General features: G+C 41.7%; 1 protein-coding gene and 1 pseudogene across 4 annotated transcripts; one reads left to right on the plus strand and one right to left on the minus strand.

Moving 5' to 3' along the window:
* Positions 1–35,209: 35,209 nt before the first annotated feature.
* Positions 35,210–36,613, minus strand: LOC128577148 (60S ribosomal protein L4-like; annotated as a pseudogene). The gene has a single exon (XR_008377508.1). The product of XR_008377508.1 is annotated as a 60S ribosomal protein L4-like (transcript).
* A 7,191-nt stretch (positions 36,614–43,804) lies between these two features.
* LOC128577150 (small integral membrane protein 10-like protein 2A) lies at positions 43,805–49,232 on the plus strand. Of its 3 annotated transcripts, none has more exons than XM_053579213.1 (3): positions 43,805–44,531; positions 45,550–45,701; positions 46,331–49,232. In XM_053579213.1, exon 1 carries the CDS (start codon positions 43,930–43,932, stop codon positions 44,164–44,166), a length of 237 nt encoding a protein of 78 aa, XP_053435188.1. In that variant the 5' UTR covers positions 43,805–43,929; the 3' UTR covers positions 44,167–44,531; positions 45,550–45,701; positions 46,331–49,232. The 3 variants fall into 3 exon arrangements, with proteins under 3 accessions (XP_053435188.1, XP_053435187.1, XP_053435189.1); XM_053579212.1 differs by having other exon boundaries at positions 45,550–45,695; XM_053579214.1 differs by lacking the exon at positions 45,550–45,701.
* The last annotated feature ends 18,937 nt before the right edge of the window (positions 49,233–68,169 follow it).

Below are 68,169 nucleotides of genomic sequence, written 5' to 3' on the forward strand. Positions count from 1 at the left end.
GGCTGGTGTCCTACTCACTGAGCCACTGGTGCTGCCCATTTATTTATTTTCTTGAGACAGAGTCTCATTCTAATGCCCTGGGTTGAGTGCCATGGCATTGTAGCTCACAGAAACCTCAAACTCTTGGGTGCAAACTATCCTGCTGCCTCAGCCACCCAAGTAGCTGGAACTACAGGTGCCCACCACGATGCCTGGCTAGGTTTTCTATGTTTAGTAGAGATGGGGTCTTACTCAAGCTTGGTGATCCACCAGCCTTGGCCTCCCACAGTGCTAGAATTACAGGCATGAGCCACTGAGCCCTTCCCAAATATGACAATGTAGATGGTGAGTGCAGGAATGGAAGAATGTTCAACAACCAAGAAAATGACCCATAGACTATGATCAAGAATCAGAATGAACCATAAGAATGAAGATGACTGGTAGCATAGGCTAATGTTCAATGTGAGGCAGCAATCATGGCCACTAAATTAAAGCTATTCTTGAGTGTGAAATTGTGTGCTGGTGTAAAGTTATATTCAGTGTGATTAAACAAGCATGCTAATTACTCCTGGAATAAAGATATGTTTCAGACAGATTAAGCATTGACAACTGCTATAATAAAGGTGCAGGATAAGATAGCAAGCCTGAAGATGACTGTTGGAATATGATAATGGTTCAAAGTGTGATAACATGACAATAAGCAAGTAAATGATTTACCCAAATGGTTAAGCTTCGATGTGAGACAACAAGCATGAAGATAACTCCTGGAGGAAAATCAGGGTTCACTGGGAGACAAATAACGTAAAGATGTATGGACTTGGTGGTACACGCCTATAATCCTAGCACTCTAGGAGGCTAAGGCAGCTGGATCACCCAAGCTCAGGAGTTCGAGACCAGCCTGAGCAAGAGTGATACAACATCTCTACTAAAAATAGAAAAACCAGTCAGGCATCATGGCAGGTGCCTGTAGTCCCAGCTACTCGGGAGGCTAAAGCAAGAGGATTGCTCAAGCCAAGAGTCTGATGTTGCTTAGGGCTATGATGATGCCACAGCACCCTACCCAGGGCGACAAAGTGAGACTCTGTCTCAAAAAAAAAAAAAAAAATGGCCATAGAAATAAAGGTAAGGTTACAGAATGAAGATGACTTCAGGAATAAGGCTTAAGCACAAGAAAAACAGTATGAATGTGACTGCCTGAATCAGTTTAAGATATAAAAATCCCTGCTGGAACACAGTTAATTCAGTGTACAAAAACAAGCAGAACATAAACATAGCTGGTTTGACAAGGTTAAATGTCAGCGTGGAAAAAACAAGCAGGAAAGTGAAGGCTGAAAATGGTTATGTTTCAGTGTGACAGCAAGCATGAAATAACTGCTTAAATAAGGTTAATTTGCTTTGTGTGGCAAACATGAAGACCACTAGTATAAGGTTAAGGTTTAGTGTGAGACAGCCAGCATGATGATAACTGCTGGAGTAAGATTAATATTCAGTGTCAGATAACAAGTACAAGGATGACCATGGGACTTAAAGATTTTCAGCGTGTAACACAAAACATGATGATGACTGCTGGAATAAAGTTATTATTCAGTGTGAAGCAATGGGCACAAACGTGATGCAAAGGATTACACTGCAGTTTGAGACAAGAATGAAGAGTACCACTAAACTAAGGTCAAATTTCAGTGTGAGTAACCAGCATGCTTAAGACAACAGGAAAATGTCAAGGTTCAGTGTAAGGACACTGTAAAGACAGCAAAAATAATGATGGCTGCTGGAATGCAGTTCGAGGTCAATGTAATGAATGCTAGAATAAGGTAAGGGACATTGTAACACAAGAAACATGAAGATGATTGCTGGAATAATTTTAAGATTTAGTGTGAGACTACAATCAAGGAGATGAATGCTAGAGAAATGTAAGGTTCAGTGAGTGACAACAAACACGACAATGATGATGATGATAGGTTATGTTTCAGTGTGAGATAATAATCACCATGGGAATGAAGTAAAGCTTCAACATGAGCCTACAAGGGGGAAAAAATGTGTAGTAGCTCATGCCTGTCATCCTAGCACTCTGGGAGGCCGAGGCCAGTAGATCACTTGAGCTCAGGAGTTTGAGACCAGCCTGAGCAAGAGTGAGACCCCATCTCTACTAAAAATAGAAAAACTAGCCAGGTGTAGTGGCAGGCACCTGTAATTGCAGCTACTCAGAAGGCTGAGACAAAAAGATCACTTGAGCCCATGAGTTTGAGGTTGCTGTGAGCTATTATACCACAGCACTCTATCCAAGGTGACAGAGTGAGACTCTGTCTCAAAAAATAAATAAATAGGCTCAGCTCCTGTAGCACGGTGGTTACAGCACCAGCCACATACATCGACGCTGGTGGGTTCAAACCCGGCCTAGGCCTACTGAACAACAATGACAACTGCAATAAAAAATAGCCGGGCATTGTGGTGGGCACCTGTAGTCCCAGCTACTTGGGAGGCTGAGGCAGGTGAATTGCTTGAGCCCAGGAGTTTGAGGTTGCTGTGAGCTCTGACGCCACAGCAGTTGACTGAAGGCGACAAAGTGAGACTCTGTCTCAAAAATAAGTAAATAAATAAGTATAAAAAATAAAAGATAAATAAATAAAAGGTTAAGGTCATTATGAGGCCACAAGCATGAAAATGAAGATGACTCCTAGGATAGGTTAATGTCCAGTATGTGACAACAAGCATGAAAATAAACATTAGAATAAAGGTAAAGTTAAGTGCAAGACAACACACATGAAGATGAACCCTACAAAAGTTGAGACTACATATGAGACTTCAAGCATAATGAAGACTGCTGGAATAATGTCACCGTTTAGCGTAAGACAAAAATTATGAAGGGCGGCACCTGTGGCTCAAAGGAGTAGGGCACTGGTCCCATATGTTAGAGGTGGCGGGTTCAAACCCAGCCCTGGCCAAAAACTGGAAAAAAAAATTATGTAGATGATCGTGGAATAAGCTAAGAGGAAGCATTCAACAACAAACATTATGATGAATACTGGTAAAGGTTAATTTCAGTGTAAGACAAAATCCATAAAGATGACAGCTGAAATATACATGAGGTTCAATGTGGGGCCAGATGCAATGGCTCACACCTATAATCCTAGTACTCAGGGAGGCTGAGGTGGGTGAATTGCTTGAGCTCAAGAGTTCAAGAACAGCCTGAGCAAACGCAAGACCCTGTCTCTACTAAAAATAGAAAAACTAGCTGGATGTAGTGGCAGGCACCTGTAGTCCCAGCTACTCCGGAGGCTGAGGCAAGAGGATGGCTTGAGCCCAAGAGTTTGAGGTTGCCGTGAGCTGTGATGCCACAGCACTCTCCCAAGGGCAACAAAGTGAGACTCTGTCTCAAAGAAAAAAAAAAAGTTCAATGTTCAGCAAAAATCTAGAAGATCACTATTGGTTATTTAACTTTTTTTTGAGACAGAGCCTAACTCTGTCACCCTGGGTAGAGTGCCATGGTGTCATAGCTCATGGCAACCTCAAACTTGGGCTTAAGTAATCCTCTTGCCTCAGTCTCCCAAGTAGCTGGGACTACAGGCGTCTGCCACCATACCCAGCTAATTTTTCTAGAGACAGGGTCTCACTCTTGCTCGGGGTGGTCAAACTCCTGAGCTCAAACTACCCACCTGCCTTGTCTTCCCAGAGTGCTAGGATTACAGGTGTGAGCCACCATGCCTGGCCTAGAAGATCACTTTAAATAAAGTTACAGTTCATTGTGAGACTACCAACAAGATGACCACTGGAATGAGGGTAAAAGTAAGAAATAGACAATATGTATAAATGTGACGATTAGAATAAGGGTATATTCAGTGCCAGACAATAAATAAGCAGGAAGATGCTAAAGTAACATTTTTTTTCTTTCAGGAAAGAGGCAGATTAACACTCAGTATGAGAAAAGAAGTACAAAATTGATGGGAGGAATAAGGTTATAGTTCACTATAAGATAATAAAAATGAAGATGATCACTGAAAGATGTTTATGGTTCAGTGTGAGACAAAATACATAAAGATGACTGCAGGAAGAATGTTAAGTTTCACTTTGAGACATCAGCCGTGATGAAGAGTTGTGAGATAAAGTTAAGGATCAGTGTGTGAAAACTAACATGAAGATGATTGCTTGAATAGTGTTCAGGTCTGGTGGAGGCAAGCATGACAATGACCACTGGAAGACATTTCTAATTCATTGTGAGAGGGCAAGAAAGAAGATGACCACTTAAGTAAGGTTATGTTTTACAGTGAGGAAATCAGCATGAATATTATCACAGAGATTAAGTAAAGCTTTGATTTATGACAACATGCATGCAGATGACCCCTGGAACTAAATTATCTTTCTGTGTGAGAAAAACACCATGGATATATCTAAAACACTGGAATACATCTCATTTTTTTAGCAATGGGCAATGGATACCGGAATAAGGCAACAGTTTAATGTGAGACTAGCATGAAGTTGACCACTGGAATAATGTTAAAATTCAGTTGAGATGACAAACTTAAAGAACAATGCTGGAGCAAGGTTATGCTTCAGTGCGAAACAACAGTAGGAAGACATCCAACCAAGGAACGCCGAGGTTCTACATGCAACATCAGCTATGCTGACGAATGCTGGAAAAATTAATCTCATCTGTAAAAGGAAGATGAAAGTAATACTGATCTCGCAGGCTTTTTGAGAAGATTACGTGAGATAAAATGAAAAGAACCAAGGACAGGTTTTGGACCTTCGTGGCTGTGGCTCTTTTTTATTGTCATAACTTCCAGCAGCAGTAGTAGTAGCAAATAAACCCAGTAGTTATTTCCAGCACGTTAGTGCCTCTTTCAAAATGGCTATTGCTAAAAAAAAAATTAAAAATAAAAAAGTGGCTACTGCTACATGGGTTCTCCTTTTTTTTTTTTTGAGATAGCGTGTCACCCTGGGTGAAGTGCCATGGCTTCATCATAGTTCACAGCAACCTCAAACTCTTGGGCTCAAGCAATCCTCTTGCCTGAGTCTCTGGAGCAGCTGGGACTATAGATGCCCACAACCACACCTGGCTAGTGTTTCTATTTTCAGTAAAAACAGGGTCTCACTTTGCTCAGGCTGGTCTCAAACTCCTGTGCTCAGGCGATCCACCCAACTTGGCCTCCCAGAGCACTATAGGATTACAGCAGTGAGTCACCATGCCCGGCAGCATGGGTTCTTATCCTGGTTTGACAGGAAACCTTTCAGGAAAGAATATACACAGCTATATTTTTCCCACTGTCTAATGTCTTTCAACTGTGGTTGGAAACTAGGTGCCAAAAGAAAGTGAGTAAGTCGCTAGGAAGACTGAAGATAGCATTAAAGGTGGGAGGTATAGGCTTCCAATTTCCAGGGTGAAAATGCCTTTCCCCTGCATAATGGTTTATTTTAGGTATTAAATTGACTGGATTAAGAGAAGCCCAGATAGTTGGTAAAATATCTCCAAGAGTGGACCAAGATGGCAGACTAGAAACATCTCCCTAGTAGCCACTCCTGGCAAGGCAGAGGGAAAAACAAAACCCAAACCTCTCTAGCTGGGGGAACCTACCTGGAGTCATCATCACTGGGGGCAGTGAGGCAGTGGTGGTCTACAGGAGCCAGTGAGGAGGTCAGGAGCGGAGGAAAGCCAGCATAGAAGGTGAGTGAGTGGGAATGAGTGGGGACCAACCAGCAGCCCCCCCACAGAGGACTGGAGACAGGAAGGGACTGTCCTGCAGGTTTTTGATTTGGAGCTGGAATGCACATTGGAGCTGCCTTGGAGGGCTTAGATGAGTAGGTGGACCAGTGTACAGGGACTGGGTTTAAATACCTGGTGGGGTAGATCTTCCATTAGCTTGGCTGCTGGCTGAGCTGTCATTGTAGGAAGGTTGTAGCTGCTAGCTGGGCCACCATTGTGGGAAGGTCACATGGGAGAAACAGTCGGGCAGAGTCCTAGTGCATGGCCAGCTGTGCACACCTGATGAGCTTGGGCATCCACTCTTGGGGTGAGCTAAGCAGCTCCTGCACCCTTGGGAATTGTTGTTGGGGGGCACTGTAAGATATGACTCCGAAGGATTCTGGCAAGAGCTTTAAGACTCCAACCCTGTAAGGACTGAATACTGATGAAAAACAGGCCCTGATTGTGAGCAACCAAGTCAGGAAGACAAGACATAATTTCCACTGCAACTAAAGGGATCTAAATGTAGACCTGCCATTTGATCCTGCAATGCCTCTTTTAGGTGTATATCCAAAGGACCAAAATTCATTTGGCAATAAAGATATTTGCACCAGATTGTTCATTGCAGCTCAATTCATAATTGCCAAGTCTTGGAAGAAGCCAAAGTCCCCATCGACCCATGAATGGATTAATAAATTGTGGTATATGTATACCATGGAATACTATGCAGCATTAAAAAAATGGAAACTTTACCTCTTTTATGTTTACATGGATGGAGCTGGAAAATATTCTTCTTATCAAAGTATCTCAGGAATGGAAAAAAATATATCCAATGTACTCAGCACTACTGTGAAACGAATTTGTAATCACTCACACTTGCATATGAACAATGAAACACAACTATTGCCTAGGATGAAGTAGGGAAGGTGAGGGAGAGGGGAAGGGAGGGAGGTGGATTGATGGAGGGTTAGTAAGGGGACCATACCTATGGAGCACAATGCAAGTACAAGTTGGATCTATCAGGTGTAGAACACAAATGTCTTAATGCTGTAATTGGGTAAATGAGGTGAAAGCTATGTTGATTAGTAGGATGTAGGCACTCAAATTTGTACAAATAATCAACACATCGAATCCCATAATGGCATAAATGTATTTATGATCTATATTCAAATGACTTAATAAAAAAAAAAGTGAGATTTTCAGCGTGTTCTCTGTCTCCTAATACTACAGCGCCACCTGGTGTCTGGGCAATATATTGCAATAAATTATTCTCTCTCCATATGTATGTGTATATGTATTTATATATTTGTTATTTTTGCTCCCCTTCCCAATTTTTTAATAGGTTTTTTCCTTTTATATTTTTGTTGTTGGGGTTGTTGTTGTTTTGGGTTATGGGGGGTCATGGTTGTTGTAGTCTGATTTTCATTTTCACATTTTTCAATAGCAAGGGCTCCTTCATTTTTGTGACAGTATTTCAGCCCCTTTTATTGTCTCTTCTTTCCTTTTTCTTTTTCTTTTTTTTTTTTTTTTCCGGGGCTAGGTTTGAACCCGCCACCTCTGGCATATGGGACCAGGGCCCTACTCCTTGAGCCACAGGCGCCACCCTCTTCTTTCCTTTTTCTCCACCTTTTCCTCTCTCGGTAGAGATTTCTCTACTTTACTCATCTTTCCCAAATGAATTTCTCATACAACAGCTAAGATATCCCTTTTTTTTCTTTATTTTATGTAATTGTACTTTTAGTTTTCTTTATTTTTATTTTTTTCTTTTCTCTGAATGCTGGATGGCAGGTTATAGCATTGGTCTGCCTGGGAGGTCACAGCAGTGGTCTGGCTCCAGGAGGTCACAAGCTCATGGCCTAGGGTATCCTTCCAGCTTTGGGCTTTGGAAAGTCAATATTGGCAGGTCCCCACTGAGACATACTGCTGAATTTTTCTTTCTTTTATTTTTTTTTCCTCTTTCTCTTCCTAAAATTGGCAGAGGTGAGGTCTTGCTTTCCCCCCAGATTGGTAAGGACCTCTAGATTTTGAGGGACCCCCCCATAGCCCAGCACCCCAAAGTCTTGGAGTTGCAGGTGTGTCCATAGCACCCCGCCAAAAAACACCATTCCTGCTGTCACACTGTTTCTCTCTTTTTGTCCTTCTCTCCTTTTCTCCAATTCTTTCTTTCATTAACCTTCTTTTTCTTTCTTTCTTCCCTTTTCTCTCTGTTCTTTCACACAGCTTTCTCTTTAGCCTTCTGTTCCTTTTGGTACTATATCAAAAGGCCACTTCAACACCTAAGCTCTGAAACAAGGTAATTCAAAGTGAAGGAGGCAATGAGAAGGAAAATGTTGGGCAAGGAGGTGAACAAAATAAAAACACATACATGAAGAGGAACTAACAAAAATTGTGGAATCATGAAAAACCAAAACAGAGCAATCCCCCACTCGAGTCCATAAGGCAGCTACTGCAGAGAACGCCACCTATAAAGAAGTAATGTAAATGACAGAAAGGGAATTTTAAAAATGGATGGTAAAGGCAAGACTCAATTAAAAAGGACTACAGATCAATTTCACTAATGAATATAGATGCAAAAATTCTCAATAAAATCCTAGCCAATAGATTACATCTATACATTAAAAAACTCATTCATTATGATCAAGTAGGTTTCACCATAGGGATACAAGGCTGGTTTAACATACCCAAATCCATAAACATAATTCACCATATCAACAGAAGCAAAACCAAAGACTATATGATCCTCTCAATAAATGCAGAAAAAACATTCGACAAAATTCAGCATCCTTTTCTAATTAGAATTTTGATGAAAATAGACTTAGGTGACACATTTCTTAAACCGATTGAAGCCATTTATGACAAACCCACAGCTAATATTATACTGAATGGAATAAAAGTGAAAGCTTTTCCATTTAGAACTAGAACCAGATATGGATATCCTCTAACACCACTACTATTCAACATAGTGCTGAATGTTTTAGCCAATGCAATCAGGCAAGAGAATGATATAAAGAGTATCCCACAGAGGAGTTAAAACTCTAGCTGTTTGCTGATGATATGATATGATACTTAGAGAACCCCAGAGACTCAACCACAAGACTCCTGAAAGTGATCAAGAAATACAGTAATGACTCAGGGTATAAAATCAATGTCCACAGATCAGAAGCCTTTGTATATGCCAATAATAGCCAAGTGGAGAAAAATCAGAAACACATTTTCCTTTACAATAGCTTCTAAGAAAACGAAATACCTAGGAATATGCCTAACAAAAGAGGTGAAGGACCGCTACAAAGAGAATTATGAAACCTTAAGAAAAGAAATAGCAGAAGACATTAACAAATGGAAGAGCATGTCATGCTCCTGGCTGGGAAGAATCAACATTGTTAAAAAGCCTATACTTCTTAAAGCAATCTACAAATTCAATGCAATCCCCATTACAATACCAACATCATACTTTGAAGATTTGGAAAAAAAATAGTTCTTCATTTCATATGGAACCAGAAAAAAAAACCATATAGACAAGGCAATTCTTCATAATAAAAACAAAGCTGCAGGCATCACCCTAACAGACTTTAGTCTATATTACAAGTCCACAGTGTTTGAAATAGCATGGTTTTGGCACAAAAATAGAGGCATAGACATTTGGAACTGAAGAGAAAACCAAGAGATGAAACCAATCTCTTATAGCCATCTGGTCCTTGATAAACCAAACAAAAGTATACACTGGGGAAAAGAATCCCTATTCAATAAATGATGCTGGGAGAACTGGTAACCACGTGTAAAAGACCGAAAATTGACCTGTACCTTTTGCCACTTACAAAAATTGATCCAAGATGGATAAAAGATTGAAATCTAAGGCATGGATAAAAATCCTTGAAGAAAGTATGGGAAAAAACTCTTGAAGATGTCAGTCTGGGGATAGATTTTATGAAGAAGGCTTCCATGGCAATTGAAACAAGAACAAATATTAACAAATGGGTCTTAATTAAAACTGAAAAGCTTTTGCACAGCTAAGGACACAACCAAAACAAACAGACAAACTTCAAAATGGGAAAAGATATTTGCATATTATGAATCTGACAAAGCCTTGATAACTAAGATCTATAGAAAATTCAAATTAATCAACAAAAAAAGAGGTAACCACACCGTCTATCACTAGGTGAGAAGCATGAACCAAACCTTCCCTGAGGAAGACAGATGAATGGCTAACAACATATGAAAAAATGCTCATTGTCCCTAATCATCAGAGAAATTGCAAATCAAAACCACCCTGAGATAACACCTTACCAGTAAGATTAGCCCACATCACAAAGTCCCACAGTTGTAGATGCTGGCACAAATGTGGAGAAGAACACTTTTACACTATTGGTGGGACTATAGACTAATACAGCCTCTTTGGAAAGATGTATGGAGAATCTTCAAAGAACTCAAATTCGATATTCCATTTGACCTTGCAATCTCACTACTAGGCATCTACCCTGAAGGAAAAAAAAAGACAATTTTACCATAAGGACACATGTACTAGATTTGTTTATTGCAGTTCAATTTACAATCACCACCATGTGGAAACAACCTAAATGCCCATCGACCCAGGAATGAATTAAGAAACTGTGGTATATGTATACCATGGAATACTATGCAGCCATAAAAAAATGGTGATTTCACATCTTTTGTGTTAACCTGGATGGAGTTAGAACACATTTTTCTCAGTAAAGTGTCACAAGAATGGAAAATCAGAGTGGCGTCTGTGGCTCAAAGGAGTAGGGCGCTAGCCCCATATGCCGGAGGTGGCAGGTTCAAACCCAGCCTCGGTCAAAAACTGCAAAAAAAAAAAGAATGGAAAATCAAATATCCTATGTACTCAATACTAGTATAAGCCAGTAGACCATCTAATTCATGCCCACATAGGAAAAAAGTTATTTCAACTCAAGCTGGAGGTAGGGGGAATGAGGGAGGTGGAAGAGGGGAGAGGGGCTTGGGGTGCTCCCATTGAATGGGCACAATGTAGGGCTGTATTGCATACTTTTGGGTTTAGGACATAACTACAAGAGGCACTCTACCTAACAAATTCAAATATTGTGACTTCGTTGTTTGTACCCTCACAATAACCTGAAATAAAAAGGAAAGAAAATGATTTGAAATAAATTATATTTCAATTAAAAAAAACATTTTTCCATAAGAAATTGGCATTTGAAATACTGGACTAAATAAGGAATATTTACCTTCTCTCAATGTGGGCGGGCACCATCCAATCAGCTGAGGCTCCAAATAGAACAAAAAGACAGAGGAAAGGTGAATTTTCTTGCTCTCTTTCTTCTGGAGTTAGGACACTCTCTTTTCCTGCCCTTGGACATCAGAGCTCCAGATTCTCTAGCCATTGGACTCTGGGGCTTGCACCTATGTGGCCACCTAGATTCTCAGGCTTTTAGCCTCAGAGTGAATGTTACACCAGTGGCTTCCCTGGGTTAGAGGCCTTTGGGTTTGGACTGAGCCATGCTACCAGCTTTTCTAGTTCTCCAGCTTGCAGATAGCCTATCATGGGATTTTTCATCCTCCATAACTGTATGAGCCAGTACCCTTTATAATACCCTCTCATTGGTCTATCTATCTTCTGTCTTTTGGAGGACCCTGACTAGTACACCTTGCATATATATATATATATATATATTTTTTTTTTTTTTTTTTTTTTTTTTTTTTTTTTAATAGTGCTTCTCTTCTGTTACTCCTACATATCCTTACTTTAACAGGAATCATGAGAGGAGCAGGAACTTTTCTGCAAAGGGGGAAACAGTCAACAATCAATTGGATTTGCTGAGTAGACATCACATTTAGAGAAGAAAAGAAGTTACTCTTTTAGGCTCGGCGCCTGTAGCTAAGTGGTTAGGGTGCTGACCACATACAGAGGATGGTGGGTTCAAACATGGCCTGGGCCTGCTAAACAACAATGACAACTACAACAAAAAAGATCTGGGTATTGTGGTGGGCACCTGTAGGGAGCCTGAGGCAAGAGAATCACTTAAGCCCAAGAGTTGGAGGTTGCTGTGACCTGTGATGCCACAGCACTCTACCGAGGGCAACATAGTGAGACAGAAAAAAAAGCAGAAGAAGAAGAGGTTACTCTCTGAACAGGAAGCTACCCAGGCTTTTTTGTGCACTATGAACAGCCTACCTTTCTCTCCTTTACCCAACTTCCTTTAGTGAAGTCCTTCCACAGACATCAATCAATGTAATCATTAGAAAGAAAAGGACCCCAGCCTGAGCAAGAGCAAGACACCCTCTCTACTAAAAATAGAAAAATTATATGGGCATTGTGGTGGGCACCTGTAGTCCTAGCCACTTGGGAGGCCAAGTCAGGAGGATCGTTTGAGCCCAGGACTTTGAGGTTACCTTGAATTATGACACCACTGCACTCCACCCAGGGCAAGAGTGAGACTCTTATCTCAAAAAAAAAAGAGGGGAGGAGGAGGAGAAAGAAAGAAGGACTTGAGCCGGATCTAGTACTGATAAGGAAGCTCTAGTGAAAGCTTACATGTCTGTCTTTGGGAATCTGGCAGTTACCAGGCTATTGTGTGCCACTTTGTGCAATAGCACAGCAGAGACATCCAGACATTCTGCCCAGTCTAGCTTGGAAGTTGCAATCTCATCAGCTGTTTCTAGGCCTTGGCACAATTTGTTGAATTATGTCTCTACCAATGGACACAAAAACTAGGCCTCTTCAATCCAAGGGTTGAAGTGATTAGTCAGTGCCTCTTGTCTTTGGAGAAATGTCACCTAACCCTGACATCCTTCTTTAGACACAGCTTATTCCTAGAACCAATTCAAGGCACCATGAATACAAATATCAACAGGAAATAGGAAATCCTTTCTTTTACTACATTTACGTGGCCAAGGGCAAGAGCTACAATTAGTCTGCATGAAGCCATACAAAGAACAATAAATCCTGGATGGATGACAGGTTTTCACCACTATAACATGTTCTAAATCGAAGTTATACCTTTTAAATTCCACTCTAAGCAACTTTTTCTAGAAAACCACATTTAAGAAAAATTAGCATCTTCTAAAATTTTTTATTATTATTTTTTTGAGACAGAATCTCACTCTGTTGCCCAGCCTAGAGTGCAGTGGTGACAGCCTCACTCACAGCAACCTCAAACTCTTGGGCTCAAGCGATCATCCTACTTCACTCTCCCAAGTAGCTGGCACTAGGGACTACAGGCACCCACCAAAATGCCCAGATAATTTTTCTATTTTTAGTAGAGATGGGGTCTCGCTCTTGTTTAGGCTGGTCTCGAACTCCTGTGCTCAAGGGATCCTCCTGCCTTCACCTCCCAGATTTCTAGGATTTCAGAGATGGGCCACCAGGCCTGGCAAAAAATTAACATCTTTAACAATATTCAGTGAATAAGCTCTCATTATGCTTCTCCTAACAATGAGGTTTGGATATGGAAACACTGAATGTAGTCACATCTTTGAGTGGAAAAGCATATTGGTACCTGCTAAAAATCCATGACAAGGGTCATAATAAAACAGTGGATATTTTCATAAGAGAGCCTAGCAGAAAGCCATTTACAAATACACTATAATGGTAACAGTGAGTATAATTCTGGGTAGGCAGATTTTTAGCAATTTAAAATTTCATTACATACTTCTAAGGTCTCTACGCCTTCTACCTAAGTATGTATTACATCTGTAATTTAAAAAGTCATTTAAAAGGCTGGCCACTGTGGCTCAAGCCTCTAGGAGGCCGAGGCAGGTGGAATGCTTGAGTTCAGGAGTTCGAGAGCAGCTTGAGCAAAAGGGAGACCCCATCTCTACTAAAAATAGAAAAAACTAGCCAAGCATGGTGGTGCACGCCTGTAGTACCAGCTACTTGGGAAGCTGAGGCAAGGGGATCACTCAAGTTCAAGAGTTTGAATTTACTGTGAGCTTTGATGCCAGGGTACTCTACCCAGGGCAGTAGAGTGAGACTCTGTCTAAAAAAAAAAAAAAAAAAGTCGTCATTTAAAAGTTTTTGAGCACAGGGGTGGCACCTTTGGCTCAAAGGAGTAGGGCGCGGGCCCCCATATGCCAGGGGTGGCATGTTCAAACCCAGCCCTGGCCAAAAACTACAAAAAAAAATTTTTTTTTTGTTTTGAGCACATCTAACCTTTTTTTATGTTATGTTTTTTCATCAAGTCTTAGGTCTTCTACCTAGATAATTCATAGAGTCTATGTCAATATAATCCATTCTCTTTCCAATAATAAGGGAAAAGAAAACATATTTAATCCAATAATGCCTTTGATATGGAATACATCACCCAATAACTTATAGCAAATTAATATCCCTACCAATAAGGGACCGTACACTAAACAGAAGACAGATGAATGGAAGGACAAAGGGTCTAGCAAATGAGCAACATTTTGCTTAAGAAACAAATAGAAGTCTGGGTGGTGAGTGATTGGGCCTTTGTCACCATCAAGTTGCCTGGTAGAAGAAATTGGCTGCCATAGCCAAGTAAGTGATTTGGGGCTAGGATTTTTCTAAATACTTTAGGTATCAGCTTTTTACAGGTAAAAAAATAACAATGATCCTTGCCTTCCTAGGCTTTTATGTAATTTAATAAACTGTGGTAGTAAATGAAAAGACTTTGAAATATTGATATGTTCTACAGAAATGAGATAAGTGTTCAGCTTTCAATAAAATAAAAATTTAGGGTTGTCAACCCTATTCTGGAGAATGTATAGGTGGTCAACTTGTACATTCGAACAAAGCTCCAAGTTTGTTTTAATGGTTTACTGTGGGCGTCTTGAAATCCTTAAATTTTTTTTTGAGACAGAGTCTTACTCTATTGCCCAGGCTAGAGTGCTATAGCATTATAGTCACAACAACCTCAAACTCCTGGGCCCACGCGATCCCCCTGCCTCAGCTTCCTGAGTAGCTAGGACTACAGGCACCCACCACAATGCCCAGCTAGTTTTTCTAGTTTTGGTAGAGATGGGATCTTTTTTTCTTGCTCAGTCTGGTTGTGAACTCCTAAGCTCAAGCAATCCTCCCACTTCAGTCTCCCAGAGGGCTAGGATTACAGGCGTGAGCCACCATGCCTGGCCAAAATTCCTAATAACTTTTGAACAAGAGATTCCTCATTTTCATTTTGCCCTGGGGTCCTACAAATTGTGTAGCTTTTTCTAAATAAACCCTGTACATATAGACTAGAATCACCAGAGTTACATACTGGGAAGGTCAAAAGTTTCTGAATACAATGTACAATGGTTTATATTTATATTTAGCAATTCCTCCCCACAATTTATCAAAAGTCTTCAGCCTATCATTAATGAATTAATCACTGTCCAGGAAAGAAGTGACTTCGTGTAGGCTGGAGAAGAGCAGAGACCATTCTGGCACTGCCAGTTATCAGGCACCCTCTGGCACCTGCAGCTGTATAGATAGTAGAAAGTCCTTCGGGGGCCAGGCTTGGTGGTTCACACCTGTGATCCTGGAACTCTGGGAGATCGAGGCAGGTGGATTGCTTGAGCTTAGGAGTTCGAAATTAGCCTGAGCAAGAGTAAGACCCCTTCTCCACTAAAAATAGAAAAAATAGCCTAGCACTGTGGTGGGCACCTATAGTCCCAGCTACTCAGGAAGGTGAGGCAAGAGGAACACTCAAGCCCAAGAGTTTGAGACCGCTGTGAGCTATGAGGCCACAGCTCTCTACCCAGGGTGACAAAGTAAGACTCTGTCTCAAAAAAAAAAAAAAATGTTCTATGGGGTGCTGAGCTAAGTCAGCCTTCCTGCAAAGTGTCTGACTTGGCCAGAACAGAATGTAGCTCAGAGTAAGAAAAACCCTGGGGTCTGGGCCATCACTTGCTTCCCAGAATGGTTACAGAGGTGTGGTTTCCAAAGAGAAGCCCATGTAATCTCTGAGGAAACTTTCTGGCTCTGATAAAGGAAACAAACAATTAAAGGAAATGATGGCAAATGTCTAAGGAGCTGGGGTGGGTGTGGGAGGTTGTGTAGGAAGAAATGCTAAACCAAGCACCATAATGTTCTGCTCCAATATATAGATTAAGGAAATGGGGTACTAATTATGGGTTAAGGAAACAGGGTTACTACCTCCTGTGTGCTGGCTGTGTTACAAAGATAATCACTCTTGATCCTTATTATATTCCTGGTATAAAGGTCTGATTCCAATTTTATAGCTGAGGATACTCAGGTTTGAAAATGAGAGTTAGTAAGAATGAGCCTGAAAATGAGAGTTAGTAAGAATGAGTCAAAAGTCTTTCAGACTCAGATGCTGGAGACATTGTGAATGAAATATGGTTTGTGGTCCCAAAATGTCTACAAAAGAAGAAAATGGACAATAGTGTATGGAAAGTAAAGATCTGGAGGAGTATTGACCTGTTACTTTAATTGCTGACTTATAGTTCCAGGACCCCCACCACAAACCCACTCCACCACTACAGGGGGAGACCACTTCCCACACTCCACTTGTTCCACAGGTCCCATCTCGCCCCTTTTTCGTAGATAAAGCTAGCTTTCCATTACACTCAGATTCACACTCTCACCCCTGAAACAAAGGCACCTGAGCAGTCCTCTCACACTCCCTGGACTCCAGAAGTTTTTTTTTTTTTTTTTTGCTACAGTCCCGTGCAAGCCGTCTTCCCACTGCTTCCTGCTACGGCAAGACGTTCCAAAACAGGATACAAAGAAAGATTAAAACATTGCTGTTAAGACGTCAAAATCAGATTTCCTTGAAATCAGAACAGTTTAATTATGTCAATGTCTCTGTGACAGCAGCACCCACAGTGTACAAGAGGAATACAAAAAAGGACTAGAAAAAAATGCCCCTGTCTAATTAAAGAATAGGTTCTAGCAACAGGGCATCTATCCTGCAGTTAGTTGGCAGTACCTAGGGAGTGTCCCTGCTACTCTTGGTAGCCCCTGTCTCTAGAGACCCTGGGAGGAAGTTTCAACACCATCTTTAATGATGGCATGGGGGACGAGGAGGGAGTCTGCCTTTTGCAAACTACCTGTCACCTCACACGATGTAAAAATGCAATGAACTTGCCTAAGTGGTCTCAACAATTGGTTCCAGTTCCACCTTCTTCACTTTGCAAGGCCAATAAGCTGACCAGTACTGGACTTTAACAGCACAGGATTTGAAGGAAAAAGTGACTGTACAAATCTGCCAGGAGACATGCCTGTGGGTGGACAGCCCAGCACCACTGCAGAAAATTGTGTAACTTGGAAACTCATTTAGGTGGGTGGCTGGGGCACACTCACTTTTCATTTGTACAGAAAAACTTATGAAAATGGTTGTTGACTCCAAGGTACACAATTATGCATTCTACGCCAAGTATCCTGAAAGAGGGAAAGGTTTCATAAGACAATGAAGTGGGTTGAATCTCATCCCTCCATATTCATGCCTAGCTAAAACCTCTAAATGTGACCTTATTTGGAAATGAGGCCCTTGCAAATATAATTAAGGATCTCAAAATGGAATCCCGGTTTAGGGTAAGCCATAAATCTAACTACTGTTGTTCTTCTAAGAAGAGGGGAGGACACAGAGAGAGTCAGAGTCACAGAGGAGACACATGTAGGAAAGGAAGACGCACGAAGATGGAGGCAGAAATCGGAGTGATGCAGCTACGAGCCAAGGAATGCCAAGAATTGGCAGTAGCCACCAGAAGCTGGGAAAAGGGAAGAAAGGATTCCTCCCTAGAACCTTCAGAGGGAGCATGGCTGTGTTTATTATACCTTGAGTTTAGGCTTTTGGCTTCCAAAACTGTAAGAGAAGACTTTTTTGTTGTTTTCAATCACCCAGTTTATGGTAATCTGTTGCAGCAGCCACAGGAACTCATACAGATAGAGACTGTACCGATCACACTGCAAGATCAGATAAGATTGCTGCTTCAGAGGCCTGTGCACCCCTTAAAAAGGGAACAGTTCAACTTGCTTTAATGAAACATCATAGGGGAATTTTAAAATATTACGCTACAGAGGCCAGAAGGAAGTGGCATGGCATGTTTAAGTGCTGGAAGTAAAGAATTATCAACCACAGGCTGGGTGAGGTAGCTCACACCCATAATCCTCCCACTCTGGGAGGTGGAGGTGGGTGGATTACCTGAGCTCAGGAGTTGGAGACTAACCTGAGCAACAGCAAGACCCAGTTTCTAATAAAAATAGAAAAACCTAGCTAGGCATGGTGGTACATGCCTGTAGTCCCAGCAAGTTGGGAGGCTGAGGCTAGAGGATCGCTTGAGTCCAAGAGTTTGAGGTTGCTGTGACCTAGGATGTCATGGCACTCTACCAAGGGTGACAAGTAAGACTGTCTGAAAAAAAAAAAATTATCAACCACAAATTCTATATCTGGCAAAACTGTCCTTCAGAAATGGAGTTGGAGGGGTGGGTCCACGGTATCTCCTGCCCAGTTTGACCTTGCTCAGAGCCCCACTCTCTGGGAACTCACCTACCCGAGATTCAGGGAGAGCCCTGTTAGGACCGCTTACTGGCCCTAGTCCCAGATCTTCCCAAGGGATGAGGGGGTGGAACACAAATGTCTTAACACTGAAATTGGGTAAATGAGGTGAAGGCTATGTTAATTAGTAGGATGTAAGCACTCCAATTTGTATAAATAATCAACACATTGAATCCCATAATGGCATAAATGTATTTATGATCTATGTACAAATGACTTAATTAAAAAAAATGGAGAGGAGATAAAGACATTCTCAGATCAATGAAAATTAAAAGAATTTGTGAATAGCAGACCACCCTTAAAGAATGGTTAAATGAAGTTCTTCAAACCAAAAGAAATTATGAAAGGAATCTTGGAGCATTAGGAAGGGAGGAAAAACAATGGAAAAAGCAGATATATTTGAACATTCAATGGATGATCTTCTTTGTGAGTTGTTTAACTCCTGTGATAAATGAAATAATAATTATAATAACAGGGGGCACTCAAGACAATGATATTTTAGGCCAGCATGGTCGCTCATGCCTGTAATCCCAGCACTCTGGGAGGCCAAGGCAGGTGGCTTGTCTGCGCTCAGGAGTTCGAGAGCAGCCTGAGCAAGAGCGAGACCCCCATCTCTAAAAACTGCCAGACATTGTGGTGGGTACTGATAGTTCCAGCTACCAGGGAGGCTAAGGAAAAAGAATCAATTTGAGCCCAAGAGTTTGAGGTTGCTGTGAGCTATGACGCCATGGCCCTCTACGAAGGGCGACAAACTTAGATTCTGTCTCTAAATAAATAAATAAACAATGATATTTTCAAGGGGAAAGTATAGGCCAGGTGTGGTGGCTCACGCCTATAATCCTCACACTCTTGGAGGCCGGATAACCTCCAAGGTGGATAGCCTGAGTCTAGGAGTTCCAGACCAGCCTGAGCAAGAGTGAGACCTTGTCCCTACTAAAAATAGAAAAAACTAGCCAGGCATGGTGGTGCATGCCTGTAGTCTCAGCTACTCAGGAGGCTGAAGCAGGAGAATTGCTCAAGCCCAAGAGTTTGAGGTTGCTGTGAGCTTTGATGCCAGGGCACTCTACCCGGGGCAACAGAGTAAGACTCTGTCTCAAAAATAAAGTGGAAAGCATAAAGAGGTCCAAATGGGAGTAAAGTTCCCATACTTTGTAGAGTGAAATCTGTTGATATCAATAAACTGTGATAAGTCACATACACATGTTATAATCATACTCAGAACAATCACTAAGGAAGTTATACAAAGTAATACACCCTGAAGTATTATAAGTAAATCAACATGTGATCTGATAAAAAAAGATCAAGTAACCACAAAAAGGCAAGAAGATTGAATCAAAAAGAATTATTCTTGAGCCTTAAGATTTAATGAAATTTGCCTTGGTAAGTTTTGGACTTGCTTGGGACTCATCACCCCTTCTTTCATTCTAGTTTCTCCTTTTGGAATGAGAATATCCTATGCCTGTCCCGCCACTGTATTTTGGAAGGCTATAACTTGTCCTTTTCATAGGTTCAGAGCAGCATAGAAATTTGTCTCAGGATGAATTGTACTTTGAGTCTCACCCACATATATTTTAGATGATATTTAGATAAGACTTTGAACTTTAGAGCTGATGCTGGAATGAGTTAGGGCTTTACAGACTGTTGGGATATAATGATTACATTTTCCATATGAGGAGAACATAAATTTCAGGGAAACAATAGAGGTTAAGGCTTTCTCCTTAACCTAACTTTAGACAGATCCCTTTGAGCCCTTTTTTTAACTAGGACTTGTCCTTATTCCCTGTCCTCATTCTTGCTACATCCAGTTTTTAGCAAGAGATTTGCTAAGTCAGTTTAGTGAGAATAACTCACCCTTAATATATGACCATGCAGGCCTACCTTTAGTAAGAATTCTGTTTAGTTTAGCAAGAAGCTCCCTACCCTTGATGTCTCATTATTAGTAATTTTTTATCTAGGCCCACTTGGGTGACAGCACCGCCCATGTGGCCCTGCTAAGACCCTGTCCCTTCAGATCTCTGTGGGAGTCTAGCCAAAAAAACTTTCTGTAAGAGATGCCTGCCCCTGAGGCACTGGACAGGGTCATACCTGCTGGCTGAAACTCTTGAGAAGATGATTTAAGCTTTACTCATGGCCCCTTGGAAAGTCCAACCCTCCAGTGAGTTTGAAATTGGGGCTTCTCGGGTCTCTAATTCAACCAGATTCTCCAATGTGATTACACTCCCTCATGTGGGTTAGTGGTCAGAGTTCACATGATTGTGATTCCATTGTTTACTAGTGCTCTGTGGATAGTCAAGAAACTCCTTGCTAGATGTCAAGTAGTTGGTAGCAATTGTTTGGGGGCATTTTCCAAGTCTGAGACCAGATAGAGTTCCATCGTGATATCCTCCTGCACTAGTTTGAATACCTTTACTATGTATTTGGCATGTTTTCATTACCATTTGATACATCCTTCTGTGCTATTTGTTTTTTCCCACTCATAGTTATGAAATTTGCCTATGTTGGTGTGTACAGAGCTCTACATCCTACATGCTATATTTCAGCTCTTCTCTTATATTCCAATGTACTATAGGAGGTTAGAAATATTTGTTTATGTGCCTCTGTATGTGTTATCTGTACCAACTTCATCTTTGGAAAAAAGAAGCTCAGGTCTACTTTTGGATTTTAGAGGCACCATATGCCACATCTGAGTGTACTCTGTTATCTCATCATGCAAGTAATCCACATAAGACTACCACTTTTAACTGGGGACATGTTCTGCGCATGACAGTTAATCTAATTTCCCATCTGTCCTACTTCTTGCCAATAGTCTCATGTGCAAAGTGCCCATGGTAGCCAGAAGGAGGGTGTGCATGGGCACAGAAACATAGACCTTTCACGATGGAAACTGATCTGGATATCATTACTGGTGAGGTCCTAATCTGCCAAACAGCAGAGACCAACATTATGCCCACTTATGGCACCATTCCAGGGGCAAACTTGCCAGCAACCAGGTGCAGGATAATTACATTAAACCTCTTTCACCTTGGAGGTGTGGTTCGGAGTCCACTCAGGCTGCTATAACAAAATACTGTAAACTGGGTAGCTTATATACAACAAAAAAATTACTTATCAGAGTTTTGGAAGCTGGTAAATACAAGATAAATATCTCAGCAGATTTGGTGTCTTCTGAGGGCCCATTTCCTAGTTCGTAGATGACACTTCTTGCTCAGTTTTCATATGGTGGAAAGAGCAAGGAATCTCTCTGAGCCTCTTTTATAAGGGCACTGTTCTTATTCATCAGGGTTCCACGTGCCACCCTCATGACCTAATCAATGCCCAAAGGCTGCACTTCCTAAAACCATCACCTTGGAGGTTAGTAATTCAACTTAAAAATTTGGGGGAGACAGAAATGTTCATATCATAGCAAAGGGGTGGAGATTTGTCCTCATCATAATTGACACGTTCAGAATATGGATTGCCTTCACGACCCATAATGCTTATACCAGCATCACCATATGTGGACTCATAGAATACCAAATATTTCATCTTGGTATTCCACACAGCATTGTTTCTGATCACAGAATTAATTTCACAGCAAAGAAAGTGAAATTCCTCATGCCTAAAAAACTAACTGGTCTTACCATATAACCCATCACCCAAAATTGACTGGCCCAATTGAAAGGTAGACAGACTTACTAAAAACTTAGTTATGGCACCACATGGGTGACAACACCCTGAAAGGATGGAGTTCTATCTAATAGGATGCAGTTTATGTTTACATCAGAGGCTATTATATGGTGGTGTTTCCCCTGCAGAAAGAATACATATGTCCAGGAATAAAAGGCTGGAATTGGGAGCTGCCTCTCTCACTAGGACATCTAGCAGCCAATTCATGGGATTTTTGTTTCTTGATCTGCACACTTTGAGTTCTTCTGGTTTAGAAGTCTCCGTTCATAAGTACGAATGGGGATAATGTAAGTGGTTCCACTAAATTGGAAGATGAACCAGTCATGGAGGCTCATGCCTATAATCCCAGCACTTTGGGAAGCCGAGGTTGGCAGATCGCCTGAGCTCACAAGTTCCAGACCAACCTGAGCTAGAGCAAGACCTCATCTCTAAAAATAGCTGGGCGTGGTGGCAGATGCCTGTAGTCTCAGCTACTCAGGAGGCTGAGGCAAGAGAATCACTTGAGCCCAAGACTTAGAGACCAAGGCACTCTACCAGAGGGCAACAAAGTGAGACTCTGTGTCAAAAAATAAATAAATAAAAAATAAATTGGAAGATGAGACTGCCACATTGACATTTTGGGTACCTCTCATCTCATTGATGCAACAGCCAGATAGGGGATTATGTTATGGCTAGGGTGATTTATCCTGATTAGTAAGGGAAAATCAGATGCTGCTACATAGTGAAAGAAGAGATGAGGAAGTGATATTATTTGGATGAACTTGAAATTTTCCTGGGTTCTTTTGGTACTTCCATGTCCAATACTAAATATTAATGGGAAACTACAGCAATTAAAAAAAATGGACAGTTCCATGAGTGACTCAGACCTCTCAGAAATGAAGGTCTATGTCACATCATCAGGTAAAAACTCCAAACAGCTCAGGCCTGGGCTGAAGGCAAAGAAAACAAGTAATAGCTAGCTGAATAAGGAAATTATAAATATAATTACTTATAAATGTTATATATACTTATAAATATAATTACTTATAAATATAATTATATCCCTAAAACACACAGATAGTGAGAGCATAAGTGGAAATATAAAAATCCATAAATAAAATGGATTTTAAGGTAAATATCTAAGAAAATGGAGAGAACAATCAGGAAGAAAATACCAGGAACAGTATACAATATTTCCTGCATCTTACTTCCTGATCCCCAGCACCCTTTCAGTCCCACTGCAAATTCCTATCCACTGATTCCATCACATTTACTCAGTCCCTCAGACCTATTATGTTCTCTCTCTTTTCCTCACAGGGCTGAAATTCCATGTCAATCATTATAATCATCTGGCTGCCGACCAGCTAAACTACTTGCCCTTCTCTTTCTTGGTCATAATCTATTGACAAAAACACAACTCTAGTCAAATACAAGATTGTGCTTTTCTGATCAAGTAGATGATACAAGTACATAGAAAAGATGAGAAGAACTAAATTTGGAGGGTAACTACTTCCAGAATATGCTGACTTACCACCTGTTGAGACGAATACCTCTACTCCTATCTCAAGCCAAATCCTTCACTTGTGCACTAGATCTCAAACATCAGCTTCTTAAAAATATCAATCCAGCAATTCTTCTTTTTCTGACTCCTTAGCCACTGTTCTTTCTCCCCTTTGCACTGAAGTTTTCCTTATCTACGTTTGTTGTCCCTAATTAACTCCTTCTCTTCCTTTGGATCTCAACTAAAGCTTTAGAATAATGCACCACAACCATGTGGTGTTTATCCTGGGAATATAAAATTGGTTCAATGTTTGAAAATCAAACAGTGTAATACATCATATTAGCAGCCTAAAGAAGAAAAAAATAATAACATGATTATATTACTGGGAATCAGATTATGCCACCACAAAATACACCACTTCAACATAAGAATTATTTTGACCTGAATAATTGAGAAGCCCCATAGACACAAGGGGACCTCTCTGCCCTCTTCCTATGGGCCTTAAAAAGAAGACATAAATTTCCCTTTTTTGAAGAAAATTTGTATCTGTAAAGGTGGATCTCTGTCCTATTTCAAGAAGTAGAGAACCCTCTTAATCACTGGAGATGGCACCGAGACGAGCTGCATAACAAACTTTACTAAACAAACAACTCTTATCTACCATAAATTTCCAGTCATCTTCCCATAATATACAAACACCTAGGAGTCCAAATTTAATTTCTCCTTGTCTAGTGACTTCTCTACAATGTATCAACCTTTGTTAAAATGGTATATAAACCCCTGGCTCTAACAACCACTTTGAGTTTTTCACTTCTTTTCTGTGACATTCCCATGCATGTAAAATTAAAAATGCTAACAAACAGTAAAATTTGCAAACTTTCTGTCCTGTTAATCTAGATTTTGTCAGTTTAATTCACAGGACCCAAAACAGAATGTAAGAAGATACAGGAAAAGTTTTTCCTCCCCTATAATATCAATAGAAGTAGGAAATGCATGTGATGAACACAGCATTCATTCATAATAAAAAAAAAAAACTCAGCAAATCATAAATAAAAAGGAACTTTACCAACTTCATAAAGAGTATCTATAGAAAACCTATCACAACATGAGGCTTAGGGAAATGGAATCAAAAATCAACGAAATAACACTTCACTGCAGTAAAATGGTTAAAGTAAAAAAAGACATTAAAGGGTGGCACCTGTAGCTTAGTGAGTAGGGCACCAGCCCCATATACTGAGGGTGGCAGGTTCAAACCCAGCCCTGGCCAAACTGCAACAAAAATAGCCAGATGTTGTGGCAGACGCCTGTGGTCCCAGCTACTCAGGAGGCTGAGGCAAGAGAATTACCTAAGCCCAAGAGCTGGAGGTTGCTGTGAGCTGTGATGCCACGGTACTCTACCGAGGGTGACAAAGTGAGACTCTGTCTCAAAAAAAAAAAAAAAAAAGACATTAAAAAGTTTTGGTAAGAATGTGAAAAAAGTAGAACTTTCACACACTGCTTGTTGGAATGTAAAATGGAGCAGCTACTTTGAAAAACAGTCTGATAGATCCAGAAACATTTAAACAGAGTTACCACATGACCCCAAAATTCCACTCCAAGGTATATACCCAAGACACAACCTATCACACAGCAGGGCACGGTGGCTCACACCTATAATCCTAGCACTCTGAGAGACTGGGGTGGAATGACTCCTTTATCTCAGGAGTTTGAGACTAGCCTGAGCAAGAGAGGACCCCATCTCTACTAAAAATAGAAAAATTAGCTTGGCATTTGTAGTCTCAAGCTAGTTGGGAGACTGAGGCAGGAAGATCACTCGAACCCAGGAGGCTGAGGTTGCTGTGAGCTAGGCTGATGCCACAGCACTCTAACTCAGTGACACAGTGAGACTATCTCAGAAAAGAAATATTACACACCAAAATGTGTATAATATTAAGCCACATTAATCACAATAGTAAAAAAGTGTAAACAATTTATACATACATCAAGTGATAAATGCATTAATGAAATGTGATATACAATAGAATATTATTCAGCAATAAAAATAGGTAAAATAATGATATATACTGCAACAGATGAACCTTGATAACAGTATGCTTAAGTGAAAGAAGCCAGACACAAAGGACAGCATATAATATGATTTTATTTGCATGAAAAGTCCAGAATAGGTAAATCTATAGAGGAAAATGTGGATTAGTGGTTAACTCCAGCCGGGTTTACTAGAGAGAACCAAAGAGAAAATTAAGAAGATTCCCCCTTAGAATCAAGACAAATCTTGAAGACTTTACCTAAAAAACTACTTTTGCAAAACTGCCCAAATTTAAATGGGCTATAGTATTGCCCACAGAAAAGAAGTCATACTCTGTAAATAATTTAAAGATGTTTATTCTGAGCCAAATTTGAGTACCATGACCTGGAGCTGCACACTCAAAAAGGCTTGAGCAAGTGGACTCCTTGTGGTAGAGTTGCAGTTTGGTTTTATACATTTCAGGGAGACAGGAATTACATGCAAAATCATAAATCAATACATGGAAGGCACATAGTGGTTTGGTCCAAAAAGGTGGGACATCTAAAGCAGGTTCTTACAGGTCCTAAGTGGGTTTAAAGATTCTTTAGTTGACAATTGGCTGAAAGAGCTAGGCTTTGTCTAATAATCCAGAGTCAGACAAAGGTAATGCTAAGATAACAGCCTATTAATCAGAGACAAACTAAGGAAGTATGCCCAGACTCAAGTGGTTTGTGATAGGTAATGAGGACCTGCAGGTATGCCTTGCATAGCCTTAGGCCTATTAATGAGTCACAAAGAACATCTCTTAGAAGGGAAGGGAACATGATGAGGCATGTCTGATCTCCTTACTCACTTTCTCAAGATAAGCAACTGAGTTTTACGGATCCCCTTAGCCCAGAAGGGGGTGTTGTCAGTCGGCTGCTTTGGGAGCTTTAATATTTTATCTTAGGCCAGGCATGGTGGTTCACACCTGTAATCCCAGCACTCTGGGAGGTTAAGGCAGGTGGATTGTTTGAGCTCAGGATTTCGAGACCAGCATGAGCCAGAGCAAGACCCCACCCGTGAAAACAGCTGAGCATTATGGCAGGTGCCTGGAGTCCCTCCTCCTGAGGCAGGAGGATTGCTTGAGCCCAAGAGTTTGAGGTTGCCGTGAACTATGATGCCATTGCACTACACTGAGGGCAACGAAGTGAGACTCTGCCTCAAAAAAAAAAAAAAAATGCCTCTGTTAATATGGTGGATAACGTTTATAGACTTGCGTATGTTAAACCAGCCTTGCATCCCTGGGATGAAGCCTACTTGATCATGATGAATGACTTTTTTGATGATAAGCTGTAATCTATTGACTAGGATTTTGTTGAGAATTTTTGCGTCTATGTTCATGAGTGAGATTGGTCTAAAATTCTCCTTTTTGTTTGGGTCTTTTCCTGGTTTTGGTATCAGGGTGATGTTTGCTTCATAGAATGTGTTGGAGAAGATTCCTTCTTCCTCAATTTTTTGGAATAATTTCTGCAGTACAGGAATAAGCTCTTCCTTGAAGGTTTGATAGAATTCTGGAGTGAAGCCATCTGTACCAGGGCATTTTTTGGTTGGAAGCTTTTTTATTGTTTCTTTGATCTCAGTGCTTGAAATTGGTCTGTTCAGGAGCTCTATTTCTTCCTGGCTGAGTCTAGGGAGAGGGTGTGATTCCAAATATTGATCCATTTCTTTCACATTGTCAAATTTCTGGGCATAGAGTTTCTGGTAGTATTCAGAGATGATCTCTTGTATCTCTGTGGGATCAGTTGTTATTTCCCCTTTATCATTTCTGATTGAGGTTACTAGAGATTTTACTTTTCTATTCCTCGTTAGTCTGGCCAATGGTTTATCTATTTTATTTATTTTTTCAAAAAACCAACTCCTTGTTTCATTAATTTTCTGAATGATTCTTTTGTTTTCAATTTCATTGATGTCTGATTTGATTTTGGATATTTCTTTTCTTCTACTGAGTTTAGGCTTAGATTGTTTTTCTTTTTCCAATTCCATAAGATCTCTTGTGAGATTGTTGATGTGCTCTCTTTCTGTTTTTCGAATGTAGGCATCTAAAGCGATGAATTTTCCTCTCAAAACTGCTTTTGCTGTATCCCACAGGTTTTGGTAGCTTGTGTCTTCATTGTTGTTATGCTCAAGGAAGTTGATGATTTCCTGTTTTATTTCTTCCTTCACCCATCTGTTATTCAACAGAAGATTGTTTAGCTTCCATGCCTTTGGGTGGGGTCGAGCATTTTTGTTAGAGTTGAGTTCCACCTTTAGTGCCTTATGGTCTGAGAAGATACAAGGTAAAATTTGAATTCTTTTGATTCTGTTGATATTTGTTTTGTGTCCCAGGATATGATCAATTTTGGAGAATGTTCCATGGGGTGATGAGAAGAATGTGTATTCTTTATCTTTGGGATGGAGTGTTCTATATGTGTCTATCAAGCACAGTTGTTCTAGGGTCTCATTTAAGTCTCTTATATCCTTGTTTAATTTCTGTTTAGAGGATCTGTCCAGCTCTGTAAGAGGAGTGTTAAGGTCCCCTGTTATTATGGTATTATCAGATATCATATTGCTCAGACTGAGTAAGGTCTGTTTCAAGAATCTGGGAGCATTTAAATTGGGTGCATAGATATTTAGAATTGAAATGTCTTCTTGTTATATTTTTCCCTTGACCAATATAAAGTGACCATCTTTGTCTTTTTTGACTTTAGTTGCTTTAAATCCACATGTATCTGAAAATAAGATTGCAACTCCTCTTTTCTTCTGAATGCCATTTGCCTGAAAAATTGTCTTCCAACCCTTGACTTGGAGCTTTAATTTGTCTTTTGAAGCCAGGTGTGTTTCTTGCAGACAGCAAATGGATGGCTTGTGTTTTTTAATCCAGTCAGCCAATCTATGTCTCTTCAGTGGGGAATTCAAGCCATTAACATTTATTGAGATAATTGATAAGTGTGGTAGAGAGAGAGTCCATTCGTCTTATTTTGTGAGAGTCCATTGCTTAGTTTTATCTTTTGCATCAGTGTGGAGGTTTGGTTCTGTCCTTTAATTTCTGAGTTCTTACTTTGCTGCTGATCCATTGTGGTGGTCAGTGTGCAGAACAGGTTGAAGTATTTCCTGTAGAGCTGGTCTTGTTGTGGCGAATTTCCTCAATGTTTGTATATCCGTAAATGATTTGATTTCTCCGTCAATTTTGAAGCTTAGCTTAGCAGGGTACAGAATTCTGGGCCGGAAATTGTTCTGTTTAAGTAGATTAAAGGTAGATGACCATTGTCTTCTTGCTTGGAAAGTTTCATTAGAGAAGTCTGCGGTCACTCTGATGGATTTGCCCCTGTAGGTCAACTGGCACTTACTCCTGGCAGCTTGCAGAATCTTTTCTTTGGTATTGACTTTGGACAGGTTCATCACAACGTGTCTTGGAGAAGCTCGGTTAGAGTTGAGGTGACCTGGGGTCCAATAGCCCTCTGAAAGCAGTGTGTCAGAATCTTTGGTGATAAAGATCACATGATCCTCTCAATAGATGCAGAAAAAGCATTTGATAAAATCCAGCATCCTTTCCTAATTAGAACACTGAAGAGTATAGGCATAGGTGGCACATTTCTAAAACTGATTGAAGCTATCTATGACAAACCCACAGCCAATATTTTACTGAATGGAGTCAAACTGAAAGCTTTTCCTCTTAGAACTGGAACCAGACAAGGTTGTCCTCTGTCACCTTTACTATTCAATGTAGTGCTGGAAGTTCTAGCCAATACAATTAGGCAAGACAGGGATATAAAGGGAATCCAAATGGGAGCAGAGGAGGTCAAACTCTCCCTCTTTGCTGACGACATGATCTTATACTTAGAGAACCCCAAAGACTCAACCATAAGACTCCTAGAAGTCATCAAAAAATACAGTAATGTTTCAGGATATAAAATCAATGTCCACAAGTCAGTAGCCTTTGTGTACACCAATAACAGTCAAGATGAGAAGCTAATTAAGGACACAACTCCCTTCACCATAGTCTCAAAGGAAATGAAATACCTAGGAATATACCTAACGAAGGAGGTGAAGGACCTCTATAAAGAAAACTATGAAATCCTCAGAAGGGAAATAGCAGAGGATATTAACAAAAGGAAGAACATACCATACTCATGGATGGGAAGAATCAACATTGCTAAAATGTCTATACTTCCCAAAGCAATCTACCTATTCAATGCCATTCCTATCAAAATACCAACATCGTACTTTCAAGATTTGGAAAAAATGATTCTGCCTTTTGTATGGAACCGGAAAAAACCCCGTATAGCTAAGGCAGTTCTCTATAACAAAAATAAAGCTGGGGGCATCAGCATACCAGATTTTAGTCTGTACTACAAAGCCATGGTGCTCAAGACAGCATGGTACTGGCACAAAAACAGAGACATAGACACTTGGAATCGAATTGAAAACCAAGAAATGAAACTAACATCTTACAACCACCTAATCTTTGATAAACCAAACAAGAACCTACCTTGGGGGAAAGACTCCCTATTCAATAAATGGTGTTGGGAGAACTGGATGTCTACATGTAAAAGACTGAAACTGGACCCACACCTTTCCCCACTCACAAAAATCGATTCAAGATGGATAAAGGACTTAAACTTAAGGCATGAAACAATAAAAATCCTCCAAGAAAGCATAGGAAAAACACTGGAAGATATTGGCCTGAGGAAAGACTTCATGAAGAAGACTGCCATGGCAATTGCAACAACAACAAAAATAAACAAATGGGACTTCATTAAACTGAAAAGCTTCTGTACAGCTAAGGAGACAATAACCAAAGCAAAGAGACAACCTACACAATGGGAAAGGATATTTGCATATTTTCAATCAGACAAAAGCTTGATAACTAGGATCTATAGAGAACTCAAATTAATCCACATGAAAAAAGCCAACAATCCCTTATATCAATGGGCAAGAGACATGAATAGAACTTTCTCTAAAGACGACAGACGAATGGCTAACAAACACATGAAAAAATGTTCATCATCTCTATATATTAGAGAAATGCAAATCAAAACAACCCTGAGATATCATCTAACCCCAGTGAGAATGGCCCACATCACAAAATCTCAAAACTGCAGATGCTGGCGTGGATGTGGAGAGAAGGGAACACTTTTACACTGCTGGTGGGACTGCAAACTAGTACAACCTTTCTGGAAGGAAGTATGGAGAAACCTCAAAGCACTCAAGCTAGACCTCCCATTTGATCCTGCAATCCCATTACTGGGCATCTACCCAGAAGGAAAGAAATCCTTTTATCATAAGGACACTTGTACTAGACTGTTTATTGCAGCTCAATTTACAATCGCAAAATGTGGAAACAGCCTAAATGCCCACCAACTGAGGAATGGATTAACAAGCTGTGGTATATGTATACCATGGAATACTATTCAGCCATTAAAAAAAATGGAGACTTTACATCCTTCGTATTAACCTGGATGGACGTGGAAGACATTATTCTTAGTAAAGCATCACAAGAATGGAGAAGCATGAATCCTATATACTCAATTTTGATATGAGGACAATTGATGACAATTATGATTATGGGTGGGGAAACAGAAAGAGGGAAGGAGGGAGGTGGGTGGGGCCTTAGTGTGTGTCACACTTTGTGGGGGCAGGACATGATTGCAAGAGGGACTTTACCTAACAATTGCAATCAGTGTAACCTGGCTTTTTGTACCCTCAATGAATCCCCAACAATAAAAAAATAAATAAATACATACATACATTTATTATCCTAAAAAAAAAAAAAAAATGGAGGCATAAAGCACATACCCTGCAATGACACCCCGGGTGACTACTCAGGAGACTGAAGCTAGAGGATCACTTGAGCCCGAGAGTTTGAGGTTGTTATGAGCTAAGATGCCATGGCACTCTACCAGGACTACAGAGTGAGACTCTAGCCCAAAAATAAATAAATAAATAAATAAATAAAAGAAAAAGAAAGCATTCAGAAGGGGCTTTTCCTATATATACATAAAACTGGACTGACCAAATAAAAATCTCAAACAGGGGCAACTGACTTCCTTTCCTCCCCCTGAATGCCAGCAGACTTGCCTCAAATTATTTAAAACATTAAAACCTAGGGCTGGGCACGGGTGCTCACACCTGTAATCCCAGCACTCTGAGAGGCTGAGGTGGGTGGAATGCTTGAGCTCAGGAATTTGCGACCAGCCTGAGCAATAGCAAGACTCTGTCTCTGCTAAAAATAGAAAAACTGAGGCAAGACGATCACTTGAGCCCAGGTGTTTGAGGTTGCTGTGAACTATGATGCCAAAGCACTCTACTCAGTGTGCCAGAGTGAGACTCTGTCTGAAAAAAACTAATAAAATAAAATAAGATACAATACAATACCTGTCTCTCAGGTTGATTTACAAGTCAATCTGTTTCCCCATCTATTCATCCTCCCTAGCAACCACTTATAGCACCTATACTCCCCCTCCCTTCTAAAAGACTTCTATAAGGCATCTGACCATCACTGAGACTTGCAGTAATCTTGTGATTCTCCCCATACACATGGTATTTAGAAATAAACATTTCCCTTATTAGTTTGCCTTAATTGTAAGTTGATCTTTTGGCAAAATTTCCAGGGAAAAGGGCAAGTTTCCTCTCATCACTAACCAGTCAGAAAACATTTACTCAAGAAAAAATGGCTGGCCAGGATTGGTTGCTTACACCTGTAATCCTAGCACTCTGGGACGGTAGATTGCTTGAGCTCAGGAGTCCAAGACCAGCCTGAGCAAGAGTGAGACCCTGTCTCTACTAATAGAAAAGCAGAAAAAATAGCCAGGCATTGTGGTGGGTACCTGTGGTTCCAGCTACTTGGGAGGCTGAAACTAGAAGATTGCCTGAGTTCAAGAGAGTGCTATGTTTAACCAGTGTGATGAAAATGTGTCAAACTGTTTATAAAACCAGTGTATGGTGCCCCATGATTGCATTACTGTACACAGCTATGCTCTAATACTAATTAAAAAAAAAAAAAAAAGAGAGAGTGAGGTTGCTTTGAGCTATGAAGATGCCATAGCACTCTATCCAAGGTGACAGAAGGAGACTCTATCTCAACAAAAAAAAAAAAAAAGAAGAAGAAGAAGAAGAAAGAAAACAAAAAAAGAAAAGAAAAGAAAAAAATGGCCAAATCTCAGGAAAAACAACAAGATTTATGACATTTTATCTTGCCCTAGTTCCAGCGCTGCCCTCTCCACCTCCCCCCCACCCCCCACCCCCGCCCCACTTTCTAGCTCTGCCATAACCTGGAGAACTAAAGCCATGAAAACTTCATGTTGAGTGTTTCCCTTGACAAATATGTAGTGTCCATCCTTATCTTTCCTTCTCTTTGTTGGTTTAAAACCAATTGTATCTGCAAATAAAGTGCAACCCCTGCTTTTTTCTGATTTCAATTTGCCTGTATTATAGATGTCGTGTTTTCCAAATGTCCTGCAGATATTTTTAATCTTTACACCATTGTGGAAGTTAAGTTTTGTTCAAAACTTTCTGGGTGAGTTTCATTTGCTAATAGACCATTGTGCTGATCATTATGGAGGATGGATCTGAGAATAGCCTGAAGAGCTTGTTTAGTCATGGCAAATTTCTTCAATGTATAAGTCAGTAAAGTATTTGATTTCTCCATCACAAATGAAATTCAGTTTAGCTGGATAGAGGATCCTGGGCTGAAAGTTGTTTTGTTTTGGGAGTTTGAAGATTGATAACCATCCTCTTCTGGCTTGAAAGGTTTCAGCTAAGAGAACTGCAATTAATCAAATATTCATCCCCTTGTACGTAATACTTTTCTTACATCTGGCTGCTTGCAGAATTTTCTCCTTCATATTAACTTTGACAAAGTTAATTACAATGTGTCTAGGAGATGCTTTATTTGGATTAAGTCTTTCTGGGGTTCTGAAACTGTCTACTATCTGAATTTCTTTTTCTTTTTCTTTTTTTTTAAATTTATTTTTTTGTTGTTGTTGCAGTTTAGCCAGGGCCAGGTTCAAACCCGCCACCTTCAGTATATGGAGCCAGAACCCTACCCACTGAGCCACAGGTGCTGCCCTACTATCTGAATTTCTGTATCTCTTGGATTGTTTGGGAAATTCTCCTTCATAAAATCTTGCCTTTAGGACCATCCTCTTCTCCTTGAGGAATTCCTATAAGGCAAATGTTTGATCTTTTGGAGTGGTCCCACAACTCTCTCAGGGAATGATCAGTTTTACTATCCATTTCTCTGCCTCTTTGAGCATTTGGGAGTGTTCAAAAGCTTTATCTTCAATTTCAGAAATCCTTTCTTCTGCCTGATCAACTCTATTACCGAGAGCTTTTACTGTATTTTGGAGCTCCTCAAATAACTTTTTCATTTTCTTGAGCTCTGCTATCTCTATCTCATTATGTCCACATCTTTTGAATTCATTGATTTCTTAAGACAACTTTTGCACAACTTTTTGCATTTCTATTTCCACCTTTTCCTCTATTCTATTCATTTTATTTGACATCCATATTCTGGATTCTATTTCTGACATTTCATCCATTTGTTTATGAATGGCATCTTTTGATGTATCTCATTTGTCATTCCTAGAAAGATTTGATCTACTCTGATTATTCACGGAGTTCTTCCTCTCATTCCACCCCATGATTATTTTCCATACTTTGGCTAGTAAAACTGGTAGGGTTAAACTGTATTGAGGTCTCTAGGAATTGTATTTAACCAAGCCCTTTACCAAAGAGCTGGGACTGGTGATTGTGGCTTTTTCCCTACAGCTTTACAAAGGTCCCTTTCAGACCTGCAGCCAGAAACTCTGAGGACCCAATTAGTGTGATAGGGCAAGCTGGCTCTGTCTTGTATTCAGCCAGCGTCTATCCAATCCTAATGAGTCATGGATTTAGTCTGAAATCTCAGCTGGGGAGAAATACAAGCAACTAAGACACCAGCACCCCACCAGTGACAAATGGAAGAGGAGAATCAGTCCCTCCCACTACAACACAACCATGGCTCAACCTTGGAGGGTCCCCAGGTGGCCAACCCAGGTCAAGAGTTCCAATGAGATTGTCTCAGGCAGCACAATCACTGCTCATCTGGGAGAGTTCAAATGGTTTCCAGCAACCTGACAGCAGGGATCCACAGGCAGCTCCTTCCCAAAAACCCAAGAGGCTGGAGTGTGTCTCCCTCTGGTGCTCAATGTAGTCGGGACAGCCCGCTCAAACAAAGAGTCAGTTTAGGGTGGCTGGTGTGTCCTTCCCTGCCTTGCACCGCAGCCATGCCCTGCCACCCGTAACCCCGTGGTGTTGTGGCCTGGCTCTCTCCCGTGAACAAATGCACCAAGGATATGTGCCTGCAAGGGTCAAAGGGGAGTCAGTGCCTCCTTCCCTGTCACTAGGGAATCTGGGCTGGCAGGTACCATTGCAGCACATATTTCTCTCCCACAGAGAGTCTGTGTCTCTCTCCCAGCCACACTCTGCCTCTGACACCCCTTGGGGTTGAGGCCTAGCTCCCTCCAGCGGTCTACAGAATTGAAGAAGTGTTTCTCCAAAATCTGACCTGGTGTGTGAGGCCTGTCGCTGTCACATACTGTAAAGGCACCACACTTCTCCCTCTCCTGCTTGACTGTCTCTCCTTTCATCCCACAACTTCCACTCAAGTCACTGTTTCAACACAGTTGTGCAGCAGCCCACGCAATGCCCAGACCTCTCAAGGAATTGCCAAACACTCTGGGCTACGCAGGGGACAGGCTTTCAAACCACCAGGTGAGAGGGGAAGGGTGCACTGGGAGTTCAGAAGTGTGGGAAACATATTTGTTCAATTTTATGCCGGCCAAGAGAATGCCTAGGCTCAAAGGTGGGACCTCTCTGGAGAAGGAGTCCCGCTGTTTAGTGGCTCCCTCCTGTGGAGTAAAATAAGAGGTCTTCTTTTTTTTTTTTTATTTTTCAATGACTCTTTGATCAGGTCTTTATTCAAAATAAACTGTCCAAAATGATTTGATGTTTATGGAATAAACATTAAAGAGTTTATGCAGTAGGCTTCTTTTCTTCTGTGGTAGGTTTCTTTTCTGCTGGCATCTTTTCAGCTGCTGGTTTCTTGGTAGAGGCAGCCTTTTTTCCTACCAGAGGCTTTTTCTGCTTTTTAACACCAACAGGCTTTTCCCCCTTCTTCATTGCTACAGGCTTCTTGCCTGCAACCCCCTTCTCATCTGACTTGGCCTTTAGTCCTGCAGCTGCCTTATCCACCCGAAGTTTGTGATTCCTGGCCTGGCAAAGAATGGTATTCCGGCACATGGTCTTTGCATATGGGTTTAGCTTTAACATGATTCTCAGGTTTTTCAGTGGATTCTTCTTCAGGACTCTGCGATGAATCTTTTTGCGTGGTGCACGAAGAGCTCCTTGGATCTCTGGGCTTTTCAAGATTCGGCTAAGGTCTGTGTTCATCATCTTGTGCATGGGAAGGTTGTAGTTACCCTTAAGGGAAGCAGCTTTACTCCAAGTGCCATACAATTCATCTAACTTCCGGAAAGCACTTTCAGTCCAAATGTAGAAACGTCCCACATGTCCACCAGGAGCTAGTTTCAAAATGTTCAGCTTGCTTACATTAAGCAGAGTAATTCCAGGGATGTTCCTAAAAGCCTTGATGATACCATTGTCCTCATTATAGATGATACAGGGTCCCCTGCGCTGGATACGACGACGGTTTCTCATTGTGCCCTTGCCAGCCCTCATTCGCTGGGAGGCATAGACCTTTTTGATATCATTCCAGGCCTTAAGTTTCTTAAGAAGCAAAACAGCCTCCTTGGTCTTCTTATGCCCTTCAACTTTATCTTCAACCACCAACGGAAGTTCAGGAACTTCCTCAATTCGATGACCTTTAGACATGACCAGTGCTGGTAAAGCTGAGGCAGCCAGGGCAGAGCAGATGGCATATCGCTTTTGGGTTGTGTTCACTCCACGGTGCCAGCGACGCCAGGTTTTCGTCGGTGCAAACATGTGGCCTCCACGACACATATTTCCAAAAGCACCCTGGCCAGAATGGGAGTCCCACCACCTCGAACTCTGGGAATCCTAGCCCCAGCTCTGCCAGTACCCCAGGACTCAGCACTGGTCTGGTGACCTGCTAATTCACTGACAGCATATGGCTGTCCGTTGTTTTTTCGCAAGTTGGTGTGAACAAAGTTCACAATATCTGGTCGAATGGGAGCCTTGAAGACAGCAGGCAAAGTGACATTTTTGCCAGATGACTCCCCCTTTTCGGAGTACATTGTTATCAGTGGACCAGCACAAGCCATGACGGGGAGAGGAGAAGGCCACGCTCCTCTCCACCCGGCGGCTCCTACAGGAAAAGCATAGAGGTCTTCTGAACACTACTCACTTGTATAGAGCACACAATGAGCCACTCTCTTAGGGGAGAAGGTCTCTCATCCTCTTGGCAGTGGGTTTTATACATGGAATTTGTTTCCTTGGAGTCATGGCTGCCTAAGCAGGGATGATGTACACTCATAATCTTTCTTAGCTCAGTTCCTGACTTTCAGCTTCATTGAGTTCATTCAGTCCATTATCTGTCCCTCTGGACAGGAGCCTCTGTCAAAAGCTGGCTGGAGTGGCCATCTTCCCTCACTGGAAATGTTTTCAATTTTACTTCATTCAGTATGATATTGGCTGTGGGTTTGCTGTAAATGGCCTCTATCACTTTAAGAAATGTCCCATCTAAGCCTATTTTCTTAAGTGTTCTGATCATGAAAGGATGCTATCCAGGATATTCTCAGACCCATCTTCCATAATGACCAGCACAATGGTCCACCACCAAAATAAACTCACTCAGAAAGTTTTGAACAAAACCTAGCATCCACAATGGTGAAAAGATTTACAATAGCCACTGGACATTTGAAAAACATGACACCAGGCCAGGTATGGTGGCTCACACCTATAATCCTAGCACTCTGGGAGGCCAAAGCAGGTGGATTGCTTGAGCTCACAGGTTTGAGATAAGCCTGAGCCATCTCTAAAAATAGCCAGGAGTTGTGGTGGATGCCTGAAGTCTCAGCTACTCAGGTGGCTGAGGCAAGAGAATCTCTTGAGCCCAAGAATTTGAGGTTGCTGTGAGCTATGATGCCACAGCACTCTACCAGTGTGGTAAAGTAAGACTGTCTCAAAAAAAAAAAAAAAGGAAAGAAAAACAGGAAACCCAAAACACTACCATGCTTATCAGTTCTCTCAATTAATATGAATAGCTTAAATTGTCCTCTAAAGAGGCACAGGTTGGCTGACTGGACACAAAAACTGAGGCCAGATATCTGTTGCATACAAGAGTCTCTTACCTTAAAGGATAAAAAAAAAAAAAAGACTCAGGGTGAAGGGATGGACATCTATAATACAGGCAAATGGAAATCAGAAAAAAGCAGGAGTTGCACTTTTATTTGCAGATACAATTGGTTTTAAACCAACAAAGATAAGGAAAGATAAGGATGGACACTACGTATTTGTCAAGGGAAACACTCAACATGAAGAAACTTCGATAATTAACATTTATGTGTCCTATGAGAATGGTCCTCAATTTACAAAGCAAACACTAACAAATATGAACAATTTGATATCTTCCTGCACTATAATATTTGAAGAATTTAACATCCCTTTGGCAGTTTTGGATAGATCCTCCAAAAAGAAACTAAACAAATAAATAATGGACTTAAACTTGACCCTAGAACAAATGGATTTAACAGACATCTACAGAACATTTCATCCTAATAAAACTGAATACACATTCTTCTTATCAGCCCATGGATCATCCTCTAAAATTGATCATATTTTAGGACACAAGTCTAAGCTCAGAAAATTTAGAAGAATAGAAATAATTCTTTGTATCTTCTTGGACCATCACAGAATAAAAGTCAAACTCAATAGCAACAGGAATCTTCATACTCAAAGTCATGGAAATTAAATAACCTTATGCTAAATGATACATGGGTCAAAGATGAGATTAAGAGGGAAATCACAAAATGTGGGGAACAAATTGATAATGAAGACCACAAATTATCAAAACCTGTGGGATACAGCAAAGGCAGTCCTAAGAGGGAAATTTATAGCGTTGGAAGCCTTCATCAAGAATACAGAGAGGAAGTCAACAACTTAATGGGTCATCCAAATTCCCTTACTATTTCCCAGCTCCTTTGTCCTTTAGAAATTGTTCCTTTAAGCCCCAAGTAATTCCTGAGTGTCCCATAGATGAAGAATCAGGCCTAATGATTGGAAACACCTATAAAATTGTCTGCCTGCAATCTTGCCTGAGGAAACATGGACACAGCATTCATATTCACAATACATTGTGAATTCCGCTTCAATGACCTCTCTTCACTCCTTCAGTGCAGCTACCCACTGGACCTCAAAGCTGACATTCTTCCTTTTTTTGGGATATCACCCATTCTATGGCTCCTTTTCTCTCCCCTTCTATCCTCCCCTCTCTCACTCCCTACTCTCTGCTCTCTTCTCTCTCTCTTTCTCATCTCTTCCCCCCACTTCCTTCCCTTTCTCAAATATAAAATTAACTTATATTTTCATATTCTAATCTTGGCCTAGAGAAAATTTTTTCTCATCCTGTGAGCAGCACCTACTGGGCAACTAGCATTTTCCAAATCTATCAGATTATATAGTACATTATTCTATTTGTAGAACATTCCTGAAATGAAAAAGTTATAGAAATAAACAACAGATTAGTGGTTGCCAGTCATTATAAGGAGGGAGAGCAAGATGGCACTGGGTTTGACCAAAAGAATAGCATGAGGGAAATCTGAATAAGGTAGATGGATTGTGTCAATAATAATATCATTCTTGTGATGCAGAACTATAATTTTCAAGGATGTTATTCTTGTGGCAAACTGATTAAATAATACATGGGACCTAGGGTGGCACTTGTGGCTCAAAGGAGTAGGGTGCCGGCCCATATACCGGAGGTGGCAGGTTCAAACCCGTCACTGGCCAAAAACTGAAAAAAAAAAAAAAAAAATTGAAATTCTATATACTAACAACAAAGATGTGGAAATCAAATGTTTAACATGTATTAAACTTCCAATACCATTTAAACTCATTTTAAAGAGAGTGAAATACGTATAAATCTAAGAAAATACATGCAGGTTGGCTGAGCATGGAATCAAAGAGGTAACACAAAGAAATACTTTTGGGTGAAAGTATTTTGGGAATTTTTTTTTTTTTTTGCAGTTTTTGGCCGGGGCCAGGTTTGAACCCACCACCTCTGTTATATGGCGCCAGCACCCTACTCCTTTGAGCCACAGGCACCACCCAATGGAACTTTTTTTATCTTTGTCATAGTGGTACACAAATCTTTACATGATATAAAGTTGTTAGATCTATACCTGCACACACATACACACACACACAAATACATTAATTTAGGTTTTAAAAATATTGAAAGCAAGGCTGGGTGTGGTGGCTCACACCTGTAATCCTAAAACTCTGGGAGGTTGAGGCAGCTGGATTACTTGAGCTCACGAGTTGGAGACTAGCCTAAGCAAGATGGAGACCCCCTCCCTAAAAAATAGCTGGGTGTTGTAAAGGCAGGCACCTGTAGTCCCAGCTACTTGGGAGGCTGAGGCAAGAAGATTGCTTGAGCCCAAGAGTTTCAGGTTGCTGTAAGCTATGATGCCACAGCACTCTACCAAGGGTGACAAAGTGAGACTGTCTAAAATATATATATATATATATGTATATATATGTGGATATTGAAGGAACTAAGGAAATTTCACCCTAAAATATGATTCCTTGGTATAAAGAATATTTTCAGTAAAAAGGCCATTTTTGATTAGAAAGCACCCAGCCTCTCCTCTATAAAACCTGAATAACCTGATTTAGAATCAGAAAAGGGGCTTCTGGCCTCCTTATCACATGCTAATAGACATGACCATAAGGTCATTTGAAGCACAATACCTGTCTCTCAGGTTAATCTACTAATTAATCTGGTTTTTTCCATCTATACATACCCCCTTAGCAACCACTTGCTGCAGGTATACTTTCCAGTTTCTCTCCTCTCTCCCTTCTAAAAGGCATCTTTAAAAGCCACTGACTATCACTGAAACTTCAGGAAATCATTCTTGTGGTTCCCCCATGTGCATGGTATTTGGAAATAAACCTTTCTCTTATTAATCTACTATAACTGTAAATTGATCTTTTCAGCGAATCAACCTAGGGGAAAAGGGAAAGACTCCTCTTCAATATAGAGCTAGAAATAGAGATATATAGAAAGAAAAATTAGGCCTATAGTTAATAATAATGTACCCAATGTCAATTTCCTGGTTTTGATATTGTTTTACATCTACAGAAAATGTCACTATTCAAGAAAGCTGGATAAAAGGCATGAGGTCTTTTTTGGTCTGTTTTTGCATTTTATTGTGAGTCTATAATTATTTTAAAATAAAATGTTAAAGAAAATGAGATGAGACAGGGAGAGATTTCAGAAATGATTGGAGGAAACAGGCTCTGTAAATGAATAGGCTCAATCCAATCTGGAACAAAATGTCTCTGTGTGGCTTAAGTCTCTATATTTCTGTCACTCTTTCTTTTTCAAATAATTATTTGTTTCATTGTATTATACAAGTAATTCCTATACATAAGGATACACACACACATATATATAGGGAGTGTAGGGGAAAACTTTCCCTTTGCCCTGGGAAGGTTCACTGAAAAAATCCACTCACAATAAAGCAGAAAAATAAGGGAAAAGATATACAGATTATATTGTTACCTTGCACTTGGGGGAGAGAGTGATTACACAATATTCTAATAATTCCCAAATACTTACACATTTTCATTTCAGAAAAGAAGGTGGAGATGGTGACTATTGAGGAAGGAGAAATAAATCTTACATTTCTTAGTGATCCTGAGAAAGCAGCAGGCAGCTGCAGAAGAACTCCTCTAAAGATAAGAACAAACTACACTGAAAACCTTGCAAAGAAAAAGGAAAAAAAAGACTCTGTAACTAATAACAATACCCTGGTTTCTAACATCTGTAGCCATAACTATTCAGCTGATATTGAACTGAAGGGGAAAAAAAGGTATAAAAGAGCCTAGAAAAAAACTGTTCCTCGGAACTCAGCATTTCACACCTTGAGGCACCTGAGTTCTCACCCGCAATTAAAGGTTCCTTCCTCTATATTGTTGGTGTGTCTGTTTTAATTTGCTGTTTTTCTGAAACACTATAAGTAATTCTGTTGAGTGGCAAAAAATGGTTACTAGGGAGAATGAATGGATGGGAGAAAACAGGTAGACTTGTAAATGATTCTCTAGAAATTAAATTAACCTGAGAGACAGGCATTATTTTGAAGAAGGCTTGGGCCTATCTGATTACATTCCTGATCTTTCCAGAAATAGAAAATGAGATAACTCAGAGGAGAAGAAAAGAAAATTGTTCTTCTTGAAGTTTCCCTGGTCTTTATGATGACTGAGAGAAAGTCCCTTCCCAAGCCAATTGATGTCTTAGGGCCTTTAATTTAAAATACACCTTACACTGATGAGTCAAATTTTGAGTCATCTGCACTTCTTCAGAAGTAAAAGTGTAAGTCTTCCTTCCTACTGCCTTAACCAGAACAAAGTGGAGCAATTTGATACACTTGTCCTGACATTTATATATGCATTTATACCCAGGCACGGATGTGTTGCCGATAAAATCATATCACACCATAACTTTGGCTCTGTAACTGGCTGTTTTTATTTGACCTAGAAGGTAGGTCAATTAACCAGTGTATGTCACTCTGCTAGGTTCTTAAAAAAGTTCCATAGGAGACTTGGTGCCTGTGGCTCAGCCGCTGGGGTGCCGGCCACATGCACCGGAGCTGGCAGGTTTAAATCCAGCCTAGGCCTGCCAAACAACAATGACAACTACAACCAAAAAATAGCTGGGCGTTGTGGCAGGCACCTGTAGTCCCAGCTACTTGGGAGGCTGAGACAAGAGAATCGCTTGGGCCCAAGAGTTTGAGGTTGCTGTGGGCTGTGATGCCATGGCATTCTACCCAGGGGGACAGCTTGAGACTCTGTCTCACAAAAAGAAAAAGTTCCAGAGGATACTGTAGAGATGTTTAAATGTAACAGCAAACTGCAAACAGTCACTGAGAAGGCCTAAATCTTGTGAAAACTGGGATGGGATTATGGTGAACATACTTCTTGGCAGACAGTTGTTTTTATTTTTATTTTTTATATTTATTTATTTTTTTTTTTGGAGACAGAGCCTCAAGCTGTCGCCCTGGGTAGAGTGCTGTGGCATCACAGCTCACAGCAACCTCCAACTCCTGGGCTCAATCGATTCTCCTGCCTCCACCTCCAAGTAGCTGGGACTACAGGCATCCGCCACAATGCCCAGCTAATTTTTGATTGCAGCCGTCATTGTTTTTTGGCGGTCCCAGGCTGGATTAGAACCAGTCAGCTCAGGTGTATGTGGCTGGCGCCTTAGCTGCTTGAGACACAGGCGCCAAGCTCACACAGTTGTTTTTAAAGTCATGACCATAACAAAGTGTAAAAACACAATTGGGTTTGGATTAGTTTCCTTTTAATGAAGATCATTATTATTATTATTATTATTTTTGAGACAGTGTCTCTGTTGCCCAGGCTAGAGTGAGGTGGCATCAGCCAACTCCGATAAACTGCAGACTCGTGGCATCTAGCGACCCTCCAGCATCTAGCGACCCTCTAGCCTCAGCCTCCCTGGTAGCTGGGACTATGGGCGTGGTCAAAACGCAGGTCTAGTTTTTCTATTTTTGGTAGAGAGGGGGTTCTCGCTTTTGCTCAGGCGGGTCTTGAACTGCTGAACTCAAGCGATCCTCCGGCCTCAGGCTCCCAGAGTGCTAGGATTACAGGCATTAGCCACCACACCTGACCTAATGAAAATTAAATAAAACCACCAAAGGGATTTTAAGTACACCAACGAAATCAGGCCTAAACTAGTGCAAATGAAAACACCATACCACCTTGCGCAGCAACCAGAGCAAGCAATAGATTAAGAAGAATGCTTAGAAAGAGAAGGACAACTGGGAAATTTGCCAATAAACATACACGACTAACAAACCAGAAAAGTAAAAAAAATACATGCATGTGGGTTTGCAGGCATTCCATTAGAGTTACTGAACTATGCGAATTAAAGAGAGAAATGAAGGCAGAGTGGTGTGGCGAGGCTTTCTGGATGTGCTTTCTGGACAGAATTAGCAAAGTCGTCCAGATCTTCCGGCTCTCTACTCTCACGGCACTCTAGGGGATTCTTCAGAAGCGCTCCCTGGCAGCTGCATCTTCCAGACCCCTCAGGCCTCAGGCCCAGTCCCGGAGCCCAGGAGGAGGCGGGGCCGGGAAGGGGCGGGGCGGGCCGGCGAGGCGGGCCTTTGCGGCCGGGACCGCCCACAGCTCTACAACTCGGACCAGAGGCGGGACTACTCTGAGGGCGGGACTATGATGGGGGCGGAGCCACCGAAGAGGCCGCCGCAGTAAGGAGGCAGTGAAGGGGTGGGGCTTGGGCAGGGCCGGGTGAGGGCGGGGACAGATCGAGGGAGGGGCGGGCAGGGCTCCTGGAGGCCCGCGGGGAGCTCCAGCTCTCTCGTCGCCCGCCCTCTGGGCTCAAGCTTTTCTAGATCCGTCGGTTGGCAGGGCCTGTACCGGCCTGGGGCTCATGGCAGTGTCGGCCGCTCTGTCGGCGGCGGCGGCAGCGGCAGCCCTATCGGGCCTGGCGGTGCGACTGTCGCGCTCCGCCGCGGTTCGCGGCTCCTACGGCGCCTTCTGCAAGGGTCTCACGCGCACACTGCTCACCTTCTTTGACCTGGCCTGGAGGCTGCGCATGAACTTCCCCTACTTCTACATCTTGGCCTCTGTGATGCTCAACGTCCGCCTGCAGGTGCGGATAGAGTGAGCGCCGCGGCAGCCTCAGTGGCCAGGCCGGAGTGTCGTCCACCCGCCCACTCCCCTGCTCCGGGCCCGGCCCCCACATGAAGGACAGTGGTGGCCCGAGGCCGCAGGGACGCGGAGAGGGGGCAGAGGCGAGGCGGCCTGTTCCGGTCAACGCTAGACCTTCGCAGCAGGAGGACAGACACGGAGCCTTGGCCCCTATAGCAAACGGACCCGTATCACGTAGAAACTCAGTAAACGGTTCCTTTCCACCGGCCCAAGAAACTATTTGAGTTCGGCCGACCTGTTGCTTCACATTGGCCAAAGGGGGAAACCAAAAGGAAGGGATTCTGCTGCAGTCAGTTGATCTTCCAGGTCCAGAGTATAAAGGTAGGAGACGACAGGCTGGAAGGGGGGGAGGGGTTGCCATGACATCTAGATGTGGAGGCGCCTTGGTGGTTTGGGGAAATATGAAAGGTACCCTGGCAAACCGGCCCAAAAAGCTGTTGAGCCGAGCAGGGTAAAGGAAAGGAAGCCACAGACTCTTCCCTCCTCCCCAGCCACGATTCCTCGGTGGAGTGAGGGGCGGCGGTGGCCTCAACATCTTCCAGGGTCAGACTAGCACCAGTAGACCGACAGCAACCTCCCCTTCCCGCCTCCGGTTCAGTTACCGCCCCACCCTTTCCGCAGAGGCCCCAGTGGTGTCACCTGAACCCGGGGAATGGAGGGGAGGAGGCGGGGAGGCGGCCCAGGGAAGGCTCCCATGGAGAAAAGATGCCTCCACCCCTCCCGGGTGAGCATTGGAAGGATGCTTCTCTTCTGAGCCAAACCCCAGGGCTGTCCGCTTCACTGTGCTGCCCCAGGGTTCTCTGCAGCTCCTGCACAGCCCTTAGCAAAACTACCCCCGACCTGAGGCCAGGATACCGATCTTTGCTTGTTCCTGCTCTCCCTGTGCTCCCCTAGCCAGTATTTGAGGACAGTCCCCTGCAGCTCTACATTTGTGTACAGGGACCAGTGAGAGAGGTGGTCTTCCCTTCCCCTCCCCCAAAACCCTGCTCTTACCCTAAGGCAACAGCCCTTGTTCCCAGCTGCTCCTACCGCAGCCCTCCCAGGGCCACAGAGGCCCTTCCTCCAACCACCAGTGGCCTTACTGGTGGTGAGGCCTGCTCCAAGAAAAGCTAGGTCTCCAAATTCTAGGAAAGCTAGGCTCCCCAGTGAGCCTACTGTGTACAGTGTACCAAATGAGACTTTCTGGAGCAGACAGCAGCTCTCAGACTGGGGTTGGCAGAGCAGATGGAAGAGAGGATTGTAGAGAACATGGATTGTAGAGAACACCCTTGGGGAAAACGAGGACCTCTCCAGGTAGCAAGGCAACTCTGAGGCCTCCATCTCTTTCTTTCTCTTCCAGGCACTGGCCTTTGTAAGTGGTCATCGCTGGTTCCTCTGGCCTTGTCAAGAGTCATATCCCTGCCCGTGGGGCGCCCCTGGCTCTGGAGCTGCCTGGGGAGCATCAGAGTGAATGGCCAGGCCAGCAGAAGAGGAAGGGCCTTACAGGTAGAGGTACAACATGGCTGGGGCTCCCCAGTGATTGGCTCCTGACATGGGGAGGACCCGACAAGTTCCCGGAGGACTCAGATCGCCTAGGAACACTAACAGAGCAGTATCCACCCACCATCCTGATGATGGAGGAAGCAGGCTAGACAGGAGGAGGGACTTTCCCTTATCACACAGGTGGGAGGTGGTGGAGCTGAGTCTGCCCCTTGGGCCTGCAGGTCCCCACCCCAGACCTGGCATGTGGGAGTTTGGACACAGGGCTCCCAGGCCACGTAGGGAGAGAGGGGTCCAGGAGAAAGGAATCTGGGGACCTAGCTTTCCATGGAGCAGTATGGAAGGTCACAGGGGAGACCCAGGAGGACAGTAAGCAATATAAGAGACAAGAGAGAAGGGTCCCAGAAACCCCTGGGGAGCCAAGTTCTCACTCACAGTGCCTACCCTCCCCACCTGCCCTGCACTTGACCAAGGGGTCCTCAGTGGTTGAGTGGCACAAGCTTCTCAGTTTGGTGGTGGAGTGGGGATGATGGTGTGACTGCATGGCTCCTAGGACATGATGTAAACAAGCGTGTTAAGGGATAAACCTGGGGTGGGACAGGGCTGGGACCCCTGGTATGACCCCATCTCTCTATCCCCAGGCTCAGCTCACCGTCCCCAGGATCACACAGGAAAATCTCATCTGCATGGGCTTGGATCAGTCCTGGGGGTCCCAGACATGCTGCCAATAGGTGCACCAAAAGTGGCCCAGAGGGGAGCCAGGAGGGACCCTGGCCCTCACCCCCATTCCTGTTCCCACATCTCTGGCACTAGTACCTTGAGGCCCATGTTCTCAGTTCCTGGGACTGAAAACTGCAGCTGTCTAGCCAGCCCTGAGGCAGAGCAGCCCAGCCTCCTACCATCTGCCCTCCTCAGCTGCCCACTGGAGCCAGGACCCAAATGAAGCTCTCTGGCTGCCTCACACCAGGATGGGGCTGGCTAGTGGCTGCCATGTGCCCCTGCATTTGCCCACAGCCAGGGCCTAATGGTGTGCTTCTTTGTGCCAAGTGTCCTGCTGGCCCTTCTCATTAACCCCAACCCTGTCTACTCCAGGCCCCTTGTCAGCCTACTGACCCTATACACAGATCTCAGGGTGTCTCTGAGGGATAAGAGGCTTCTGAGCTGAAGGAGAGGAGAGGAGCGAGTCAGGGTCCTCCTTGGGTCTGATACACAGATGTGGCCCTTTCCAATCCTGGGCTCACCATCTGAGTGATTGCATCCCTGGCTCCAGCCTCTTCCTGGGCCATATAGGAAGGGAGGAGGAGGGCCCTTGTGCAAGGGGCTTGACCTAGAGCCAGGAGGCCACCCCCCCTGCAGGGAGAAATGAGCCTCATGGGTCCCTGCCCTCAGAGTCCCCCACTGCAGGGAGCCACCCTCTCCCCCCACACCCAGGGGCCAGTCTGCAGTGGCTTCAACTGGGGCTTTGCTGGCCCAGAGACTGGCCCTCAGCAGAGTGTTCCTGCCCCTGCTTTCTTGCTCTTCCTGCCAGCAGTGGGTGGCTCAGGCAGCTTCCTACCTCCCCCCACCTACCCACGGGCCCTTGCTGCATGAAGGGGTCTCCATGTACTTTATTTACAGTCTGTTTTCCAAGCAGCACTTCTACAAATTCAGATACGGACCTGAATAACTTCTTTTCTGTGTGTGATTAACTCTACCAGTCAGCGGTCAGCACAGGCTGGTCGGAGGAATGTTCTTGTTTCTGGAGTTGTCATGTCTTATTGTTTGTCTAAGTTTTTAAAAAGTCCTTGATTTCATACACTGAAGCCCCGACTGGAGGTTTCTGTCTGATAGGTATGATGCAATGGCCTGGGAGGAGAGAGGCCCAGAGGTGAGGTCACTAGCTCTGATGGCCAGGAGCAGGCCAGGAGAAACCTCAGAGGGCTGGGGGTGGGAAGGCTGTGTCAGGGAACACATTGCCTGTTCAGAAGCTGAACCAAGACCTAAATCAACCCAGAACACTGTCCCAGGATAAACAGGCAGCAGCCTAGCCTGGCCCAAGAGGTGGCAGTTTGTCCCCTTCACAACCTTTGTTCAAGCGATCTAAAATATAAATCTTTTATTCCATTTTATAGCCTGGTGTTCAAGAGTGCTGAATTCACTTGAACCCCCAGGGCAAGTGAGGGTGAAGTAAAATGAAACAGATGGTCTGTGGGTCATTTTGTGTATCCCTGAGTGCCCTCTCCCTGCCTGGGGCCTCTCCTACTGACCCTGCCATCCAGGTGACTATTAGGAGTCTTTTTTTTTTTAGAGACAGAGTCTCACTTTGTCACCTCAGTAGAGTGCTATAGCGTCACAGCTCACAGCAACCTCCAGCTCTTGGGCTTAGGTGATTTTCTTGCCTCAGCCTCCCCAGTAGCTGAGTCTTGAAGAAGATAAACCATGGGATCCAGAAGCCCACTTCCTTTCATCCCATCTTGGACCCCAACTCTGTCCCATCAGAGCTCCTCTCCCAGTGGGTCCTCAAAGAAGCCCAACCAAGGTCTCTGGAGCTACAGGACCTATAGGACCCATCTGGCCAATGGCAGATGATTGGGGAGCTGGGTGACAGCGTGGGTTAGAAGAAGGCCCATGGGCCCCAGGAAGGAGGCATCCTGAGAACATGACACTATGCTCAGGCTGAGGACCACAGCCTGGGAGTAGGGGCCTCGGGTCCACTCTCTACCTGTTGCCAAGGGGTACCCAGAGGTCAGAGCATCTTGACAAGAAGGATCCTTCCAACAGTGATGGTGGTGATGCCCTGTGACATCTGCCTCAGCCCCTGAGCTTCCCTCCCCTTTGTCCAGATGCCTCTGTTCAGTCCCTGATGGTCCCACCCCCACTGTAGGGACCACCTCACTCAGCAGACCAACATGGGATATGATCAACCCAGAGCCTGAGGCCATGTGAAGAGGGAGGACCAACCCTCCATCCCTTCATCCCACTCTCTGACCCTCTCCACCTTCTTTAGGGGAAGACAGGCAGACTGGCCCTGTTCTGGTAAAGAACTGTGCCCAGGAGACCAAAGGCCTGGGCTCCCACCAGTTTTAGGAGGGATAATTTGGGGTTTTGTGGGCATTTAATGTGAAGTCTGTTAAATGTCATCATGTCTCACCTGGAGCAGCCTTGTCCCTAAGGAAAGGGAACCAAGTAAAGGGAGGTGACAACTGATAGGAGCCTGCCATGTGTCAGGCACTGAGTTTGGTGCTTTGCATCACAAATCTCATCATAATCCCATGACCACCTAACCGGTATCTCCATTTCACAGAGAAACTAAGGATTGGAGCTCAGTCTGAAATAGATCCCCAAGCCCCAGCTCTTTTCTGGAACTTCCAATGCCCCTTGAGGGGTGGGGAATTGGGCTGGAAGGATGGTGAGATGGCAAAGGAGGAACATGACCCTGTCCTTTTCTGGGTGGGATCCAGGAGACAGATAAGAAATTTAGGGCTTGCTGGGCGGCGCCTGTGGCTCAGTCGGTAAGGCGCCGGCCCCATATACCGAGGGTGGCGGGTTCAAGCCCAGCCCCGGCCAAACTGCAACCAAAAAATAGCCGGGCGTTGTGGCAGGCGCCTGTAGTCCCAGCTGCTCGGGAGGCTGAAGCAAGAGAATGGCTTAAGCCCAGGAGTTGGAGGTTGCTGTGAGCTGTGTGAGGCCACGGCACTCTACCGAGGGCCATAAAGTGAGACTCTGTCTCTACAAAAAAAATAAATAAATAAAAAAAAAAAAAAAAGAAATTTAGGGCTTGGGTGTCAGATCTGGGGTCACTCTGAGATGGGCCCACCTATCTTCTCTCCTTCCCGTCTCCTGAGACTGACTGGAACCTAAGCAACTGTGTCAGGAGAGAGCAAACTAAACACTCAATTCTAGGGGGCACTGGAACAAATAAGAAAATGGGAAATGAGACTGGGCACAGTTGCTCACACCTGTAATCCTAGCACTCAGGGAGGCCAAGGTGGGTGGATTGCTTGATCTCAGGAGTTTGAGACCAGCCTGAGCAAGAGCAAGACCCGTCTCTACTAATAGAAAAAAAATAGCTGAGCGTTGTGGCAGGCACCTGTAGTTCCAGCTACTTGGGAGGCTGAGGCAGGAGGATTGCTCAAGACTAGGAGTTTGGGGTTGCTATGAGCTAAAGTGATAACATGGCACTCTACCCAGGGTAACAGAGTGAGACTCTGTCTCAAAAAACAAAAAAAATTGGAAATGTAAAGAGTGGGTAAGCACCCATCCTACTCCTACCCCACCCCATTCTCAAGGGAAGCTACTGGGTTTTGGGTGAATTTTCACTTTGCATGCATGTTGTATGTGTAAAATTAGAAACATTCTGCTTTGAAACCTGCTTCCACCATTTCATGTTTATCTTTTGGGTGAATTTTCACTTTGCATGCATGTTTGTATGTAAAATTAGAAACGGTCTACTTTGAAACCTGCTTCCACCACTTTGTGTTTATCTTACCGTATTTTTTTCTACATTCAAAACTACCTAGTATCTCTTTTACGAAGTTTTTATCATGTATTCTCCAAGGCCTCTTTGTGTTTTCCTTTGTTGTTGCTTGGGGGTGGTGGTTTGCTTTTTTTTTTATTATTTGTGTTTATACATGATCCAGTGACAGATGTCACTGTAGATAAATGCTGTAGCATGTCATGATCAATTTCTTACTCTATGTTTCTAGACATGGGCCAAAGAATATGCATGGTACAGGGCTCTTGATGCCCTCCAGAATTGTGATAACAGGTTACTCTATTTCATCCAGTCAGGAATCAGTCTTGTGAGATAATGGTGGCAGTTCTGGATAACAACAGATTTTTAAAAAATTGTTACTGCTCTTACTGCCTTAGGCTGGATGCATTTCTCTGTCTTTGTGATCAAAATGATGTTTGAGCTAACCCGTAACTTCCCTAAGACATTTCCTTCTTCATTGTCTCTAATTTATGGCTAGAATTAAATTTGTCTTCTAGGACAGAGAACTTGATCCCTCCCTTTTTCCATTCCCCTTTACCCGTACTGGAGTCTCACAATAGGTTTGTAAATCTCTCAACTTGATCATATAAAATAGTCTATTTTGATCTTTTATTTTGCTGTCCTTTATTGTATTTATTTTATTTTTTGAGACACTGTCGCCCTGGGTGGAGTGCTGTAGTATCATTATAGCTCACAGCAACTGCAAACTCTTGGGCTCAAGAGATCCTCTTGCCTCAGCCTTCCGAGTAGCTGGGCCATAGGTGTGTGCCACAATACCCTGCTAGTTTTTCTATTTTTAGTAGAGATGGGGTCTCACTCTTGCTCAGACTGGTCTTCAACCCCTGAGCTCAGGTGATCTACCCACCTTGACCTCCCAAAGTGCTAAAACTATAGGTGGGAGCCACTGCACCTAGCCTCATTTTCTTTTTTTTTTCTTTTTTTTTGAGACAGAGTCTCACTTGATTACCCTGGGTAGAGTGCTGGGGCTTCATCATAGCTCATAGCAACCTCAAACTCTTGGGCTCAAGTAATCCTCTTTGCCTCAGCCTCCCCATTAGCTGGGACTACAGGCTCCTGCCACCATGTTTGGATGTTTTTTTTCTATTTTTAGTAGAGATGGGGTCTTGCTCTTCCTAAGGCTGGTCTCAAACTTCTGAGCTCAAGCAATCCACTTGCCTTGGCCTCCTCATAGTGCTAGGAATATAGGCCTGAGCCACCACGCCAGGCAGGAACCAGAATTTCTTGACCTGCCCATGTCTACCCTCTCCTGACAGTGAGTCCCCTGCCCAAACCTTGGGTTGAAACAGCATCACCACCAAGATTCTCAACCCCTGAGTCTGTACTATGCTTTGTGCAAGGTCTGCATTAGTGCCAAACATGGCAATAATCCCAAGCGATGTGTACAATAAAATACAAATGCACACAAAATATGCCCCTATGCCCCTTCAGTTAAACTGAACAACATTCAGAACAAATGAAACATCCTCAAAGCCAATACAGAGGAAAGACAAATTACCCCCCAAAATTATACCAACCAGATTGATGTCAAATATTATGCACAACAATGGGTGCCAGAAGAAAATGTATCAATAAGGGCTCAGTTGCAGAAAACAGAAATCACTGTGGCTGTTTTAAACAGGAGCTAAATTCAGCCATGGACCAGGTGCTTACAAAATTATTTCAAGGGCTGAAAGAGTGATATTTAGTCTGGGCCTCTAAAAATCACTCACAGGATACCACAATAGAATTGACCCACCAAGGGAGGTAACACTTACGTTCAATTAAAGTGGTAGGAAATCAGAAGCCCAGCAATGAAGCTGTTGACTTAAAGAACACACCTTGAGCTGGGCAGGGTGGCTCACATCTGTAATCCTGGCACTTTAGGAGGCTGAGTCCAGTGGATTTCTTGAGCTTAGGAGTTCAAGACCAGCCTGAGCAAGAGCAGGACCCCTTCTCTACTCAAAATAGAAAAACTAGCAGGGAATTATGGCAGGCACCTGTAGTCCCAGCTACTCGGGAGGCTGAGGCAAGAGGATCGCTTGAGTAGGAGGTAGCTGTAAGCTTTGATGACAACACAGAACTCTACCCAGGACAATAGAGAGTGAGACTTTGTTTCTAAATAAATACATAAAACACCCCATAGCTAAGATGCATGAATCAGAAAGCTGCTGTTACATCACTACCATCTTTTGACACTTAATGGAGGTAGTAACAAGACAAAAGGTCATTGCATCAGGAAAACACAAAGTCTGCATGACTATACTTGCCAGCAGAAAGACCCAAAGAAGTGGGAAAATGGTCATTGCTTCTCATGCATCATCCCAGTTTCATCCAAGGGCATCTAACTAGTGGGATTTAATTCATATCCAGAACCTTCTAATGCAGGGAAATCTGAGAATATAGACTTGCACATTTCTGACTATGTAGTCCAGCATGGTATCAATACATTAGGAGATTGAGATGGATTCTGAGTCCCAATTCACCATATGCATCACAATTAATGTCTTCAAAATGCTAAGAGAAAACTCCCACGAGCCTAAAGTTCATGAATGGACATGAAATGAACACCTTCTAACATTGAGGGACTTAGAGATTTTACTATCTATCAATGCTCGATGAAAGAATTACTAAAAATATATATATATTAGCAACAAGAACAAGAAGCCCAAAAGAAAACACTGAAGTCAAGAAATAACAACAAGTAAATATTCATTAAAGGAAAATTTAAAATCTCAACATGTATTGAAGGTTAAAGGGGAAAATGAGGACAAAGGAGAAAAATATACTTAACATTTATTGAGAACTTACTTTGTGTCAGGTACAGCTCTAAACGCATTACATAGATTAAACATTTAATACTCACTGTGGCCCTAAATTGGAAACTTACATTATCCCTTTATAAAAATGAGTAAACTGGGGTACAGAGAAGTAAAGTCAATTGCTCAAGTTTGCACATCTGGTGGAGCAAGGATTTGGACCCAGGTAGTTTTACTCCTGAGTCTGTACTCTCAATCTGTACTTACACTCATTAAAAAAAAAAAAAAAAAGGATGAGGGAGAAGTGACAGGGAAAGTGTAGGAAGAAGAGGAGGAGAAAGGTTTTATATGTAATTTGCATTACAAGATGGAATTAAAATTCAAGATAGCAATAACATGAGATTTGTGGATACAGAGCACTAAAGAAAGACAACACATGCTAAGATTTTTGTTTTGTTGTGAAGAAAATAGTGCTGCTGAATAACTTTATAATGTGTTTTAAAAAATATAATTTTAAGTGTATGTTTAAAACATAAGGGTAGGAGGATTCTGGGAAGTTAGTGGAGTTGGAAGCACCAGGAATCAGTCTCCCCACTTAGACAACAATTTCTCTGGCAGACTCTGATGTCTGTCTAGACTATATTGAACACTTACAATTTCTATGGAAGGGCTTGGAGGTAAAATGTGGTTAATTTTGATCAATTTCAACTCTTAGCATGGTAGCAGCTACCCATCCTCCAGCCCTAATCCTGTGGTAGGCAGCTGTACACATGTTAATGAAACAGCTTCCATGTAGCTTACAGGAGCCAGAGTGGGCAAAATGGAGCTTGTCTTCCATAAGTTGCAGGTATATATTCTGATGGCTGATGGCTGCTTCTGATAACAGATGTGCAGATAAAGAGGTGGTGATTATTAAATAGCCGGGCGTTGTGGCAGGCGCCTATAGTCCCAGCTACTCGAGAGGCTGAGGCAAGAGAATCACTTAAGCCCAGGAGCTGGAGGTTGCTGTGAGCTGTGTGATGCCACGGCACTCTACTGAGGGCCATAAAGTGAGACTCTGTCTCTACAAAAAAAAAAAAAAAGAGGTGGTGATTATTATTGTTGCACTTCTCCCCATTGTTGCAAGCCCCTCCACCTCTAGCTGAAGTAACTTCTAGGGGAATAAAGGGTTATTATCATTCTTCCTTTCCTCCCTTCATTTTTCTCTTTCCCTTTTTAGGAGCCACACATTAAGGACTAGGACATTTAAAAACAACTGCAGATACAGGGTAAATTAGAAAGTGACTACACATGCCCATTGGAAAGTTCAGGCTCAGAACAGATCTGAGAAGTCCAAAGTTTATACCAGAGACTGATATTTGGCTCAGAAACAATCTACAACAATAAAAAAAAGAACCACAATAAATAAAAACAATAACAAAAATAGCAAATGCTGAGAAAAGAGAAGAATCTGATTTCCAGAGTTCCCACATTATTAGAATCAAATGTCAAGTTTTCAACAAAAATCCCACAAGGCATACAAAACACGGGAAGTCATGGTACAATCAAAGCAAAAAAAAAAAAAAAAATCAACAGAAGTCATCCCTAATTTAGTGGATATAGAGATAGATCTACTAAACAAAGACTTTAACTCTTAAAAATGTTCAAAGAACTAAAGGAAGATGCAGGCAAAGTCAAGAAAACAATGTGTGAACAAAATAGGCAAAGAATTAAAATAGACAGTTCTCCAAAGAATATAGAAATGGCCAATGACCATAGGAAAATATGGTCAAAATCAGTAATCACTAGAAAAATGCAAATCAAAACTACAATGACATACCACCTCACACCCATTAAGAGGGCTATTATCAAAGAAATGGAAAATAACAATGTTGGCAAGGATATGGAGAAACTAGAATACACACATACACATACACACACACACACACACAGTGGAACATTATTCAGCCTTAAAGGAAATTGTGATATGTTACAACATGGATAAACCTTGAGGGCATTATGATAAGTGAAATAAACTGGTCACAAAAGGCCACATATTGTATGCTTCCACTTATGTGAGGTACATAGAGTAATCAGAATCATAAACAGAAACAGAAAATGGAGTGGTGGTTGCCAGTGGTCAGGAGCAGAGAGGAATGGGAAGTTATCATTTAATGGGTGCAGAGTTTCAATTTTACAAGATGAAAAGAGTTCTGGAGATGGATAGTAATGATGGTTGCAAAATTGTGAATGCATTTAATACCATTTAACAGTATACTTAAAATGCTCAAGGTGGTAAATTTTACATTATATAGATTTCAACAATGATAAAAAATAAAAATGAAGAACCAGGGATCCTTGGAGAAATGGCTGATAGAATGGCATTTTAAAATCCTGACAAAACAAATTAATAACCACACATTAAACATGTTTATATTCAACACATATTTATAAGGAAGACATAAAAACTTTTGTGCATAACAGCAGTGAAATAACAAGGCAGAACCTACCAAAGATGTAAGTAGTAATAGATGAAACCATAATCATGATGAGAGATTTCAAACATATGAATTAATAATAACATCCATAATCAAAATGACAAGAACAGCAGGTGCAATGTATTAGACCCTAATTAGGTTCCAGGTCCTTTCATCAACTTTAATTTTTAAGACTTATTTTGGGCAGCATGCCAGAATTGGCCCAAGGCTGTAGTTTGCCAACCGCTGCTCAAGATTGTTGTTTTCTTTTCTTCATTGGTATATCCCTAAATGAGCTGAGGAGTATCTAATGACAGTACATTTGCAACTCATTCTTGGAATGCCAATTGGAAACTATACCATAGAACACTGGAGCCCCAGAAATCAGGAGTGGCAGGTCCATGTTTCTTCAGGCCATTTTTTTCTTACCTACGAAAAACACAATTTTAACCCATCCCACTACTTCCTGCTCTCCAAATCCTAGTATGACATCTCAAAGAAGGTGACATGATCAAAGATCCCACATTTTACATTATCGCAATGAGCCTCAAAGCTGACATATACCTGAGACAAAATGTTCAAAGTGTACCACTGCAGGGCCAGCCTTATGAAAGCAAACAGATTCTAGGCTTTGCTATTTAAAAGGATGAAGGAAATTTATTCACCTGTGCAACAGCTTCTTCTGGTGACCAGGAGCTGAAGTGAACAAATCCATCTGATCAGGCTAACCATAATCCACTATTACCCTCAAAGAACATTCTTCCACATCAACCAAACTGGAAAATTACTTTTATTTTATTATTTTATTATTATTATTTTTTGAGACAGAGTCTCACTCACTATGTTGCCCTCAGTAGAGTGCTGTGGCATCACAGCTCACAGCAACCTCAAACTCTTGGGCTTAAGCGATTCTCTTGCCTCAGCCTCCCAAGTAGCTGGGACTACAGGCGCCCACCACAATGCCTGGGTATTTTTTATTGCAGTTGTCATTGTTATTTAGCTGGCCTGGGCCAGATTCGAATCCGCCAGCCTTGGTGTATGTGGCTGGCGCTGTAACCACTGTGCTACCAGCGCCAAGCCCAAACTGGAGACTTAAATAGAGAGGCAGTAGAATCCACAGCCTATGCATCTCTCAAGTCCAATGGTGAACTTCTCTGTAATTCCTACAAGATGTGGGGCTGCTTTTGAATGATGACTTTCACAGGAACCTGGAGCTCTCACAGTTCGTATGTGTCCCTTTTACATGGGTCAGGAAGCCATTGGGGTAGGATGTGTACAAAATGCAAGTTCCATTAAGGCCTAGAATTTTGGTTTGTTGGTTTAAGGCTGTTCCTCTAGTGCCTGGCACATAAAAGGAATCAGTATTTGTGGAGTTAACCAATGTGTGAAAGCCTAAACTCTACAGGACATTCACTCCTACTATGAGTCTATAAAGTGAGAAACTAACCACTAGATGGTTGAAAGGTCCCACCACATCTCTAAAGCAAACTCAGAACCAATTTTGTTTATCCACTAATCAGGGAATTGTGGTAGAACTATGAATCCCAGAGCTTATCACAACCACTTACCAGTGATGCCTAAAGGTCTGAGTATATCTTTCCCTAGGTCATGGTTACCTGGTTAATTGATATGTTAGAGGAAGAAAGGAAAATTTTCATGGGATGTACTTGTAGGGTTTTAGTACCATCATGTCCCATAGGTAAGCAGCTTTCCCTTCCATCAAGGAGCTCTGGTTTGAGGCTGGGCGCATTGGCTCATGCCTGTAATCCTAGCACTCTGGGAAACCAAGATAGGCAGATTGTTTGGGCTCAGGAGTTCAAGACCAGCCTGAGCAAGAGTGAGATCCCATCTCTGCTAAAAACAGGAAAACCATCTGGGCATCGGGGTGGGCACCTGTTAGTTCCAGCTATTCAGAAGGCTCAGGTAAGAGGATCACTTGAGCTCAAGAGCCTGAGGTTGCAGTGAGCTATGATGATGCCATGCTACTCTAGCCATGGCAACAGAGTGAGACTCTATCTCAAAAAAAAAAAAAAAAAGGAGCTCTTATTTGCCTCCTAAATTATGTATGTACTTGGGCTGCACCTCTCCAACAAAGTAGGTCATTAGCCATTTTGAAACTTACATGCATATATCTGGAGATGTTTTTGGAGAAATAAATAAATAAATAAAATAAAAACAATTGAGGTCTTAATGGGTTGCTCAACAATTTTATTCCTAGAAAATGAGTGATGAACTAAATGCCACTAAACATTATTGTTGGCCAGATCACTCATTCACTGAATTTAATAACATTTAATCTATCACAAGGATGTACCAGACACTCTTCTAAGTGCTTGGTGAAGTGTTAATGAAAAAACAGGGCAAAAACATACAACCCTTGTGGAGTTTACATTCTTGCATGGGAAAAACGGATATAGGTGATCAATAAATATAACAATTTAGCCAACTGGGTAGGTAACAGGAGATGAAAAATGCTATGGAAAAATAGAAATAGAACAGGCAGCGTAAGGCTAACTCAAAATTGAAGGCAAATTATACCTTTAAATTATGCCCATTAACATGCTGGCCCTGCAGCCCCTTGAGTTAAAGACTTTACTTGGTGACTTGGAGATGGTGACTTTGAGGTCATCTCAGGGCTCTCCATCCCCAAATCCACTCCTTGTAATAAAAAACAAGGAATTTAAATTTAATTACAGTGTTATTTTCAAGAACTCCCTACAGTAACTAGCCAGCTATAGCATATCTTTTAATTGATAAGGTACTTCCCTAAAGTGTGTTCATGGCCCCAAGTAAACTAGACAGTATCTTAATTGGATTTACCAGAAAATTAATAATTAAAATATTGCTTAGGGTTACCAAACTAAGTTTTTCAATTCATCTAGGCCCATAAAAGAAAAGATGGATAGGAAATTTTTTTTTTTTTGAGACAGTCTCACTCTGTTGCCCAGGCTAGAATGTCGTGGCATCAGCCTAGCTCACAGCAACCTCAACCTCCTGGGTTTAAGTGATCCCCCTGCCTCAGCCTCCCAAGTAGCTGGGACTATAGGTGCCCATCACAACATAGGCTAATTTTTTCTATTTTTAGTAGAGACAGTCTCACTCTTGCTCAGTCTGGTCCTGAACTCCTGAGCTCAAGGAATTTTCCCACCTTGGCTTTTCAGAGTGCTACAATTATAGGTTTGAACCACCATGCCTGGCCCATAAAACAAATCTTAACAAATTTAGGAAGATGGAAATCATGCCAAGTATTCTCTCTGACCACGTTGTATGAAACTAGATATCAATAATAAGATAAATTTCAAAAAGTTCACAAATATGTAGAAATTAAGCACCATACTGCTTAACAACCAATGGGTCAAAGCAGAAATAACAGCAAAACTTAAAGATATCTTAAGACAAACAAAAAGGGAAACATAACACACCAAAATTTAGGCACAAAAGCAGTTCTAAGAGGGAGGAGGCAATAAACGTCTATATTAAAAAGAAAAGCAGTGCCTGTAGCTCAAAGGAATAGAGCACCGGCCCCATATGCTGGAGGTGGTGGGTTCAAACCCAGTCCCAGCCAAAAACTGCAAAAAAAAAAAAAAAAAAAAAAAGAAGTGCTTAGTGTTCATTTAAAAAAAAAAAAGAAAGAAAGATATGAAACAAATGACCTACTTTATATCTCAAAAAACTAAAATCAAAAAACATAAGAATCTAAACGCAGAGTTATCCAAAGGAAGGAATAATAAAGATCAGAGCATAAATAAATCAAACAAAAAACAGAAAAACTACAGAGTGAATTGGAAGAATTAATATGGCTACAGTGTCCATACTACCCAAAATAATAAAATGATTTAATGCAATCCATATCAAAATTCCAATGACATTTCTCACAAAATAGAAAAAACAATTCTGAAACTCACATGGAACTCAAATAGACAAAACAATCCTGAAAAGGAAAAATACAGTTGGAGGCATCACACTTTCTGATTTCAAATTATACTGTAAAGAAATAGTAATCAAAACAATATGATACCAGCATAAAAACAAACATATAGACCAATGGAACAGCATAGAGAGTCTGGAAATAAACCCATGTACATACAATCAACTAATTTCTACAAATGTACCAAGAATACAGAATGGGAAGATGATAGCCTATTTAAAAATGGCACTGGGAAAACTGGATCTCCACATGCAAAATGAAACTGGACTCCTCCCCTACACTGTACACAAAAATCAACTCAAGGGCGGCGCCTGTGGCTCAAAGGAGTAGGGCGCTAGCCACATATGCTGGAGGTGGTGGGTTCAAGCCCAGCCCTGGCTGAAAACCACAAAAATAAATAAATAAACTCAAAAACTTAAATGTAAACTCTGAAACCATAAAACTACCAGGAAAAAAAAAGGAGGGAAATAGCTCCTTGATATTGATCCGGGCAATGATTTTTTAGAATTCACACCAAAAACACAAGCAACAAAAGCAAAAATAAACAAAAGGGACTAGATCAAACTAAAAAGTTCATGTACAGCAAAGAAAACAATGAGCAAAATGAGAAGGCAACCTATGGAATGTGACAAAATATTTGTAAACTATATATTTGATAAAGGTGGATATCTAAAATATATAAAGCACTCAAACAACTCAATAGAAAAAAAAAACTGATAAAATAGTGGGCAAAGGGCCTGAATGGGCAGTCAGCTCACAAAAAGACATATGAATGGCCAGCATGGTGGCTCACTCCTGTGATGCTAGCACTCTGGGAGGCCAAGGTGGGTGGATTGCCTGAGCTCAGGAGTTCGAGACCAGTCAGAGCAAGAGAGAGACCCTGTCTCTAAAAATAGCCAGGTGTTGTGGCAGGCACCTGTACTCCCAGCTACTTGGAAGGCTGAGGTATGAGAATTGCTTGAGCCCAAGAGTTGAAGGTTGCTGTGAACTATGATACCACGGCACTCTACCTAGGGTGACAAAGTGAGACTCTGTCTCAAAAAAAAAAAAAAAAAAAAAACCCAGACATATGAATGGCCAATAATTATATGAAAAAGTGCACAACATCAGTAATCATGAGGGAAATGCAAATCAAAACCACAATGAGGGCTTGGCACCCATAGCTCAGTGGTTATGGTGCTGGCCATATGCACCAAGGGTGGCGGGTTCAAACCTGGCCCAGGCCCCCTAAACAATAATGACAACTGCAACAAAAAAAATAGCCAGGCATTGTGGCAGGCACCTGTAGTCCCAACTACTTGGGAGGCTGACGCAAGAGAATCACCTAAGCCCAAGAGTTTGAGGTTGCTGTGAGCTGTGATGCCACATTACTCTACCTAGGGCAACATAGTGAGATTCTGACTCAAAAAAAAAAAAAAAAGGGCGGCACCTGTGGCTCAACGGAGTAAGGCACCAGCTCCATACTCCGGAAGTGGCGGGTTCAAACCCAGCCCCGGCCAAAAACTGCAAAAAAAAAAAAAAATACAGGGCTGGGTGCCAGTGGCTCACACCTGTAATCCTAGCAGTCTGGGAGGCCTAGGCAAGTGGATTGCCTAAGCTCAGGAGTTAGAGACCAGCCTGAGCAAGAGTGAGACCCTTTCTCTAAAAATAGCCAGGCATTGTGACGGGCACCTGTAGTCCCAGCTACTTAGGAGGCTGAGGCAAGAGAATCACTTGAGCCCAAGAGTTAGAGGTTGCTGTGCGCTATGACGTTATGGCACTCTACTCAGGGCGATAGAGTGAGACTTTGTTGCAAAAAACAAACAAAAAAAAAATCACAATAAAATCATACAAACTGGGTAGCCTAGAAATATCAAAAAAAATAAGAAAAAGTTGGATATATTATGAATACATAAAATATGTGTAGATACTAGTCTATTTTATCATTTGCCACCCTAAAATATACATGAATCTGTTACAAAAAGTTAAAATTGATCAAAACTTACGCAGAAAAACACTGACAGACTATATGGCACCATTCACAGTTAGTAGATGCAGTTAAATCATAACCACATAAAATTAACTGCACTACTACTGTGATAACTTTGTAGCAGCCTCCTGTTGCTATTGTGGTGAGCTCAAGTGTTGTGAACATCTGCTTAAAATGCATTGTGACCAGCTTGATCATCTTGTGCTAGGATTACAGGTGTGAGCCACCCTGCCTGGCCATTCATATGCCTTTTTGTGAGCTGACTGCCCATTCGGGCCCTTTGCCCACTATTTTATCAGGTTTTTTTCCCATTGAGTTGAGTTCTTTATGTATTTTAGATAAAATACATTTTATCCAAATGTATTTTAAAGATAAAATCCACCTTTTATCAATCATCTCCATGTGACCAGCTTGGCTTGTCTCTCTTGGTGGCTCTAGTAAAAAGTGATCTCTCAGTAAAAAGTGATCACAGTAAAAAGTGATCTCTCCTAGTTTCGAGTATTTTTGATTGTTTAGTGAAATAATATAAACCTTGACTAACACCATGTGATCCATACGAAGTGTCACTAGTGATGCTGGAAGTGCCTCCAAAAAGCAGAGGAAAGTCAGGACATAAGAAAAAGTCAAATTGCTTGACACATGTCATAGATTAAGGTCTGCAGCTGCAGCTGTCCACCATTTTGCAACGATGATTCATCTTGCAAATGTGAACTTACTGTATTAATAAACGCAGTACCATGCTGTAAATGTATTTTCTTTTCCTTATAATTCTATTTTTTTCTTTATATTTCTATTTTTTTTTTTTTTTTTTGGAGACAGTCTCACTTTGTCACGCGTAGTAGAGTGTCATAGCGTCACAGCTCACAGCAACCTCAAACTCTTGAGCTGAAGTGATTCTCCTGCCTCAGCCTCCCAAGTAGCTGGGACCACAGGTACCCGCCACAATGCCTGGCTATTTTTAGAGATGGGGTCTCACTAGCTCACATGGTCTCAAACGCCTGACCTCAGGTGATCTGCCCACCTCGGTCTCCCAGAGTGCTGGGATTACAGGTGTGAGCCACCACACCTGGCCTATAATTTTCTTAATAACATTTTCTTTGACATTCTCTAGCTTAGTTCACTGTAAAAATATTATATATAATATATATGACATACAAAATATGTTAATTTACTTTTTATGTTATCAGTAAGGCATCTAGTCAACAGTAGGTTATCAATAGTTAAGTTTGGGGAGAATGAAAATTTATACACAGATCTTTTACTGCATGGGTGTAGTTCCCCAAACCCCATGTTATTCACAAGTCAATTGTATAGCTTTGGGTTATATAGCATACATAGATAGAATAGCTTATAACAGATCTTCCCATTGGAAATCAACAATGGATGAACACACACACACACACAGACAAAGGTAAAAGGCTGCCTCCAAACCTAATTTTTCAGGCATTTAAAGTATTTTAAAAATAAGGCCATGCATGGTGGCTCACGCCTGTAACCCTAGCACTCTGGGAGGCCGAGATGGGTGGATTGCTTGAGCTCAGGAGTTCAAGATCATCCTAAGGAAGAGTGAGACCCTAAGACTCCATCTGTAAAAATAGCTGGGCATTCTGGCTGGTGCCTATAGTCCCAGCTGCGTAGGAGGCTGAGGCCGGAGGATTGCCTCAACCTAAGAGTTTGAGGTTTCCGTGAGCTGTGATGATGCCATGTACATTATAGAAGTAGTTCTAGTACCAAAATCCCCTCAACAAATTAAGCGTATGTTTTAAAAAATCTAAATCATACCTTCAGAAACAATGCTCAGAGGGAAGTAAAATTGTTTATTAATATAAACAACAATCTTTCCTTATACAGGTAACATGGCCAGTTAAAACTCTGATTTTGGAGTCTGATGGTCCAGTGCCACCAAAATTATCAGACATAGCATCCAGCTGTGAGATATGAAAACAATTATTTAAAATAAAACAATTTTTAATGAGAATTTATATGTTTAAAATAATGTTGTTCAAGAAATATTTTAAACAATTATCCTCAACACTGCTTACCATATTTCACACAATATATGATGGTAGAAATAATGCCCATGTTTCAGATGCTGTTAAAATGTATTGGCAGGTGGGCGGCGCCTGTGGCTCAAAGGAGTAGGGCGCCGGCCCCATATACCGGAGGTGGCGGATCCAAACGCCAAAAACTGCAAAAAAACCAAAGTGTATTGGCTGGAATTCTTCCTTTCTTTCTTTGGGATGCCACCTGCCTTTCTCTCTAGCTCCTTTTCTCTCCCCTGCCCCCACCATTCCCTCTCTCACTCCCTGCTTTCTGCTCTCTTTTCTCTCTCTCTTTCTCATCTCTTTCCCCCCATTATTTCCTCTCTCTCTAATGTAAAATAAACTTACATTCTATATTCTAAAAAAAAAAATTATCTAAAAAAGTTAATTGCACACGCAAATTTAATTTCACTCGGCATTAGATTCAGAGATAAAAAATATACTGCGCTTGCCCTCTAGGAACTCACAATTTAATAGGAGTAAAAGAGAGAAATAGCTAGTTCTGGGTAAACTGTGAAAAATAACACAAAACAAGTTAAAAAATTGGTTTCAGGAATTCCCTGAAGGGAGAAAATTTCAGACTGGGAGAAAAGAGGAATATTTCTTGGAGGAAGTGGGATTTGAGCTGCATTTGAAAGAAGAGAAAGATTTTACCTGGCAAATAAATGGTGGGGGTGGGGGCGTGCAAGAGTAAGGAAAAAGAGAGAAGAAACAACGCAAGTTAGGCAAATAAGAAGCAAAACCCTGACATTAAGGATCCAGGGTTATGAGATAGAGTTGGAAAAACAGCCTTGGGGAGTGCTCTAGAAAAAGCAAGTCAAGTTAGGTCTTTAGTTTATCTATGACAAAGAAAAATACAAACTTATTACTTATTAGAAATGTAATAGTCCTTATTCTATAATTTTTAAATTACAAAACCAATACATGTTCATTATAGAAACAGTAGGAAAAAACCCAGATAATACATAAAGCAATTACCCCGAATCCATAATCTAGAGACAACCATTGAGCACATTTTGGTATTTACCTTGCTCCACATATTTGTTTCTGTGCAAAAAAAAACATATATGCCCTCTTCTAAAAGGAAAATTTAACGTTGTGTATAGTTTTAAAATAACACATGATAGCCCCATAAACATTTTATCAAACAAAAGATTATTAACTAAGAACATGCCAGGAAGGCTATGTTAACCAGTGTGATGAAAATATGTCAAATGGTCTATAAAACCAGTGTATGGTGCCCCATGATCACATTAATGTACACAGTTATGATTTAATAATAAAATTAAAAAAAGAAAATTGATCAGAAAAAAAGATTATTGAAGTCTGGTAGCATGATGCCTCCTGATTTGTTTTTATTTCTAAATAATATATTGGCTATTCAAAGTTTTTTCTGATTGCATATAAAACAAAGTACCATTTTTTTCAAGTTCTTTAAAGTATAACATGGCCTACAAACACATGAAAAAATGCTCCTTACTTTTAATCATCAGAGACATGCAAATCAAAACCACTTTGAGATATCACCTAACTCCAATAAGATTAGCCCACATCACAAAATCCCAAAACTACAGATTTTGGCATGGATGTGGAGAGAAAGGAACACTTCTACACTGATGGTGGGATTGCACACTAATACCGCCTTTTTGGAAAGAAGTTTGAAGAATTCTCAAGGAATTAAAAGTTGATGTACCATTTATTCCTGCAATACCATACTAGGTATCTACCCAGATAACAAAAATCATTTTACAAGAAAGACATTTGCACCAAAATGTTCATTGCAGCCCAATTCACAATAGCCAAGTCATGGAAGCAGCCTAAATGTCCATCAACCCATGAATGGATGAACAACTTGTGGTAAATGTATACCATGGAATACTAAGCAGCCATAAAAGAGGGAGACTTTACATCTTTTATGTTTACCTGGATGGAGCTGGAACATATTCTTCTTAGTAAAGTATCTTAAGAATGGGGGGGAAAGTATCCACTGTACTCAATACTATTATGAAACCAATTTATAAACACTTATACATTCATACGAATGATAAAACACAAAGATAATCCAGAAAAAAAGAGGGGAGAGAAGGGAGAGGTGAAGGGAAAGGGGAGGGCGAGTGGAGGGATAGTATTTGGCAGGATCTCACCTATTGTACACAATGCAAGGGTACATTTCTTTTTTTCTTTTTTTATTGTTGGGGATTCATTGAGGGTACAATAAGCCAGCTTACACTGATTGCAATTGTTAGGTAAAGTCCCTCTTGCAATCATGTCTTGCCCCCATAAAGTGTGACACACACCAAGGCCCCACCCCCCTCCCTCCTACCCGCTTTCTGTTTTCCCCCCCATAACCATAATTGTCATTAATTGTCCTCATATCAAAATTGAGTACATAGGATTCATGCTTCTCCATTCTTGTGATGCTTTACTAAGAATAATGTCTTCCACGTCCATCCAGGTTAATACGAAGGATGTAAAGTCTCCATTTTTTTTAATGGCTCAATAGTATTCCATGGTATACATATACCACAGCTTGTTAATCCATTCCTGGGTTGGTGGGCATTTAGGCTGTTTCCACATTTTGGCGATTGTAAATTGAGCTGCAATAAACAGTCTAGTACAAGTGTCCTTATGATAAAAGGATTTTTTTCCTTCTGGGTAGATGCCCAGTAATGGGATTGCAGGATCGAATGGGAGGTCTAGCTTGAGTGCTTTGAGGTTTCTCCATACTTCCTTCCAGAAAGGTTGTACTAGTTTGCAGTCCCACCAGCAGTGTAAAACTGTTCCCTTCTCTCCACATCCACGCCAGCATCTGCAGTTTTGAGATTTTGTGATGTGGGCCATTCTTACTGGGGTTAGATGATATCTCAGGGTTGTTTTGATTTGCATTTCTCTAATATATAGAGATGATGAACATTTTTTCATGTGTTTGTTAGCCATTCGTCTGTCATCTTTAGAGAAAGTTCTATTCATGTCTCTTGCCCATTGATATATGGGATTGTTGGCTTTTTTCATGTGGATTAATTTGAGTTCTCTATAGATCCTAGTTATCAAGCTTTTGTCTGATTGAAAATATGCAAATATCCTTTCCCATTGTGTAGGTTGTCTCTTTGCTTTGGTTATTGTCTCCTTAGCTGTACAGAAGCTTTTCAGTTAAATGAAGTCCCATTTGTTTATTTTTGTTGTTCTTGCAATTGCCATGGCAGTCTTCTTCATGAAGTCTTTCCCCAGGCCAATATCTTCCAGTGTTTTTCCTATGCTTTCTTGGAGGATTTTTATTGTTTCATGCCTTAAATTTAAGTCCTTTATCCATCTTGAATCAATTTTTGTGAGTGGGGAAAGGTGTGGGTCCAGTTTCAGTCTTTTACATGTAGACATCCAGTTCTCCCAACACCATTTATTGAATAGGGAGTCTTTCCCCCAAGGTATGTTCTTGTTTGGTTTATCGAAGATTAGGTGGTTGTAAAATGTTGGTTTCATTTCTTGGTTTTCAATTCGATTCCAAGTGTCTATGTCTCTGTTTTTGTGCCAGTACCATGCTGTCTTGAGCACTATGGCTTTGTAGTACAGATTAAAATCTGGTATGCTGATGCCCCCAGCTTTATTTTTGTTACAGAGAACTGCCTTAGCTATATGGGGTATTTTCCGGTTCCATACAAAACGCAGAATCATTTTTTCCAAATCTTGAAAATACGATGTTGGTATTTTGATAGGAATGGCCTTGAATAGGTAGATTGCTTTGGGAAGTATAGACATTTTAACAATGTTGATTCTTCCCATCCATGAGCATGGTATGTTCTTCCATTTGTTAATATCCTCTGCTATTTCCTTTCTGAGGATTTCATAGTTTTCTTTATAGAGGTCCTTCACCTTCTTCGTTAGGTATATTCCTAGGTATTTCATTTTCTTTGAGACTATGGTGAAGGGAGTTGTGTCCTTAATTAGCTTCTCATCTTGACTGTTATTGGTGTACACAAAGGCTACTGACTTGTGGACATTGATTTTATATCCTGAAACATTACTGTATTTTTTGATGACTTCTAGGAATCTTGTGGTTGAGTCTTTGGGGTTCTCTAAGTATAAGATCATGTCGTCAGCAAAGAGGGAGAGTTTGACCTCCTCTGCTCCCATTTGGATTCCCTTTATTTCCTTGTCTTGCCTAATTGTATTGGCTAGAACTTCCAGCACTACGTTGAATAGTAAAGCGACAGAGGACAACCTTGTGTGGTTCCAGTTCTAAGAGGAAAAGCTTTCAGTTTGACTCCATTCAGTAAAATATTGGCTGTGGGTTTGTCATAGATAGCTTCAATCAGTTTTAGAAATGTGCCACCTATGCCTATACTCTTCAGTGTTCTAATTAGAAAAGGATGCTGGATTTTATCAAATGCTTTTTCTGCATCTATTGAGAGGATCATGTGATCTTTATTTTTGCCTCTGTTAATATGGTGGATAACGTTTATAGACTTGCGTATGTTAAACCAGCCTTGCATCCCTGGGATGAAGCCTACTTGATCATCATGAATGACTTTTTTGATGATAAGCTGTAATCTATTGGCTAGGATTTTGTTGAGAATTTTTGCATCTATATTCATGAGTGAGATTGGTCTGAAATTCTCCTTTTTGTTTGGGTCTTTTCCTGGTTTTGGTATTAGGGTGATCTTTGCTTCATAGAATGTGTTGGGGAAGATTCCTTCTTCCTCAATTTTTGGGAATAATTTCTGCAGTACAGGAATAAGCTCTTCCTTGAAGGTTTGATAGAATTCTGGAGTGAAGCCATCTGGACCAGGGCATTTTTTGGTTGGAAGATTTCTTATTGTTTCTTTGATCTCAGTGCTTGAAATTGGTCTGTTCAGGAGCT

This window comes from Nycticebus coucang, chromosome X (genome assembly GCF_027406575.1).
Source record: "Nycticebus coucang isolate mNycCou1 chromosome X, mNycCou1.pri, whole genome shotgun sequence".
Taxonomy (NCBI): Eukaryota; Metazoa; Chordata; class Mammalia; order Primates; family Lorisidae; genus Nycticebus; species Nycticebus coucang.

What these genes read in the sequence shown, in the direction of transcription:
- LOC128577150 (XM_053579213.1), top strand. Translation starts at nt 43,930, where the DNA reads ATGGCAGTGTCGGCCGCTCTGTCGGCGGCGGCGGCAGCGGCAGCCCTA.